This window comes from Bos taurus, chromosome X (assembly GCF_002263795.3).
Source record: "Bos taurus isolate L1 Dominette 01449 registration number 42190680 breed Hereford chromosome X, ARS-UCD2.0, whole genome shotgun sequence".
In the NCBI taxonomy this organism is placed as follows: Eukaryota; Metazoa; Chordata; class Mammalia; order Artiodactyla; family Bovidae; genus Bos; species Bos taurus.
In genome coordinates this window covers 86,773,116-86,844,552 of record NC_037357.1, presented here as the reverse complement: position 1 = coordinate 86,844,552, position 71,437 = coordinate 86,773,116, and the positions used below count along the sequence as shown (strand labels likewise).

General features: G+C 45.7%; 2 protein-coding genes and 1 long non-coding RNA gene across 3 annotated transcripts; 1 reads left to right on the top strand and 2 right to left on the bottom strand.

Annotated features, from left to right (window-relative positions):
* Window positions 1–4,102: 4,102 nt before the first annotated feature.
* On the bottom strand, window positions 4,103–5,127 carry LOC100140342 (E3 ubiquitin-protein ligase SIAH1-like). Its single transcript, XM_010821930.3, is given in 2 exon segments — window positions 4,103–4,638; window positions 4,641–5,127. Coding segments are annotated over 2 exon segments (858 nt in total). The 5' UTR covers window positions 4,971–5,127; the 3' UTR covers window positions 4,103–4,110.
* Window positions 5,128–25,097: 19,970 nt separating this feature from the next.
* Window positions 25,098–37,319, top strand: LOC104968671 (uncharacterized). Its single transcript, XR_003033481.2, has 3 exons — window positions 25,098–26,197; window positions 36,129–36,189; window positions 37,005–37,319. It is a non-coding gene; the product is annotated as an uncharacterized lncRNA (long non-coding RNA).
* Window positions 37,320–54,314: 16,995 nt separating this feature from the next.
* Window positions 54,315–67,225, bottom strand: SUV39H1 (SUV39H1 histone lysine methyltransferase). The gene is given in 6 exon segments (NM_001046264.2): window positions 54,315–55,978; window positions 56,709–56,838; window positions 56,925–57,071; window positions 62,959–63,621; window positions 64,976–65,121; window positions 67,183–67,225. Coding segments are annotated over 6 exon segments (1,239 nt in total). The 5' UTR covers window positions 67,202–67,225; the 3' UTR covers window positions 54,315–55,844.
* Between the last annotated feature and the right edge of the window lie 4,212 nt (window positions 67,226–71,437).

Sequence of the window (71,437 nt, the reverse complement as noted above, 5' to 3'; positions counted from 1 at the left end):
GGTCTTTGATGTTTGTGTGGGTCTCAGCTATAGGAAAGAGATTTTTTTGTAAAAAAAAAGTTATTGGATTATAGTTGTTTATCATGAGCTTATGGGCTTCCCTGCTGGCTCAGCTGGTAAAGAATCCACTCGCAATACGGGAGATCTGGGTTCGATCCGTGGGTTGGGATGATCCCCTGGAGAAGGGAGTGGCTACCAACTCCAGTATTCTGACCTGGAGAATTCCATGGACTGTACAATCCATGGGGTCACAAAGAATCAGACACAACTGAGCAACTATAACTTTCATGTGCTTTTACAGAGCCTCAGCAGAGTGAAGCCACAGTGTACAAGGAGCCTGGGGTCCTCTGCCACTACTTGGAAATCCACCTGTCAACCAGGAACACAGGTATTGGTCTGTGATGTTTATTATTGTGTTGCACCACTGACATTGGGGTGTTGGTTTGTTACTGCAGGAGAAGGCATTCCTGAACACACACACAGTGCTGTGTGGATTGAATCCTCTGTGGAAATGGGCTCTGCAAGCTGAGGAGCTCAAGGACAGGGCAGCCTTCTTCTGGGAGGGCCTCCTAGCTTCTAGGATTTGCTTTTCCTTCCTTAATAGCAGACACAGCTCTGGCCAGGGGGTGGGGATGGGAGAGCATTTGCATCTCCAAGCTGGACACTGCTCTGGGTAACACTGTTGGGGGCAGAGTGACCCTGGACACAGAATGCTGTTCTTCAGAGACTAGAGATGAATGACGTGCTGGTGTTCTATAGCCTGTTTGGCTTTAAAAATGGGTTTCAGGGTCCATCTAGAGTTGGGAGAATTCAGCCACAACTTTCTGTACATACATTAAAGATAGCTTTGATTTCACTAAGTGCCTCCAGCAGTGGATTTCTTCTTCTCCTTAGAATGAAGGCACTTTCTGTTGTAAATGAGACCCATCATGCTCCTTCCCACCCCCACCACTGGATCCAGTGCTTCTCCTAGGACAAAGCCCCTGGGGCTAGTGGGTCAGTGGGCAGGGGTTCCCCAACTGGGCCACCTTCAGGGCCATTTGATGTTCTTATGATACAGGCCCACACAATATGCTGCGATAGTTCTTGTTTAGACAGTATTATTTCTACACCAAAGGAAATGCCTGCCAGAATTCCTAGGCAGTTCCGTGGTTGGGACTCTGCTTTTTCACTGGCAAGGGCTGTGGTTCAATCCCTGATCAGGGAACGAAGATCCCTGAAGCCTTGCAGCAACACCAAAAAAAGAAAAGAAAAATGCTCTTTCCACCAGGTCCAGACATTTAAACCACATAGGCTCTGCAGTTCTGTTTCCTTGTTTATAAAATGGACGTGCTAGAACCTAGCCTGGCCATTTCAAAGGGATAGTTAAGAGATTATCTGAAAGGGTTTTCTTTTTTTCAGTAAAGCATTCTTCTCCCTGCAAGTAACAGAAAGTTCTATTAGACAGCCTTCAAGTGGGAAGGCTTTATTTTCTCCCATTACCAGAACATTTGAGGTTGGCAGTCACAGGCTCAATGATACTGTAAACAGCTTCGAATATTCTCTCCATCGTTCATCTTGATCATCTTTAAGCACACTGACTTTTATGTTTTCATGTTTATGTCTTGTGGTCCCAAGATGGCTACTGTACCTCCAGCCTTCACATCTATATCCAATCCTGGAAAAAGGCTTTCTAATGAAGACTCAGAAGCTGAGTCTTCCAGCTTCTGGTGGCTGCTAGCAGTTTTTGGCTTTGGCCACATCACTCCAGTCTCTTCCTCCATGGTCATAATGCCACCTCCTCTGTGTGTGCATCTCCTCTACTATCTATCACAAATCTCCCTCAGGCTCCCTCTTATAAGGACACTTGTGGTTACATTTCAGTTCAGTTCAGTTGCTCAGTTGTGTCCGACTCTTTGCGACCCCATGAATCACAGCATGCCAGGCCTCCCTGTCCATCACTAACTCCCGGAGTTCACCCAAACTCATGTCCATCGAGTCGGTGATGCCATCCAGCCATCTCATCCTCTGTCGTCCCCTTCTCCTCCTGCCCCCAATCCCTCCCAACATCAGGGTCTTTTCCAATGAGTCAACTCTTTGCATGAGGTGGTCAAAGTATTAGAGTTTCAGCTTCAGAATCAGTCCTTCCAATGAACACCCAGGACTGATCTCCTTTAGGATGGACTGGTTGGATCTCCTTGCAGTCCAAGGGACTCTCAAGAGGCTTCTCCAACACCACAGTTCAAAAGCATCAATTCTTCAGCACTCAGCTTTCTTCACAGTCCAACTCTCACATCCATACATGGCCACTGGAAAAACCATAGCCTTGACTAGATGGACCTTTGTTGGCAAAGTAATGTCTCTGCTTTTGAATATGCTATCCAGGTTGGTCATAACTTTCCTTCCAAGGAGTAAGCGTCTTTTAATTTCATGGCTGCAATCACCATCTGCAGTGATTTTGGAGCCCCCAAAAATAAAGTCTGACACTGTTTTCACTGTTTCCCCATCTACTTCCCATGAAGTGATGGGACCAGATGCCATGATCTTCGTTTTCTGACTGTTGAGCTTTAAGCCAACTTTTTCACTCTCCTCTTTCACTTTCATCAGGAGGCTTTTTGGTTCCTCTTCACTTTCTGCCATAAGGGTGGTGTCATCTGCATATCTGAGGTTATTGATATTTCTCCCAGCAATCTTGATTCCAGCTTGTGCTTCTTCCAGCCCAGCATTTCTCATGATGTACTCTGCATATAAGTTAAATAAGCAAGGTGACAATATACAACCTTGATGTACTCCTTTTCCTATTTGGAACCAGTCTGTTGTTCTATGTCCAGTTCTAACTGTTGCTTCCTGACCTGCATACAGGTTTCTCAAGAGGCAGGTCAGGTGGTCTGGTATTCCCGTCTCTTTCAGAATTTTCCACAGTTTCTTGTGATCCACACAGTCAAAGGCTTTGGCATAGTCAATAAAGCAGAAATAGATGTTTTTCTGGAACTCTCTTGCTTTTTTGATGATCCAGCAGATCTAAATGTAGTTACATTTAGAGCCCGTCAGATAATCAAGATAATCTCCCTGTCTACAGACCCTTCACTTAATCACAGCTACAAAGTCTTTTTTGACATATAAATGAACAGTCACAGGTTTCAAGGATTAGGAGGTGGATAATTTTGTAGGGCTGTTAGTTAGCCTGGACTTTCCAGATGGCAGTAGTGGTAAAGAACTTGTTTGCCAATGCAGGAGACCTAAGAGATGTAGGTTGGATCCCTGGGTCAGGAAGATCCCCTGAAGAAGGACATGGTAACCCACTCCAGTACTTTTTTACCTGGAAGATCCCGTGGACAGAGGAGCCTGGTGGGCACAGTCCATAGAGTCGCAAAGAGTCAAACACAACTGAAGCGACTTAGCAGGCACACATGTGTTAATTAGCCTTCCACAGTTGAGGATGACAGGAAGGGGCCCTTGAGTAAGTGACATCTTGGTTGAAATCTAAAGGATATTAAGTTAACCAAGCAGAAGAAGGGGAGACAGAATGTGCCAGTGACATGTGTAAAAGCACTTGGAGATGAGAACAGTTAATGTTTTTTTATTTATAGAAAAGAAAGTCAAATTTATTTAATGAAAACTAGAATTAATAAAATTAGCAAATACAGACACAAAAAAATCTACACAGACAGCAGCAGCACTATGTATTGCCTCACGTAGGGGAATATCAGAGGTCCAAGGGCGCTCAACACATCTTGTCAGTTAAAGGGAAAAAGTCTAAACACACACACACAGAGGCAAACGAAAAACAAAAAGAAGAACCCAGCATTTTTCAACAGTACACTCAATCTACAGCAAACACAGATTCAGCACTGCTTTACAATGCTTCCTTTTTTAATACAAAAGATGCCCATGTTGCATGTAAATATATCTATATTTTTCAGTGGTTTACTGTTGACTTATTTTTAAATATATTAATGTTATTACATGCAAATTTTCCCTGTATTTAACAGCCTTTCCTTTGATTTACCATCATGTGTCTAGCTTCCACCTAACAAAGGTTTCTGGTTGGTAGGCAGACAAGTGCCTTATTCTCTGGGAAACTGAATGCAGTGGTTTTAAATACTGGCCAAAAAATGTTTGTTTGCCATTTCAACACATGGAAATAGTTACAATGATGCATAAATTGCCATTTTCTGCAAAACGCTGCGCAATGCTGGTGTCAAAGACTAGGCAGTCACTGTTCATAATGGCTGTTGCAGTTCCCTCATGAATAGATCGAGGAGTGGCTTCCCAAGCCAATCGCCACCTATGAGCATTTAGCTCAAGTCGATAAGCAAAATTTTTAGCTTGCTCGCGTGTTCCTATCAGCTGTACAATTGCAAAGAATTGCTGATGACCATCTTGGTTTTCCTGTTTCTCCAAGACTAGCATGAAGTCAAAGTCAAAACAGGACTGCACTATCACCCAGTCAACAGCACCAGGAAGATTAATGTCTATAGCAAGGAAAACTATTTTCTTTCCCTGTAGGGTTGTCATGGACTCATGGTGATGCATCAGATGTGGCACAACAGCATCCAAAGAGCCTTGCCATTTACAGGCAACACCAGGGAATGGACAGGAACAAGGCCTAAACTCACAGAGCTCTTCCTGGTCTGCCTTTTCTGTGTAGAGTTAGTTCACAGAGTTAGTTCATATCCAGAAGAGGAATATGTACACGGGAAAAGTACTGAATTGGCCACTTTCTCCATAGCCAAGTTGCGAGTGGACCCCAATGGGCCCTGGCAAGTCGGACAACGTGTGAGCTTTGAGCGACAGTTGAGACAAATGAGATGGCCATTCTGACAGGGAAGAATGGGTGGTAACACATAGTCAAAGCAGACCGGACACTCAAAAAGACTTGCCAGGTCATTGTTGGCCACAGCGGTGCCAGTCAGGGCAGGCACGCTCTGGGAGAATGGCATATGTGTTGAGGTTCCAGTAGGTAACGCTGGTGCAGCCTCACGGCTCATTTCTGTGGGCGGAGAGCACGCTGCAGACTCTGGTCCTGGCTCAAACGCGTTTCTTTGCCAACGCCAATCGCTGCCACTACCTCTTCCTCAGGCCACCACTGAAGTGACACTGTCGGAAGCCTTTGTTGGGCCGCAGTTTTGCACATCATCAAACCCCTCCCAGCGCTCCTGCTAAATACCGCACACTAAAGAGAGGCCCCCTTGAGGAGGCTCTACCTGTGCACTGTGCACCGGTGGCCCAAAGGTGGCAAGAACAAATGATATTTTTTTTAAGAATGTTTATTTATTTGGCTGCCCCGGGTCCAAATTGCATGACAGGCGATCTCTGATCTTCATTGTGGTATGTGGGATCTGTTTAGTTGCATCCTGTGAAATCTAGTTCCCTGAGTAGTGATTGAACCCAGGACCTCTGCTTTAGGAGCAGAGAGTCTTAGCCACTGGACCACCAGGGAAATCCTAAGAACAAACAATTTTAACCTGGGGAAACCAAGCTGTTTAAGGTAGCAGACCAGCCTGTCGAGCAATAGGCACATTGCCAAGGCCCAGATTAGCCCAGCCAGGCAGAGGGAAGAGAAGGAAATAGGCAACCTGGCAATATCCTGGTGCAGCTCCATAGTCATGTGTAATTGACAGGCTGAGGGCTGGCCTGTGCCTCTCACCAGACCTGGAAACTTGGGCCGCCAGCCTCTACTCACGCACTCAGGAAGGCAGGTCTCTGCACCACAGTGTCCCCACCAGCACAGGTCAGTGAGGACTGACAGTGGTTAAGATACTGGCTTCTAGAGTTGGGTGACCTGGGACCCCTGGCAGGATGGCCTTGTGTGGTTTCCTTATCCTCTCTGAAGCCCTCTCTTCTTTCTTGTACTCCAGGTAATAAGTATTTGCAAATGTTAGTAATTATGAATACCAAGAGGTATTATGAGCCTTGGGATATTTCAGGGGAGAGAGGTAAGAAGACTGTGGGGCCACTAGGTCTGTATTCAGGGCGCCAGAGCTCACTTCCTCTTTTGTAAGCTGATTTAGTCTCTTATTGGTCAAGCTGGTTCAAGTTGGTTTCTGTTACTTGTAAACAAAAGCATTTTATCTGATAACGGTTTTTCTTTTTTCATTTTTTACTTAGAGAATTAAGAAAAAATTTAAAGTGGAGGTGTTGTGATGAAAAATTTAGCTGAAGTTCAGCAGTTTTTGTTTTTGTTTTTTTACATTTTGCATTTGCAGCAAGCAGAAGGATGCCCTTACCCCCCAAAGATGTCCTGGTCCTAATTCCCAGAACCTGTGGATATATTAGGAATTCTCAGGTGGCACTAGTGCCACAGATCCCACCTGCCAGTGCAGGAGATGTAAGAGATGTGGGTTCGATCCCTGGTTGGGAAGATCTCCTGGAGGAGGCATGGCAACCCACTCCAGTATTCTTGCCTGGAGAATCCCGTAGATAGAGGAGCTGGACCGGCAACATTCCATAGGGTCGCACAGAGTCAGACACAACTGAAGGGACTGAGCATGCATGCACGTGCATATGTTACATTACGTGGCAAAAGAAAAATCAAGATTTCAGATGGAATTAAGGTTGTAAATCAAGTGACGTTAAAATAGGGAGAGTATCATGGATTGTCTGGTGGACCCAGTGTAATCACAGGGGTCCTTCAAAGTGAAGAGGGAGTCAGAATCGATAAGATGGGAGAACTCAGCTGAAGTTATTAGCTTTCAAGATGGAGGAAGTAGGTCAGGAACTGAGGAAGGCAGGGGCCTCTGAAAACTGGAAAAGGCAAGAATACACAACATCCCTTAGAGCATGTTAGCAGGCCTGCTAACACCTTGACTGGAGGCTGGTGAGACCCGTGTCAGATTTCTGACCTCCAGAGCTGTAAGGTGTTAATTAGCGTTGCCTTGAGCCACTAGGTTTGTGCTGATTTGTTACAGCAGCGATAGGAGACTCATACAGCATCCTTTTATTTTTTTCCTCTTAATGTCATTGAAGATAAACTCAACACCTTTGACTTCAACTAAGATATGTAGTATATGCCCATTTGTGTAATTGCTTTTCTTTCTCTCTGTCTCTGCACCCACTAATCTTGCCTTCTAACTCTACATGTGTAGAAAAACATGGTGAGAGAAAATGGTTATTTCTTGGTGGTGAGACTTAGAATAATTTTTTTTTATTTCTAGAAGGTTTTTGTTTGTTTTAATTAGAGGATAATTACAATATTATGATGGTTTTTGCCATACATCAACATGAATCAGCATTAGCTATACATGTGTCCCCTCCATCTTGAGCCCCCTAGAGTGATTTTTAAAAAAATGTTTCATCTTTGTGCTTCTTGGCACTTTTGAGGGGCTTTTTTTTTAATGAGCAGGCATTATTATTATTATTTTTAACCAAAATGATAAGGTCATGATTATTTATGTTCATTGCCGAAGTCGTAACCACCATTGAGCAATCTGTGCATCCCAGATGAGGGCTCCTCAGCCAAGCAGCACAGCCCAGATCTAGCCTACTCATTCCTCCTCTCCCCACATTGTAGACGAATAGATAAAATTTGTGCCTGGCTGTTCTGGGCTGAACTGTTTTCTTCCCAAATTCAGATGTTGAAGGCCTAGTTCCCAGTAGCTCAGAAGGTGACCATAACTGGAGATATGGCCTTTAAAGGGGTGATTAAGTTAAAATGAGGTCAAGTGGGCTCTAATCCACTCTGATTGATATCCTTTTAAGAAGGGCAAGATTAGGACAGCAATAACACAGAAAGACCAGGTGAAGACACAATGAGTAGGTGGCCATTTGCAAGCCAAGGAGAGAGGCCTCAGGAGAAACTAACCAAGCCAGCACTTAGATTTGGGGCTTTTAGCTTCTGGAACTGTGAGAAAATACATTTCTAATGTGTCAGCCACTCATCTGTGATATTCTTTTATGGCAATCTGAGAAGACTAATACACTGACATTACCTTTGCTCCAAAGAAACAACTTCTGTGTGATAGTAATTTCAAAGTATGTTCTGAGAGGGCTGATGTAATTTCTCAAAGATACTTTATTTTCACAGTGTTATAACCTTCAGAAAACCTGTCAACCTGTGACAGATCAGAATGGTGCTTATGACTCCTCATTTGACAGAAAACACAGGCCCATGGGGCACATAGGAGTTGACTGAAGTCCCATGTTATCATGTGGATCTCCAGGCACCAGCCCTGCACGTGGCATAGAAATGCTGAGATAAGGGGCCAAAAAATACATCATCCTGTCTAGAACAGAGTCCATCACATCAACAGTTTTCTTCTGGAAGTATCACATTTGATTTTGGCCCTGATCTCTAAGATGTCCTCATCCTGTTGTTCAGAGAGCCTTTTTAAATTTTATTTTTTTAAATTATTTATTTATTTTTGACTGCACTGGGTCTTTGCTGCTGTGAGGAGACTTTCTCTAGTTGTGGTGAGTGAGGACTACTCTCTAGTTGCGGTGTGCAGGCTCCTCATTCCAGTGGCTTCTCTTGTTGCAGAGCACAGGTTTAGAGCCTGTGGGCTTCAGTGGTTGTAGCACATGGGCTTAGTTGCCCAAGAGCATGTGGAATCTTCCCAGACCAGGGTTGGAATCTGTGTCTCCTGCAATGGCAGGTGGACTCTCAACCACTGGACCACCAGAGATATCCAAAAAATGTTATATTATATTGGGCTATAGTTGATTTACAATGCTGTGTTAGTTTCAGGTGTACAGGAAAGAAATTCAGTTATATAGTTACATATATTGATTCTTTTTCAAATTCTTTTACCATTTAGGCTGTTAAAGAATATAGAGCAGAGGAGACAGCCTTTTATAAGTTAAAAAAACATTGAAAATCTTTTTTAATAATTTTCTAATGGTAATTTGATGGACACAAAATCAAACTGAACCCTTCCTGGCTCTCCCTCATTAATTCAAGGTATGAAATTTTCATGGATTTTTAAAGCACATTCTTATTAATTAGAATATAGAGCGACTTCACTTTGACTTTTCACTTTCATGCATTGGAGAAGGAAATGGCAACCCACTCCAGTATTCTTGCCTGGAGAATCCCAGGGATGGGGGAGCCTGGTGGGTTGCCGTCTAAGGGGTCGCACAGAGTCGGATACGACTGAAGCGACTTAGCAGCAGCAGCTCAAATTTAAAATGAGGATCCAGCTGCCAATATTACTATTAGGACTTTAAGCTGAGAAAATATTCATCAATCATTCTTGAACTTTATAGCTGACTATGCAATGGTGAGGTCAGTGGGCATGCAGGTCCCTGAGGCGTTACCTAGCAAGCCAGGCAGAGAAAGCCTCCAGGACCTGCCTGAGAGCTATTGCTCCATGTTGGGCAAGAAGAACGGGGGACCTTCTAACGAGCAGAGAGCAGTAGAGTAGGGGAACCCAGGAGAACTGCTCGGCGACGTGGCAGGCAGTCTCGATTTTTATGGTGATGGGATTTGTATTTGGGTTGTCTTTAGCCAATCGTTCTGACTCAGAGTCCTTCCTGATGGTGCACGCCTTGTTTGGCCAAGATAGATGCCAGTTAGAAAGATTCTGGGAAGTGGTCGAACATGTGGTGTCTCCTTTTTGACCTTTCCCGAACTCTTCCAGTTGGTGGTGGCTTATTAGTTCTGTGTTCCTTACCAGGACCTCCAATCATAAAACAACTCATGCAAATGGTTACTATGGTGCCTGGCCAGGGTGGGCAGTTTCAGTCCATGTGCTTTCCCTAACAATTTTGTTGGTCTTTATACCACCGTGCAGTGTAAATCTGATGAACCCCATTGTGTGTGTGTAGGTGTGTGTGTGTGTGTGTGGTGGGGGGTCTGGTCCAACCGTAGGGAGCAGGGTTGCCAGGCATCTTATATATACAGGGCCTGTCCTGTATTTATTTTGTGCTATGTCCCTGCATTGGCTTTGTCAGGATTCCCCAAATCTTGTATTTAGCTTTTTTTCCCCTTATTGACTTACCAACACTGGACGTACATGTCTCTCAGCAAGAATACTGGAGTGGATTGCCATTTCCAACTCCAAGGGATCTTCCCGCCCATGGATCAGACTCGCATCTCTTGTGTCTCCTGCATTAGCAGGCAGATTCTTTACCACTAGCGCCACCTGGAAAGCCCGCAAAAACTGCACAGTTGGAGCCATTTTTCTGCCACAGAAATTGGTTCTTTGTCTTTTTCCTTGTGTCCCTCAGCCTGTGGGATCTGTTTCCCTACCAGGGATCAAACTTGTGTTCCCTACACTGGAAGCATGGAGTCTTAACCACTGGACCACCAGGAAAATTCCAGTATTTGCTTCTTAAATTGATAAAATGGCAACACTACTGAAAATCATACCTCCCCAAATAAAGATCTGGAAAACCTCTTACAGTTGCTCCTGCAGGTTTGAGGGAGGAAAGACCAAAAAGGGTGACTGAGAATGAAAAATACACACTGAAGAAAGGAAAAGGCTGTTTTGTGGGCAAAGTCTCAAGTTGTGACCAGGTAATCACCATTTAGATATAACTTCAGCTGTGTGCAGGTGCTTGGAAAATCAGCCAGTCAGGAATAGCCTCACCCCAGGGACTAAATTTATGAGACTTGGCACATCAACGACAGGCCCAAGCTTCAAAAAATGGGCAAACCATCTGAACAGGCAAATTACAGAAGACATTACAAATGTCCAATAAATGTGAAAGGCATTCAACCTCATAAATCACAGGGGAAATGCAAATTAAAACCACAATAAGGAGCATAACATAATATCAGATTGTTAAAAAAGAGAGAAAAGAAAAAAATTCAAGGTAATTCTTTGTGCACTGCTGGTGGGAATGTAAAATGATTGAAGCACTTCAGAAAACCATTTGGAATTGAAACGTTGCTGCTGAACCATGAAAAGATGCCGGGAATGCTAGCCTCTGGAGAAGAGGAATTCAATCCATGGCCAGTGACAAGGCTTGATCTCAGAGCTTTTGCACAATAAAGTTTTATTAAAATATAAAAGAGATAGAGAAAGTTTCTGACATAGACATCAGAAGTTGGCAGAATGAGTGCCCCTCTGCTAATCTTTAGAAGGAAGTTATATACCTACTGAAAGTGAAGTAGCTCAGTCGTGTCCAACTCTTTGCAACCCCCGTGGACTGTAGCCTACCAGGCTCCTCCGTCCATGGGATTCTCCAGGCAAGGATACTGGAGTGGGTTGCCATTTCCTTCTCCAGGGTTCTTCCCGACTCAGGGATCGAACCTGGGTCTCCCACATTGCAGGCAGACGCTTTACCGTCTGAGCCACCAGGGAAGCCATATACCTACTAGCAAGCTTCTAATTAGAGAAAGGAAATGTCTCAAAACTCAGAGAGTGACACCAGGCCCCTCACCCACAACATGCATTTTGAGATAACATTAGCACAAGGTGAGTCATCCCAGGCCATAAAATGATTGACATGAATCTTGAAGAAAGGTGGATTTTCAAGCAAATACATAGACTCATTAACATAGAGTAGGAGAACAACTGTATGAGTCAAACATACTGGTTTCTTCAGCCATTATGGGTTCTGAGTCTTAGGCAGAACCAATTTGAAGAAAGACAGAGTCTAGGGTAAATACATAGCTCATTAACATAGCTTAAGAAAAACATTTCCATAAGAAACGCATTGGTTAGCTCAAGGTTTGAGAAAAGTTCAGGTGGAACCAGGTGTCATCATGGCAACACAGAATTTTAAAAGAAACCTCCTTTTAATTTTGTATAGAGAAGGGAAAAAAATCTATCACTTGTAGTTTGTTGCCTCCATTTGGGGGCCTCTAGCCTTCCTGCCTGTTACCCTCTCAGAATCATTTAAGAAAGTTGAAATATACACGTTTTCTGTGATCCAGAAATTCTGCTTCTTCAGGCACATTGGAGAAAGGATAAACAAACTGGAGTAATACACCCAATTATCCCTTAGTGACTTAATGGCCAGTCCTAGAGTCAGCCTGTGGAAAAATCCTCCTGAATATCAGCCAATCAGAGACAACCCCACGCTTCTATGGAACAGCCAATCAGCAAGTGCTCACTCCCAGAGCCTGTTCTAAAGTGGACAGTTGAGAGCAGCCTTACTCCAGCCATTGCTACAGGCTACAAGTCCACTGATGCTTCCACATTCTTGCTTCTCATGTCTGCCATCCCTAGATGCCCAACTCCTCCGAACCTTCTCAAAACTGGCTTCATTCTGGAAATCTGTGCCTTATAAAGCACAGCTTGCCCTCACAGGTAAATGTGAAGTTCACCTTATTTGAACAAAGCTAGTGTAGGTGATGGAATTCCAGGTGAGCTATTTCAAATCCTAAAAGGTGATGCTGTTAAAGTGCTGCACTCAATATGCCCACAAATTTGGAAAACTCAGCAGTGGCCACAGGACTGGAAAAGGTCAGTTTTCATTCCAATCCCAAAGAAAAATAATGCCAAAGAATGTTCAAATTACCGTACAATTGCACTCATTTCATATGCTAATAAGATTATGCTCAAAAATCCTTCACGCTAGGCTTCAGCAGTACCTGACAGTACCTGAACCAAGAAGTACCAGATGTATAAGCTGGATTTATAAAAGGCAGAGGAACCAGAGATCAAATTGCCAACATGTACTAGATCCTAGAAAAACCATGGGAATTCCCCCCAAATCATCTGCTTCTGCTTCATTGACTACCCTAAAGCCTTTGACTATGTGGATCACAACAAACTGTGGAAAATTCTGAAAGAGATGGGAATACCAGACCACCTTACCTGTTTCCTGAGACACCTGTATGCAGAAGAAGAAGCAATGGTTAGAGCCGGATGTGCAACAACGGACTGGTTCAAAAGTGTGAAAGGAGTACATCAAGGCTGTATATTGTCACCTCGCTTATTTAACTTATATGCAGAGTGAATCATGCAAAATGCTGGGCTGGATGACTCACAAGCTGGAATCAAGATTGCTGGGAGAAATATCAATAACCTCACATATGCAGATGATACCACCTTAATGGCAGAAAGCGTAAAGAAACTAAAGAGCCTCTTGATGAAAGTGAAAGAGGACATTGAAAAAGCTGGCTTAAAACTCCACACTGAAAAAAAACTAAGATCATGGCATCAGGTCCGATCACTTCCTTGCAAATAGATGAGCAAAAAATGGAAACAGTGACAGACTTTATTATCTTGGGCTCCCAAATCACTGTGGACGTTGACTGCAGCCCTGAAATTAAAACATGCTCGCTCCTCGGAAGGAAAGCTATGAGAAAGCTAGACAGCATATTAAAAAGAAGAGACATCACTTTACTGACAAAGGTCCATATACTCAAAGAGATGGTTTTCCCAGTAGTCGTGTATGTCCATGTGAGCATTGGACCATAAAGAAGGCTGAGCACTGAAGAATTGATGCTTTCGAACTGTGGTGCTGCAGAAGACTCTTGAGCGTCCATTGGACTGCAAGGAGATCAAACCAGTCAATCTGAAAGGAAATCAATCCTGGATATCCATCATAAGACTGATGCTGAAGCTGAAGCTCCAGTATTTGGCCACCTGATGGGAAGAGCCAACTCATTGGAAAAGACCCTGATGCTTGGAAAGATTGAGGGCAGGAGGAGAAGGGGATGACAGAGGATGAGATGGTTGGATGGTATCCTTGACTCAATGGACATGAGGTTGAGCAAAGTCCAGGAGACAGTGAAGGACAGGGAAGCCTGGTATGCTGCAGTACATGGAGTCGCAACGAGTTTGACACAACTGAGTGACTGAAGAACAAAGAGGATTTTAGCTCTGTTTGTAATAATTTTTAGTGGTTGTTCCAGGGATTACAATGAATGTACCTAACCTTTCACAGTCTTTTTAGAGTTGATATTTTAGCACTTCAGGTAAAATGTGGAAGTTTTGCAACCAGGTAGCTCCTTTACTGGAGAAGTCAATGGCACCCCACTCCAGTACTCTTGCCTGGAAAATCCCATGGATGGAGGAGCCTGGTAGGCTGCAGTCCATAGGGTCGCTAAGAGTCAGACACGACTGAGCGACTTCACTTTCACACATTGGAGAAGGAAATGGCAACCCACTCCAGTGTTCTTGCCTGGAGAATCCCAGGGATGGGGGAGCCTGGTGGGCTGCTGTCTATGGGGTCGCCCAGAGTCAGACATGACTGAAGTGACTTAGCAGCAGCAGCAGCAGCAGCTCCTTTACCCTATGTTCTTCTGTTACATTGTCAATTGTACTACATTTGTATACTCTGAAACATCAAGAGACAATGATAACATTTTTGTTTAGAAAAGTCATTCATATTTTAAAGCATATACGAGGAGAAAAATGGTGTTCTATGTTTACCCAGATATTTACCATTTCTGTTGCTTTTCCTTCATTCCTGAAGTTCCAAGTTTCCCTCTGGTATCATTTTTCTGTATCATTTCTTGTAGAGCAGGTCTGCTGTTGACAAATTCTCATAATTTTGTCATCTGAAAATGTATTTTGTTCTCAGTTCTGAATGTAATTTTTGCTGATTGGAACTCTGGGTGACTGTTAAAATCAAGATGTTCCACTGTCTTTTGGCCATCATATTTTTGATGAGAAATATGTGGAATTGTATCCTTTTCCTCCTATGAGTAAAGTGTGTTTTTCTCTAATTGCTTTCAAGATACTTCATCTTTTGTTTTTGGCAATTTGACTATGATATTTCTTGATATTATTTTCTTTGAGTTTATGCTGCTTGAAGATCATTGCATTTCTCGAGTCTGTTAATTTATGTCCTTCACCCAAGTCGGAGATGATTTTCCTATTATTTCTTCAATATTTTTTCCTTACCAGTATCATCCTTGGTTTCTGAGACTCCAGTGACATGCATATTAGACCTTTTGATAATTTCCTATAGGTTCCTGAAGTTCTCACTACATTTTTCAATATTTCCTTTCTGTTCTTCAAATTGGATTATTTCTATTCACCTATCTGTAAGTTCACTGACTCCTCTGTCATACCTATTCTTCTATTGAGACTATCTAGATAATTTTAAAATTTCTAATGTTGTATTTTGGGGTTCTAAAATTTCTACATGGTTCTTTGTTATAGTTTCTCTATAGTTTTTACATACTCTGTAGAGTATTAAAAAAAACATTACAGTCTTTAAAACAGGTGCATGCATGCATGGTAAGTTGCTTCAGTCATATGTGACTCTTTGTGACCCTGTGAACTATAGCCTGCCAGGCTCCTCTGTCCATGGGATTCTCCAGGCAAGAACACTGGAGTAGGTTGCCATTTCCTTCTCCAAGGGATCTTCCCGATCCAGGGGTCAAACACCCATCTCTTATATCTCCTTCATTGGTTGGGGAGTACCTTACCACAAGTGCCACTTGGGAAGCCCCTTTAAAACTTATTTCTATCCCAAAACCTTCTAGCATACCGTTCATTTCAGGTGTCTTTTAAAAAAGTTTTGAGAATTCTAACATCTAAATTTTTACATGTTGTTATCTGGGAGGGATTGGGGGCAGGAGGAGAAGGGGACAACAGAGGATGAGATGGCTGGATGGCATCACTGACTCGATGGACGTGAGTCTCAGTGAACTCCGGGAGCTGGTGATGGACAGGGAGGCCTGGCGTGCTGCGATTCATGGGGTCGCAAAGAGTCGGATACGACTGAGCAACTGATTTGATCTGATCTGTTGTCCAGTCTCTGAGAATTGACTGCATTTTCATGGCTCTTTGTATGTATAGGAAGTTTAGGTTATATATTGGATATTTTAAAGCTTGTGTTGTTTAGACTCTAGGTCTTTTTAAGTTCCTGAAAATAATGATTTGTTTTACCAGACAATCCACTTGTTTAGGTTCAAACCACAAGTTTTATCTCGCCTTTTGTGGACTGTAGTATTCAAAGCTTTGCTGTCCTTATGCACGTATAGCTCAGGAGCAAGCCTGAGACTTGTGTCAGTTTATACATGGAATTAGGGGATTCCTTTCTCTAGCTCTCTCTTCTGTGGGATTTCCCTCCCCATTCTGCAGCCTTCAGGAGCTTGTTTCCTTGGTCCTCTGGCCAGAATGGTGTCATTTCTCTTGGGTATTTAGCTGCCTATACTGCTGCCATATGGTTCCGGAGTGCGGCCACCATTTGGGGCAAACCAAGAGAAAAAAAAGAAAAAAAATCCCCAGAGATTCCCCCCACTACTCCCCCCACAGTTTTCAGATTATAGTTTGGTACTGTGGTTCTGGGTGAAAGATCCTTATACTGTTGGAAGTTCATTCTAAAGGATATGCGGTCTCTCAGATCTTTGGGGACTTTATTTGAATTAGAATTTATTTTAACTATTTGGGCACCTATAGCAAAGAATTTGAAAACTCTGGATTATGTGTGAGTGTCTCTGTCCAGTGGGTGACATGTCTTGGAACCATTGGTTTCTATGTCCAATGACCTGAGTTCCCTAAGTTGTTTGTGGGTATATTTCCAAGTGTTAAGTCTCTGTTCCTTGCAGGGGTAGTGGTATCAGTTCCAGTGTGTGATGTTATTGATTTATTAAAGTACTATTTCCAGTAACTGAAGTCTCTAAGCCATTTATGGACCTGAATCCCAAGGAATGAGCGCTCTAAGGTATTCATAGTTCCTGTATTTGAGTGTGAGATCTCTCAGTTGTTTTGGTGTCCACATCTCAGAATGTAAATTCTCAGAACTCTTTTGGCATCTGTCTTGCATGGTACAAGGTTCCTGAACCATTTGAGGTACATTTTTAAGCACAATATATCTGTTCTTTTTGGAAAATCTCAATTCCAAGGTTGATCCTCTGTGCTTTATGGTATGTTGTATCTGAGCTCTTTTGGAATGTGTGTCCAGGCTGTGAGAGATCTGAAAAATATATGTATTTTTCTTAAGAATTGAAGTCTTTGAAATGTGTGAGGTATTCTGTCCCATGGTGTGAGGTCTCTAAGGCATTGGGGTGGGGATGTGGGTGGGGGGTGAGGGCTCTGTTCCAAGAAATGAGGTCTCTGAGCTGTTTGAATTATAGTGTCCCTGGGTGTGTTCCTAGTGGCTCAGACAGTAAAGAATCTGCCTGTAATACAAGAGACCCAGGAATGATCCCTGGGTTGAGAAGATGCCCTGGAGAAGGGAATGGCCACCCATTCTGGTATTCCCGCCTGGAGAATCCACATGGACAGGGGAGCCTGGTGGGCTACAGTCCATGAGGTCACAAAGATTCAGACACAACTGAGTGACTAAAACTTTCACTTTCACATTGGGTGTGTTCCACAGTGTGATGTATTGGAGGTGGTTCTATATCTGTACCCCAAAGCTTGAGGCTTTTGAGTTTCTTTGGGATGTTTGGTAGTGGTACAATGGTTATGAATTATTTTTTAGTCAGGGTCCAGGAAATGAGGTCTTTTTTAAAAAATTTTATTTTATTTTTAAACTTTACAAATTGTATTAGTTTTGCCAAATATCAAAATGAATCCACCACAGGTATACATGTGTTCCCCATCCTGAACCCTCCTCCCTCCTCCCTCCCCATACCATCCCTCTGGGTCGTCCCAGTGCACCAGCCCCATGCATCCAGTATCGTGCATTGAACCTGGACTGGCATCTCGTTTCATACATGATATTTTACATGTTTCAATGCCATTCTCCCAAATCTTCCCACCCTCTCCCTCTCCCACAGAGTCCATAAGACTGTTCTATACATCAGTGTCTCTTTTGCTGTCTCGTACACAGGGTTATTGTTAGCATCTTTCTAAATTCCATATATATGCGTTAGTATACTGTATTGCTGTTTTTCTTTCTGGCTTACTTCACTCTGTATAATAGGCTCCAGTTTCATCCACCTCATTAGAACTGATTCAAATGTATTCTTTTTAATGGCTGAGTAATACTCCATTGTATATATGTACCACAGCTTTCTTATCCATTCATCTGCTGATGGACATCTAGGTTGCTTCCATGTCCTGGCTATTATAAACAGTGCTGCGATGAACATTGGGGTACACGTGTCTCTTTCTCTTCTGGTTTCCTCAGTGTGTATGCCTAGCAGTGGGATTGCTGGGTCATAAGGCAGTTCTATTTCCAGTTTTTTAAGGAATCTCCACACTGTTCTCCATAGTGGCTGTACTAGTTTGCATTCCCACCAACAGTGTAAGAGGGTTCCCTTTTCTCCACACCCTCTCAGAAATGAGGTCTTTTAGCTGTTTGAGGATATGAGCTGTCTGAAGGGTATGAAGCATCTGAGTTCTTTTGGGTGTGTATTCCATGCCATAAAACTCCTGTGTCACTTAGGGTATTCTCACACTTTTGGTGGTTTCTGTGTAAGGGTGTGATACCTATGACTAATAAGTGGTCTGTTAGAAAAAGGATCAGGTTTATGTCTCAAGTTGGAGTTGTCTTTGCCATTTGGTTTCCATGAAGTTTGTGAATCTGTTCGAGATCTGTTATCAAGGTAGGAGGTTTTTGAACAGTTTTTGTTTTGTTTTGTTTTGTTTTTGGTGTTCTGTGTCCAAGGTGTGAGATGTCTGAACTCTCTAGGTGAATTCACACTCTCTGGTGACTATGATTAAGCTGAAAGGACTTTCTGGGGGACCTATAACCCATAGTGTGAAATCTCTGGGATATTTTGGATCCTGGTCCCAACACAGGAGGTCTGTGAACTCATGGGCATTTGTGTTCATGGCCTGATGTCTCCATTTGTTTCCTGGCCTCTGTCCAAGGGTTCCAGTTCTCTGAGCTCTTTAGGGTCTGGGTCCCAGGATGTGAACTTTCTGCGACTTGGGGATGTATGTTCAGAGTATGAAATCTGTGTGTTTTTTCGGGGGGAGGTTCTGTGTCTCATGATGGGAATTATTAGCCATTTGGATATGTTTCCATGTGAAGTTAAGTGGGCCTTAGAAATCATCACTATGAACAAAGCTAGTGGAGGTGATGGAATTCCAGTGGAGCTATTTCAAATCCTGAAAGATGATGCTGTGAAAGTGCTGCACTCAATATGCCAGCAAATTTGGTAAACTCAGCAGTGGCCACAGGACTGGAAAAGGTCAGTTTTCATTCCAATCCCAAAGAAAAGCAATGCCAAAGAATGCTCAAATTACCGCACAATTGCACTCATTTCACACACTAGTAAAGTAATGCTCAAAATTCTCAAGCCAGGCTTCAGCAATATGTGAATCGTGAACTTCCAGATGTTCAAGCTGGTTTTAGAAAAGGCAGAGGAACCAGAGATCAAATTGCCAACATCCGCTGGATCATGGAAAATGTTAAGAGAGTTCCAGAAAAACATCTATTTCTTCTTTATTGACTATGCCAAAGCCTTTGACTGTGTGGATCACAATAAACTGTGGAAAATTCTGAAAGAGATGGGAACACTAGACCGCCTGACCTGCCTCTTGAGAAACCCATATGCAGGTCAGGAAGCAACAGTTAGCACTGGACATGGAACAACAGACTGGTTCCAAATAGGAAAAGGAGTTCGTCAAGGCTGTATATTGTCACCCTGCTTACTTAACTTATATGCAGAGTATATCATGAGAAACGCTGGGCTGGAAGAAGCACAAGCTGAAATCAAGATTTCTGGGAGAAATATCAATAACCTCAGATATGCAGATGACACCACCCTTATGGAAGAAAGTGAAGAGGAACTAAAAAGCCTCCTGATGAAAGTGAAAGTGGAGAGTGAAAAAGTTGGCTTAAAGCTCAACATTCAGAAAACGAAGATCATGGCATCCGGTCCCATCACTTCATGGGAAATAGATGGGGAAACAGTGGAAACAGTGTCAGACTTTATTTTTTGGGGCTCCAAAATGACTTCAGATGGTGACTGCAGCCATGAAATTAAAAGATGCTTACTCCTTGGAAGAAAAGTTATGACCAACCTAGATAGCAGATTGAAAAGCAGAGACATTACTTTGCCAACAAAGGTCCATCTAGTCAAGGCTATGGTTTTTCCAGTGGTCAGGCATGGATGTGAGAGTTGGACTGTGAAGAAAGCTGAGCACCGAAGAATTGACTCTTTTGAACTGTGGTGTTGAAGAAGACTCTTGAGAGTCCCTTGGATTACAAGGAGATCCAACCAGTCCATTCTGAAGGAGATCAGCCCTGGGATTTCTTTGGAAGGAATGATGCTAAAGCTGAAACTCCAGTACTTTGGCCACCTCATGTGAAGAGTTGACTCATTGGAAAAGACTCTGATGCTGGGAGGGATTGGGGGCAGGAGGAGAAGGGGACGACAGAGGATGAGATGGCTGGATGGCATCACTGACTCAATGGACGTGGGTCTCAGTGAACTCTGGGAGTTGGTGATGGACAGGGAGGCCTGGCGTGCTGCAATTCATGGGGTCGCAGAGTTAGACACGACTGAGCAACTGAACTGAACTGGATATGTTTCCAGGTGCGTGAAGAGTCTCTTCCGATGGACAATCACTGATAAGGGTATGATGTCTCTGACCTCTGTTCCATTTCTAAGGGGTGGAGTCTGTTAATCATCTGTGTAACTGTGTGTTATCACTGTTTGTCCATGGATTGGGGTTCCAGAGTGTGGGACCTCTGAACTGTTTGGGGTTTTGTGTCATGTCCTCTGAACTGTTTTGGAGAGCTGAATCTCAAGGAGATGAGATCGCTGAGGTACTTGTCACTGATGCCCCTGAGTGAATAGTTTGAGCCCTTAGGGGATTGTGCGTTCCTAGGGTGTAAATTGCCAGAGCTGTCTGGGGTATGTGTTCAGGTCTGAAGGTCTCTGACGTATTAGGATTCTTTGTGACAGGATGTGAGGTCTCTGCTTTGGATTTTCTCTGAACTTGTGAGGTCTGTGAGGTTGGTTAGGAGTAAGGGGTGGAGAGAGTGGACCCAGTCCAAAGCTTGAGGCCTCAGAATTGTTTACTGCTGTGCCCACAGTGTAAGATTGCTGAGATCTTTGGGACACTGTGTCTCAGGGTGTGAGGTCTCTGCAGTGTTTCTGAATCATTGTCCCAGCCTATGAAATCTCTGAGTTTCTTGGGAATCACTGTCCAAGGCCTCAGAATCTTCATGCTTGAATAGTGTGTTACCACAGAATGAGATTGTTGAGGTGTTCATAGTTCTTTTTCTTGCAGTGTAAGTTTTCTGAGCTGTTGGAATGTATTTTCTGCATTTGTGTGAGGATTTGTGCTTTGCAGAGGGATGTGGGTCCAGAGTTTAAAGTTTCTTAACTTTGTGGAAGTCTCTGTCAAAGATGTGGGAACTCATAACTCTTATGGGTCTAAATCTTACCACTTGAAATCTTTGGGCTATTTGGCAGATGTTTTCATGTGTGAGGTCTTTGATGCTTATGTGGGTCTCAGGTACAGGAATGAGGTTTTTTTTGTTAAAAAAAAATTATTGAAGTATAGGAGCCTTATCTTTAGCTCATGGGTTTCCTTGGTAGCTCAGTGGTAAAGAATCCATCTGCCAGTGCAGGAATGAGGGTTCAATCCTTGGGTCAGGATGATGCCCTGGAGAAGGAAATAGCCACCCACTCCAGTATTCTTTTCTGGGAAATCCCATGGGCAGGAGATCCTGGCAGGCTACAGCCCATGGAGTCAAAAACGTGTTGGACATCACTTAGGGACTAAAACAGTAACATCAACAAAACAACAAATAGTTGTTTTACAATGTTGTGTTAGTTTCTGCTGTACAAGAAAGTGAATCAGCTATATATATACATATATCCCCGCTTTTTTGGATTTCCTTCCCATTTGGGTCACCACAGAGCACTGAGTAGAGTTCCTTGTGCTATTCCATAGGTTCTCAAGAATAAGGCTTTTAATTTATTTCTGGGTTCTGTTTGCAGGGTCTGGGTCTCTGAGGTACTTTTGTGAGTGTGTCATGCCATGGTGTTACACCTTTAAGGTGTTTTGGGGTCTGTGTCCTGACGTGTGAGGTCTCTGAGCTGTTTAGGGTCTGTGTCCAGGGTCTCAGTTCCCAGAGCTGTTCCAGCCTTTGTGTTTCAGGGTGGGAGGTATCCAAGCTCTTTGGATTCTGTGCTCCATATGGTGATATCCTTGAGCCGTTTGGAATGTGAAATCTCTTTTCCTTTCATATATGTCAGTCCCAGGATGTGGTGTCTTTATCCTGTTAGAGATTACTTTCTTTCTTTTTTCAATTTAATTAATTTTTTTTTGGCCACTCTGCACAGCATATGGGATCTTAGTTCCCTGACCAGGGATGGAACTCTTGGCCCTGCATTGGAAGCATGGAGTCTTAACCACTGGATTGCCAGAGAAGTCCTCTTTTTAAAAAAATAATTCACTATATTAAAGTATAGTTGATTTACAATGTTTTGTTAATTTTTGCTGTACAGCAAAGTGAATCACTATATATTACTATATATAGTAATATATATATATGTGTGTGTGTGTGTGTGTGTGTGTGTGTGTGTGTGTGTGTGTGTATATATATATATATACTTTTTCATTCTCTTTTCCATTATGGTTTATCATAGGATATTGAATGTAGTTCCCTGTGCTGTACAGTAAGACCTTGTTGTTTATCCACTGTCTATATAATAGTTTGCATCTGCTAACCCTAAACTCCCAATTCATCCCTCCCCTACCCGCCTCCTCCTTGGTAACCACAAGTCTGATCTCTAGGTCTGTGAGTCTGTTTCTGTTTCATAGACAGGTTCATTTGTGTCATATTTTAGATTCCACATATAAGTGATATCATGTGGTATTTGTCTTTTTTTCTGACTTACTTCACTTAGTATGATAATCTCTAGGTCCATCTATGTTGCTGAAAATGGCATTATTTCATTCTTTTTAACAGCTGAATAATAATCCATTATATATATATATATATATATATATATATATATATCTCCATTCATCTGTCAATGGAGATTTAATGGTTGCCTCCATGTCTTCCATATCTTGGCTATTGTAAATAGTACTGCTATAAACAGAGATTAGGGCTGCATGTATTTCTTTTAATTAGAGTTTTCCCCAGATATATGCCAGGAGTGGGATTGCTGGATCATCTGATAACTATTTTTAGTTTTTGGAGGAATCGCCATATCATTTTTCTGTCGTGGCTGCACCAATTTACATTCCCACCAAGTGTGTAGGAGGGTAGGGATTACTTTCTTGATTATGATGTCCCTGCCCTATTTGGGGTCTGTTTCCAAAATTATTTATGGGAATGTGTCACAAAGTAGGACATCGCTATTCTCTTGGCAGGTCTCTATCCCAGAATGTGCAGCCTTGGAAATGTTTTAGAAGTCTGCGTCTAGTGTATAAAGTTTGTCAGGTGCTGGGTACCCACGTCTGGAGATCTGTGAGCGGTTTGGGATTCTTGGTTTTAATGCGCAAGTTGTTTGAGGTCATGTGCATCCTGAGTTATAGGATGTCAGATTTTTGAGTAAGCTGAGTTTTGTTTCCAGGCATGAGGTTTCTGATTGTTTTGGTGATCTCAGTTTCAGAGAGTGATGTGTCTATATTAGGGCCTACGTCCGAACAGTGAGGTCACTGAGTTGTACCAATGTCCCTTTTCCAAGGCATTTGTGTGTTTTGAGTGTCTGAGTTCTTGAGTATGAAGTCTCATAGGCTATTTGTGGTTTATTTCTATGAAATCTTCTGTTTTCATTTAACTTGTGTTGTAAGGTCTCTGAACTGTTTTCAGGTCTGCGTCCAAGGTATGAGGCCTCTGTGTTGTTTTGAACTTTGTGTCTTGTGTTTTGGGGTATCTGAGATATTTGGGGGCCTTTGTAACAGAGGGTTACATCTCTGTAGTGTTTTGAAACCTCTCTTCCAGGGTGTAGGGGGTATGAATATTTGGATGTCTGTGTTCCTGAGTATCAAGTCTCATTAGCTGTTTAGAGACCTGTTTCTGGAGTCACAGGTTACTGTACTATATTTATTTATTTGGTCATGCTGCATGGCATAAGGATCTTAGTTCCCCCACTAGGTATTGAACCTGTGCCCTCTGCAGTGGAAGTGTGGAGACTTAACCACTGGACCACTGGGTAAGTCCCCACTATTCTATTTTTTGGGACAAGACACCCTGTCTTGTCCCAGGGTGTGAGAGTCTCCTGAGTTGTTTGGGAACTTATGTGCAAGATGTCACCTTTTTGAGCTCCTTGGGGTCAATATCCTAGGGAGTGTGATCACTGAAGTGATTATGATTTGGGGCACAAGATTTGTGTCTGAGTTGTTTCTCTGAGTTGTATGGCTATAAGATCTTAGAACACTTTGCAGGGCCAGTGCTCATCTCATGTCTTTGAGCATTTTTTTTTTCACTTGCATTCCTACTTGCTTTTCCATTAACAGTATGTCTTGTAAATGGTCCCTCCAGCACCCTCATTCTGTTTGTGTCCAGGCCTCTGAATTGTTTTGTGGTCTATGTCAAGAGCCAGAGGTCTTTGCCTAGATTTTTAATGTAAATCTCAGTTGACAAGATCTCTGAGCTGTTGGGGGGTCTGTGTTTGTGGTATGAGGTATGTGAGCTATTTGGGGTTTGTGTCCCAGTGTGATGGGTCCCTGAGGCATTTTGGTGTCCCAGGGAGTAAAATCTCTAAGATGTTTGTAGGAGTCTGTGACCAAAGGATGAGATCTATGAACTGGTTATCTATGTCTCATCATGTGAGTTCTCCAAGTTCTTTTGTGCTATGTCCAATGATGTGACATTCCTGAGCCATGTGGGGTATGTTTCCAGTGTTGAGGTCTTATTTTGTCTCACAGCTGATACTCTGTGGTATTAAAGAGGAAAAGTTAAAATTTTACATAACCTCCTGCTCCTTCTGCCTCTGTAACTCAGCTTGCTCCTTGCAAAGTCTGGATCACGTAGGTCACATAGTCTCAGAAAGTGGGGACTTACAATACTAGGAACTGGAGCTTATCTCACTCACCCTTGTACTGCTCTTTGCAATCACCCAGTGCCTGCAAACCTGTAAACCCACTTAATCATGCCTGTCCATATATAAAAATTCTGTAACCCCTTTGTTCGGGGCTCAGAGTTTGGGCCCACTCAGTTTATTACTCAGGCGTAATAAACCTGAGTTCCCCAATTCTCCGAGTGTGGTGCGTGGTTTCTAGATTACTGGTTTCTGCAACAGTATGACATCAATTACCCTGCGCCCCAGTTTGTGTATCTCATATTCTTGTGCACACAAACCAGTGCATGTGTATTTCCTTAGAACACATATTTAGAAGTGGAACTGCTAGGTCAAAGGACTCAATTTATTCAACAACCCCCCACTCCCCTCCCCCCTTTGAGCACCTACTTTGTACAGGGCACAGTTTTAGGTGCTGTGGGGACACAGGGGAACTAGAAATCTATATACACCCTGGTAGTACTGACGTTCTAGTAGGAAGAGGTGTCTTTTTTTTTTTAATTTTTATAGATGCTGGCACATAAATTCACACTTCTACCAGTGGCATCAGGGGAACAAATGCCTTTTTATGGGCCAGGGATCTGCAGCAGGGGGTTGGATCCCTCAGCATGGCTCTCAACAAGATCATTAGGCTAGGATGCTCTATTGAGGGACATTTGAGAGGGAGATGGGGGATGGAATATGGGCAAGGGGAGGAAGATATGAAAGAGAGAGAGAGTCTGTAGTTATGTCAGCGTGAATCGAAGTGTGAATGATCCTTAGAGTATTGACATAAAAGAGCTCTTTTTAGGTCACACACACAAAAATCGTGAGGTTTGGGAATGAAGTTACTGACGAGACTCTGCACCTCTGGGACACTCCATCGCGCGACGCAGAGATGGAACAGTCCACTGTGGGAGGTACCACGGAGGTGGGTGGGTCGTGTACTTTGGAAGAAACCACTTCATGTCTGTGAACACGAAATATCCCGCGCGTGTATTGGCCCCTTCCCCAGGCTGAGAATAGCGATGCCCTGACCGACCTCGGCCCTGGGGGCCGGGGTAGGGTAAACTCCACCCTCAGCCACAGCCACGATCTTATGTTTGGTCCCGCTTGAGTTGGCTACCGCTTCTAAGCAACAGCGGGGTGGGTGGAGTGGGGTGGAAGGTCGTGGAGTGGTGATTGGATCCTAGATGAGGAGGGCGGGATCAAATCTTGCCCTGAGCTTTGATTGGCCGCCGCTAGGTTGCCTACAGAAGCTCTTCCAGGGTACTGAGGTTTTCTGGAATCACTTAAAGGCTACGAGCGCGGGGTCCACCGGCTCCGGGATGCCATTGGCTGCTGGATTGGCGCAGGCGCTATGGCTCCCGGGTCGGCGTTCGGAGTTGCTGAGGCAGGGCTTTGGCTACTGGACACTGTAGGTTCGAATCCCATCTAGGAACTTCAGTTTGCGCACCTGTAAAAGAAGCTGGTATTATTGGCTGGCACAGAATGTGTTGGGTAATCTTTTATATTCTCTTCTACCTGTGGTTTCTCTTTTTAGAACAATGCATATTGCATCCCATTATATTGATTTCAGGATCCACTCACCATTCACAACAGCAACTGAGAAAAATTCTTTTCCAGGGTTCCTGACATCACTGTATTAGGCTGCCTTTGTAGGTCTGAGTCCGGCAGAGAAGGTTCAAGGCGATCTCATGATCCTCCTCCAAGCCATCCCCTCCTCCCCCGGGAGAGGATGACTTGGACGTTTCCTACCCCTTCTGGACCAGGCCTGACTCGGGGCGTGTGGCAGTGTGTGTGTGTGTGTGTGTGTGTGTGTGTGTAGGAGTAGGGTGAGGGGCTGGGTCATAAATGACTAGAGAGAGATGCATGATTTCACGCTTTAGGACAGAAGGATGTGTGACAATTAAAGGAGAATTTTGAAGGGGAGAAAGAACTCAAAGGAGTAAACTTTGATGATGGGATTTTAAGCATCAAGCAGGGAAGGTGTTTGGCTGAGTGTAAGTGAGTAGGAGGAAAATGGTTTTTAAGTCAGTCGACTTATAATTATTACATGCTGTGTGCATTTTGGAGGACTGTGTTCAGAATGTGAAATCTCATTGTTTGGAATCTCAGTTCAAGGTATGATGTCTATGGCCCTACAGTGAAGTCTCTCAGCTGTTTTGAGGCTCTTGTCACAGGGGTTGTGGTTTTACAGACGTTTGTGGATCTCTGTCCCAGGGTATAAAGTCTCTAAGCTGTTTGAGGGTCTTTGTCCTTGGGTAAGTGGGGTTTTTTACCTTAAAGTCGAATTCCTTTTTTTTTTTTTGGCATTTCTTTGACTACTAGAGGGACATAATGTTGTTTTCTGAGCTTGTGGAACCATGTATTTAAGGTTTATAAATTCCGTTCTATGTCCTTTGATCTTTTTTCCTTTAAAAAGCTTATTTTAAAAATCATTTTAGACTTAGAGAAAAATTGCACAAATAGTGCAGAGTTCTTGTATACCCTTTGCCCAGCTTCCCCTAATGTAAAGCACTTACATAAAGATAATACAGTTTTAGAAGCAGGAAATGAATGATACTATTGTTCTTGAGCTGTTCGCCTATTTGGTGTGTGTTCAAAGTGTGAAATATCTGAGCATTTTGGACCCAGAGCTCTCTTAGGTTTCCTGTCCCATACTTGATGTCTCTGAGCATTTGGTTTCTGTTTCTAGATGCTAGGTTTTTCATCTTCTTGGTGGTCTCTGCCCCAGAGAATAATGTTTTTGACTTATTAGGGGTCTCTTGAAGGCACATCTTCTCTGAGCTGTTTAGGCTTCTGTATTCAGGGTGTGAGGTCTTTGAGCACTTTGAGGGTCTATGTACAAAGCTGTGTGTACTCTGCTACTTTTTATTGGTCTTTATCAGAGATTCTGAGGTTAGTAAGTACTTTTGGGTTCCATGTCTAGGGCAGGATTCTTCAACCTCAGCACTGTTGACAGTTTTTTTTTTTTATATTACTGAAATTTATTATGTAAATGAAAACTCAGACCATGAATCTTAAGATTATGATATTCTACATGAATTTCCCCCAAATCAAGAGTAAGTAGATATGTATAACATAGGGAACTTTACTCAATATTCTTTAATAACCTATATAAGAAAAGAATCTGAAAAAAGAATGAATATATGTATATGTATAACTGAATCACTTTCTTGTACACTTGAAACTAACACAACATTGTAAATCAACTATACTCCAATATAAAATAAAAGTTAAATTAAAAAATAAATACAATCTGTGAAAGGAAAAAACTGTGTTTTAAGCCAATGCGAGTAGATTTCTGTTATTCATAACAGAATTAAACCAACCATTAAGCTTAAAAATAATAAAAAATAAAGAGGAATACACAGAAAAAATAATAATTGGATAAATAATACATTTTAAATTGAAATATAATTGATCTATGACATGATGTTAATTCCAAGTGCATAGCAGTGATTTGATATTTCTATACATTACAAAATGATCACCACACACTATTGACATTTTGGATTGGAAAATCCTTTTTTTTTTTTTTTTTTTTTTTAATTTTTTTCACCCGGGAGAGCCGGAGTGACCCGTCCGGTTAGCTCGAGCCTCCAGCGTCTCCTGCCCCCGCCTCCGCCCGCTCTGGCTCCGGCTCCTGCCCCCGCCTCCGCGGGCTGGAAAATCCTTTATGGAAGGTGTTGTAAGATGTTGTATTCATTTGCTAGAGCTGCTGTAAAAAATAGCACCACATCAAGGGCAGGAACAGAGACACAGATGTAGAGAACCGATGTGTGGACATGGGAGTGAGGGGGAGTAGGATGAATTAGGAGAGTAGAATTGACATATATGCATTACTATGTGTAAAATAGCTAGCTAGTGGGAGCCTGCTGTATAATGCAGGGAGTTCAGCTCAGTCTTTGAGGACTTAGATGGGTGGGATGTGGGTGGGGTGGGAGGGAGGTCCAAGAGGAAGGGGATACATGTGTGTGTATATATATATATATATATACACACATATAGCTGATTCACTTCATTGTACAGCAGAAACTAACACAACATTGTAAAGCAACAATAAAAATTTAAAAATAGTATAAAAAACTCACTATCTCAAACAATTGACATTTATTTTCTCACAGTTCTGAAGGCTGGAAGTCTGAGATCAAGGTGTGAGTCCAGTTGGTTCTTTCTTGGGGATGAGAAGGAGAATTTGTTCCATGCCTCTTTCCTAGCTTCTGGTGGTTTGCTGGCAGTCTGACATTCCTTTGCTTTTGCTGCATCACCCCAATCTCTGCCTTCATCTCCACATGACATTCTCCCTGTGTGTGTCTGTGCCCAAATTTCTCTTTTTGTAAAGACACCAGTCATATTGCATTAGGGGATCACCCTACTGCAGTATGACCTTGTCTTATATTTGTAATGACCCTGTTTCCAAATAAGGTCACATTCTGAGGTCCTAGGGATTAGGACTTCAACATGTGAATTTTGAGGGATACAGCTCAACTCATAACAGATGTTTAGCATGAGACAGAAAAGAAAGGAGGGAGAAAGAGAGAGAAGGAGCAGTCCCCAACATCCAGAAGTTGTTCTGACACCCACAGGTAGGCTGTTATTCTCTTATTAGACATAAAAAAATCTCATAGAATACTAACCTCAGACAAGGTTATTCTGAGACCATGCCAAAATGAGACAAAGCCAAGCCATGTTATAATGTTGTCTAAGCATAGGCAAAAACAAGGTCACTGTGCCATCCACACGATAGCAAACATCCCTCTCTCTTGGTTAAAATCAGTCAGCCCTTCACATCAGGTGGTCAAAGTACTGGAGCATCAGCTTCAGCATCAGTCCTTCCAGTGAATATTCAGGGTTGATTTCCTTTAGGATTGACTGGTTTGATCTCTTTGTAGTCCAAGGGACTCAAGAGTCTTCTCTAGCATCACAGTTTGAAAGTATCAATTCTTTGGTGTTCAGCCTTCTTTATGATCCAACTCTCACATCTGTACAACTACTGGAAAAACCATAGCTTTATACGGACTATATGGAAGAGCTGACTCATTGGAAAAGGCCCTGATGCTGGGAAAGATTGAAGGCAAAAGGAGAAGGGGGTGACAGAGGATGAGATGGTTTGATACTACCACTGGCTCAGTGGACATGAATTTGAGCAAACTCCAGGAAATAGTAGAGGACAGAGGAGTCTGGCATGCTGCAGTCCATAAATTCACAAAGTTGGACATGACTAGGGACTGGACAACAATAACAACTTGGTTAAAATGAGTGACTGCTACTTTTATATCAATATCAGCATTATCCTTACTCTAGGCTGCCTTCCCCATAGATTTAAAGGCTTATTGAGATACCAAATAATAAATCTGCTCTCACTTTGTGACAGCATCCAATCTAGAGTGAGCCTGCAGTTCCTTAGACCCTTCCCAAAACCACTCAACTGAAGCCCAGATTCTATGATTTGTTCTCTCTAACACCCTCTTACCTAGATGTCCCACGGTTCCCCACGTTCTTCCTCACTGCAGTGAGTAATAAACCCAACTTGTTTAACTACAGGTATGTTCCTGGGGGTGAGGGGTCTTTGACTAAAGGGCAATGACAAGCAGCATCCTTGATCTCCACCCTCTAGATGCCAGTAGCACCTCCGCCCTCCCAGCTGTCCCTAGATGTTGTCACATGTGGTGGCTCAGACAGTAAAGAATCTGCCTGCAATGCTGGAGACCCATGTTTGATCCCTAGGTTGGGGAGATCCCCTGGCAAAGGAATTGCCTACCCACTCCAGTATTCTTGCCAGGAGAATCCCATGGATAGAAGAGCCTGGCGGGCTACAGTCCATGGGGTTGCAGATTCGGACATGACGGAGCAACTAACACTTTCACTTCACTTTCAGACCCTGTTTCAGAGTCTGGAACCCCTAAGTCCTGGCTGGATGGTAGGAGAGTCTAACTTTTTGAATCATCTTTCTAAACCTTGATTTACTAAAGTTTTAGAAGACTTAGCTCTGAGTCAATAGGACAATATACAGTCCACACACCTACACTCCCTTGACTTCTGAAAGCAGAATTCAGGGGTAGGGGGAGGAATGCAATCCAGGTAAATGCCATCTCTGGTCAGGGGCCAGTGTGGGTCTGAGATTATCTCAGTTGGAATGTAGGAGTAACATGAACATATTGTTTACTATAAATGTGTGTTGGATTCAAGAAAGAGTAAATACTCGCCAGAATTGTGTCTCCATCTCTACAAAATTCACAATTGTACTTCACTTGTTCTGTTGAGCACAGACATAATAGACTGTATACCATGAGGCAGGGGTACACAATGAGGAAAAAACATTGTTCCTCTTGTGAAAACTGTAAATCTGGTTATAAGACAGACAGGTTTGTGCATTTATGCAAGAGGTATGTTCTGAGCTCTGGAGAAAGGCTTTGGGAGAGGGTGCAGAGGCTTAAGGGGCTTCCCAGGTGGCGCTAGTGGTAAAGAACCCGCCTGCCAATGCAGGAAATGTAAGAGATGCGGGCTTGATCCCTGGGTGGGGAAGATCCCCTGGAGAAGGGTATGGCAACTCACTCCAGTGTTCTTGGCTGGAGAATCCCATGGACAGAGGAACCTGGTGGGCTACAGTCCACAGAGTTGCAAAGAGTTGAATACAACTGAAGTGACTTACCACACATGCACACAGGCTCAATGAGTCAAAGAAGCCTTAAGACAAATTTTTAAAAATAGTTTGAACTAAATAAAAATGAAACTAAAACTCCCTAATTTGTGGAATGCACCAAAGCAATGCTTACTTAGTTGTTGTTCAGTCACTAAGTTGTGTCCGACTCTGCAACCCCATGGACTGCAGCACACCAGGCTTCCCTGTCCTTCACTATCTCCTGGAGTTTGCTCAAGCTCATGTCTGTTGCTCAGACTTACATCCAGCCATCTCATCCTCTGTTGCCCCCTTCTTCTTCTGCCCTCTAGGGAAGTTTAAAAGGCATTTTGGCTTCTGCCTTGCTTTCTGGGATCTCTTGCTTTAGTGGAAGCCATCCACCATATTGTGAGGATACTCAAGCAGCCCCTTGGGGAGACACCTGTACCACATAACTGAAGTATCTCAGCCAAAAGCCAGCACTAATTCATTAGCCGGGTAAGTGATCCAACCTGCAAGTGGAGCTTCTGGCTTCACTCCAGCCTTCAGATGACTGCAGCCCAAGAGATCCAAAGCCAGAACTGTGCAGCCAAGCTTCTCCTGAGTTCCTGACTCCTCAAAACTGTGTGATATAATTAACATTTACCATTGTTTTAAGCCGCTAAATTTAGGGGAGATTTGTGGTGTTTCTGAGCTCTTTGAGAGTCTTGGTCCAGGGTTCCAGAGTCCTGAGTTTCTTGTAATCTGTATGCATATCTGCATGTTTTAAGCATTCTGTGCTTCACATCTTCAGATCTCTGATCTCTGGGTTCTCTCTCTCTCTGTTTTAGATGTCTGAACTAATTGAGGATCTAGGTCTAGAATTATGGGAGTTCTGGGATGTTTTTCTGTTCATGTCCAGAATGTGATCATAACTATTTGGGATTTGTGACCCCAGGGTATAATGTCTCTAAAATACCTTGTATTGGGGTCCAGGATTTGAACTTTCTGAGCCCTCTGGCAGTCTGTGTTCTGGGTGTGAGGACATTGAGGCCTTTAGGAATTTGTGTCTCAGATTTCACAGCCATGAACTCTTTGGAGGATGCGTACAGGTTTTGTTTGTTCTTTGAACTATAGGGATTTTTAGGGTCCAGAAAGATATATCACTGAGGTGACTAGAGTCTGCATCCAGAGTACTGGGTGACAGAATAGTTTGGGCCACCGAGTTCCTGGATATGAAGTTTCTGTGGTGTTTGAGAGTCTGTGTTCAGATATTAATATGACTGATTTTGAGGGCAGGGGGAATCTGTATCCTAGGGTTTCAGCCCCCTAAACTGTTTAAGGGTGTTGTAATGTTCCTTTGCTGTTGTTGGATGTATGTCCCAAATGTGTGGGATCCCTGACATGACTGTGGCTGAATGTTGCAGTATACAAGGTCTCTGTTCATAGGTGTATATACCAGGGTTTGAGGTATCTGAGCTCTTTGAGTGTGTGTCTGAGATCATGAGGGCTCTCTGATATGTTTGGGTGTTGTTTCCCAGGATGAGAGACTTCTGACTTGGTTGTGGGTGTATATTCCAGGATGTGAGTTGTCTGATCTGTTTGGGTGTGAATGTCCAGAGTGTGAGGTTTCTGCTCTGTTGTGGGTATACATCCAATGATATAAAGTTTTGATCTGCTTGTGGGTATATATCTCAGTGTATGAGTTCTCTGATCTGTTTGTCATTGTATGCTACAGAATTTGAGGTCTTTCTTCTTGGGTGTATGTCAAGAGTATGAAGTCCTTATCTATTTTGGGGGCTTATACCCTTGTTGGCTCAAGTAGTAAATAATCTGCTCACCAATGCAGGAGACACAAGAAGAGATTCAGGTTCGATCCCAGGGTCAGGAAGATCCCCTGGAGGAGGAAATGATAACCCGCTCCAGGATTTTTGCCTGGAGAATCCCATGGACAGGAGCCTAGCAGGCTACAGTGTATAGGGTCACAAAGAGTCAGACATGACTGAAGTGACTGAGCACGCACCCTTGGATATTAGAGCTCTGATCTCTTTGTAGGTGTTTGTGCCTATGTATGAGCTCTCTGATCTGTTTGTGGTATGTGTCCTAAGATATGAGGTCTCTGAACTCTTTGTGGATATATTGCCCTGGTTATTACACTTCCCAGATTTTTTGTTGTGGTTTTCTGAGAGTATAAGTACTCTGATCTGTTTGTTGGGTGTGTGTTGCATGATGTTAGAACTATTCTATCTGAGGGTGAATGTCCCAGAGTGTGAGGTCTCTGCTTAGTTTGTGAGTGTGGGTGTGAGGTCTCTAAAATGTTTGTGGGTGTGGTTCCCAAGATGTAAGTTCCTTGAAGTCTTTGTGGGTGTATGTCCCACAGTATGAAATCTGTCATCTATTTCTGGGTGTATGTCCCAAAATGAGGTCTCACTTCTCTGTCCTTGTATATGTCTCAGTGTATGAGGTCTCTCTTGACGGGTATATGTCAAGGATATGGGTGTATGTCAAACTCCCTGATATTTTTCTGTTTGTATACCCTGGGGAATGAGGTCTCTGATCTGTGGGGTTTTATTTTGGGGGGGTTGCATAATGTGAGTTTTCAAGTATGTTTGTGACTGCATGACTTATGATGTGGGTCCCTGATCTCTTTGGACATGTGTATCCTATGGTATAAAGTGTCTGAGCTCTTTGTTGGTGTATATCCCAAGTGTGAGGTCTCTGATATGTTGGGTGGTATATTTCCAAGAATGTAAGGTCTCTGATCTCTTTGTTGCTATATACCAGTATGTGAGTCTGTTTTCCTTGGTGTATGTCGAGGCTTGTTTGTGTGTATATTTCCTGGGTGATGAGGTCTCTGATCTGTTTCTGGGTGTATGTCACAGAGTTAGAAGTCCCTGATCTGTTTGTCCACAGAAGTCTCTGTATGTAAGGTCTCTGATCTTTTCATGACTATATCAAGAGTTTGAAGTCTTTCATCTCTTATGGTTATTATTCCAAGGTGTGATGTCTGTGTTGTGTTTGTGGCTTTCTGTCTTGGAATTTTAGGTATCTGGGTTGTTTCTGCAATATCCCAGGATGTGATGTCTGCTGTTTCATTGTGTGTGTAGGTCTCAGTTGTGAGGTCTTGATCTGTTTATGGGTATATTCATCAGAATGGGAGATCTGTGATATGTTTGTGGGTGTCTGTCCCAGCGCATGAGGTCACTCATTTGTTTGTGCACGTAGCTCCCAGGATCTGAGATCTTCATGTCACTATAATTACCAGTATGTGAGGTATCTTTCATGAGTGTATGCCAAGAATGTAAGTCCTCTGATATGTTTGTGAGTTGAATAAACCTAGTTGTAAGGTTTCTTTCTGTCCGTGGGTTAGGTCTCAGTGTGTGAGGCCCATGAGGTCTTTTGGGGTGTAGGTCCCAAGGTGTGAGGTCTCTTATCGGTTTGGGGGATTATTTAATGGTTTAAGACTTTTTTAGGGTTATGATCCTTTTTGTCATTGTATGTTTAAGGGTGTGAGATCTGTGACTGTTTGTCATTGTATGTTCCAATATGTGAGGTCTCTCACATGGGTGTATGTGAGAAAAATATAGTCTTTGATCTATTTGTGGTAGTATGTCCCTTGATGTTGTTGACGTCCCTTGATGTTCTCCTCTATTCCTTTCTCCAGAGAGAGAGGTAAGTTCTCTCATCTGAGCAACAGTATATGGCCTGTGATATGAGGCCTCAAATTTATTTGTTGGTATAGTCCCAGGATATGCGCTCTCTCCTCTATTTTGAGTGATGTATTCCAATTTGAGAGGACTCTGCTTTGCTTCTGGATGTTTTTCCCAGTATATGGGGTCTCTGATCTGTTTGTGGTGGATACTGCAGGATTTGAGTTCTTTGGTATATTATGTTTGTATGTCTCAGGTTGTGAGGTTCCTAGTCTCTCTGTGGGTGAACATCACAGAAGGGGTTGTCTGATCTGTGTTTGTCAAGGGTGTAATGCATGATCTGATTGTGCATTTATGTCCCAGGATGTAAGGACCACAGCTGTTTGCAGGCATTTGTCCCAGGATGTGAGGTTTCTGATCTGTTGGGGTATGTTTGTCCAGGGGTGAGATTTCTAATCTGTTTTAGGGTACATATTCCAGGATGTAAGGTCTCTGATCTCATTGTGGGTATAATTCCCAGGATTTGATTGAATGATTCTCTGATCATTTGTGACTTTCTCTACCTTTTAATAGGTGTACATCCCAGGCTGTCAGTTCTCTGATCTTCTAGGAGGATTATTTTCCAAGATTTAAAATTTCTTTCTTTCTTTTTGGCTGTGCTGGGTCTTCGTTGCTGCATGCAGGCTTTTCTCTAATTGTGGCAAGCAGGGAGGGGGGCTACTCTCTAGTTGCAGTGCACAAATTTTTCATTGTGGTGGCTTCCCTTGTTATGGAGCACAGGCTCTAGGGCACTCAGGCTTCAGTAGTTGCGGCTCCCAGGCTCTAGAACACAGGCTTCATAGTTGTGGCTCATGGGCTTATTTGTTCCATGGCATGTGGGATCTTCCCAGATCAGGGATCGAACTCATGTCTCCTGCATTGGCAAATGGATTCTTCACCACTGAACCACCAGGGAAGCCCAGGATTTGAGATTTCTATTTTGTTTGTGGGTACATATGAAGTTTTAGATCTCTTAGGGTGTGTATGACTAGAGAATGGAAGGCTTGTGACCTCTCTGTGGGTGTGTTTCATGGTATGAGGTCTATTCTCTGTTCATTCCTATGTTTCAATGTGTGATGTCTGCTCTTGAATTTTGTCAAGGATGCAAGTGCTCTAATCTGTTTGTTTTATATTCCAGGACTTGAAGACTCTGATCTGCTTGGTGGTGAATATCCCAGAGTGAGGTGTCTGAGCTCTTTGTATGTATATGTCCCAGGGAGGGAGGGTCATGACGGGTTTGTGGGTGTATATTGTGAGGTTTCAGATCTGTTTAGAAGTGAATTCCAGCAGGTGATGTATCTGAACTCATTTTGAGTGTATGTGCCAGGCTTTGAGAGCTCTCACATGTTTTTCAGTATATGTGCTAGTGTGAGAATGCTAATCTGTTTCTGGGTGTACTACCCTACATGTGAGGTCTCTGAACTCTTTGTAGGCTTATGTTGCAGGATTTTAGGTCTATGATTTCTTTATGGCTATATTTTCCAGGTTTTTAGGTCCCTGATCCGTTTGTGGGTATATGAATCACATATGAGTTCCCTGATTAGTTTGTGGGTATGTGTCTCCCAGGACATCATGTCTCGACTGATCTATGCATGTACATCTCTGTTCAGCTGAATACTGGCCTTCAATAATATCCCCGTCTCAGTCCCTAGTGAAAGTGTTAGTCATTGAGTCATGTCTGACTCTGCAACCCCAGGCTCCTCTGTCCATGGGATTCTTTAGGCAAGAATACTGGAGTGGGTTGCCATTTCCTTCTCCAGGGGATCTTCCTGACCCAGGGATCGAACCTGGGTCTCCTGCACTGCAGGCAGATTCTTTACCATCTGAGCCACCTGGGAAGCCTGTGACTATGTTAACTTTCTGGCAGAAGGGACTTTGCAGATTTGATTAAGTTAATCACCAGGAGGCTGGGAGTTTATCCTGGATTATCCATGTGGGCCCAGTGTAGTCACTAAGGTCCTTACGTGTGGGAGGCACGATGGTGAGAGTCAGAAATGACACTGTGACAATGCAGGCTGTCTAAGAAGGTGATGTAATGATGGAAGCAGAGTTGGAGAAGGAGATTTGACAGCTGAAACAGAGAGAAGAGAGATCAGAGAGACATTTGAAGATGAAACGCTGCTGGCTTTGAAGATGGAGGAAGGGACCATGAACCAAGGACTGCAGACAGCCTCTAAAACTGGAAAATGAAAGGAAGTGCATTTTCCTGGAGCTTCCTGGAGGGAAGTAGCTCTGCTGACAACTTGACTTTATCTCTGTAAGACTCAATTTTAGGTCTCTGACCTATAGAAGTGTAAGATAATAAATTAGTGTTGTTTTACAATACCAAGATTTTAGTGATTTGTTATAGGAAATGAAGAGTGTCCTGGGTTGTGATGTCTGTATCTGATTGTCAGTGCCCATCCCAGGATGAGAACTCCATTATCTGTTGGTGAATGTGTGTCAGACGGTGTGAGGGTGTGCCCCCCGATTTTTGGTCTCTGAGCTGCTTGTTCCTGTATGTCTCAGAATGTGAGGTCTCCAATCTGTTTGTATGTTTGTGTCCTAGGATATGAGGTCTTTGAGCTGATTCAGGATGTGTGTCCAGTATTTGAGGTCTATTTTTGGGGGGGTGGGGGTCGTGCCACTTGTGGGATCTTAGTTCCCTGACCAGGGATTGAACCTGGGCTTACAGCAGTGAAAGCACAAAACCTATAACCATTGGACCGTCAGGGAATGCCCATAGTATATGAGCTCTTTAATAAGGTATCTGGGGTTTGCATTCCAGGTTATTAGGTCTCTGGTGTGTTTCAGAGGTATTTCTGATGTTAATGAACTTTCTGCTTTTCTCAGTGATATATCTACCATAATATGAAGTCTCGAACCTATTTTGTTATGAATATCTAGAGTGCGAGGTTTCAAAGAGCTCACTGTGAGTTTATGTCCCTTGGCCTGAATCCTCTGATCTCTTGTGAGTACCTATGCTTGGCTTTGAGCTCTCTGATCTCTTTGTGGGTATATGTCACAAGATATTCGTTCTGTCATCTGTTTCTGGATCTTTTTCATAGTATGTCTTATCTCTGATGTTCTTGTGAATATCTGTTGCAGGATTTGAGATCTCTGATCTAGTTGTGGTTGTATATGGTCTCTGAAGTGTTCTGGAGTATGTCCCATGATGTGAGTCCTCTGATCTGTTTGTTGGTATATTTCTCAGAGTATGAGGTCTCTGGTCTCTTTGAAAGTATAGATTGCAGGGTTTGAGGTCTGTGGTCTCTTTGTGGTTACGTGTCCAGGTTGTGAGGTCTCTAATCTGTTTGTTGAGGTGTTCCCCAGGGTGTGAACTCTCTGATCTCTGTGTGTGTTGGGTGGGGGGAGCAGTACATGTCTAATGGTATAAAGATTCAGATCTGTTTTCTGGTAAGTGAACTGGGTTGAAAGGACTCTGATGTGTTTGAGGGTGTTTTCCCAGGACGTGAGTTCTTTGATCTGTTTCTGGACACAGATCTTAGGACGTGTGGTCTCAGAGCCCTTTGTGGATGTACATCCCAGGTGTGAGTTCCCTGAGCTGTTGGAGGGTGTATATCCCAGGGTGTTAGATATTGATACTTTTGGTGTTATTTGCAAGCATATGAGATTTCTGATTTGATGCTTTTGAACTGTGGTGTTGGAGAAGACTCTTGAGAGTCCCTTAGACTGCAAGGAGATCCAACCAGTCCATCCTAAAGGAAATCAGTCCTGAGTGTTCATTGGAGGACTGATGTTGAAGCTGAAACTCCAATACTTTGGCCACCTGATGTGAAGAGCTGACTCATTTGAAAAGACCCTGATGCTGGGAAAGATTGAAGGCAAGAGGAGAAGGGGGTGACAGAGGATGAGGTGGTTGGATGGCATTACCGACTCAATGGAGATGAGTTTGAGTAAACTCTGGGAGTTGGTGATGGACAGGGAGGCATGGCATGCTACAGTCCATGGGGTTGCAAAGTCAGACATGACTGAGTGACTGAACTGAACTGATGCTAAAACATATGATGGGATGAGAGGTGTATTATATGTTAAAGTGTGTATATCCAAGGTATGAGGTTTCTGAGTTCCTTTTGAGTGTGTATCTCAGAGTTGAGGTCTCTGATCTGTTTGCAGGTATGTGTCCCAGGATTTGAGCTCTCTCATCTCTTTGTGGATGTATGTGCCAAGATGTAAAGTATCTTTAATCACTCTGGGAGTATGTTCCAGGAAATGAGCTCTCTGACATATTGTGGGTTCTTATTGTTGGGTTTGAGGTCTCCAAACCATTTCTGATAGTATTTCTCAGACGAGGTCTTTGATCCATTTGTATGTGTATCATGGTAACTGAAGTTTTTTTCCTAGTCTCCTGCTTATTAGGCAAGGGTATGAGGTCTGTTTGAGTGGGAATATGTGTCCCCAATTTGTGAGGTTCCAGACCTATTCCATACACCTGTTTGTGGGTGTATGTCCCACGATGTACATCTCTCTGCTCTCTTTAGATGTCTGTCTGAGGGTCGGAGGTCTCTGATCCCTCTCTAGATGTGTGACTCTGGATGAGGGATGTGAACTATTTCTGGTGTATGCCCCAGGATTTTAGGTCTCTGAGCTTTTTGTAGGTGTGTGTTTTGTGATATGACGTCTCTAATTTTGAATGTCTGTCTCTGCTCTGCTGACTTAAAGCCTTCTCAGTTCAGTTATGTCGCTCAGTCGTGTCTGACTCTTTGTGACCCCATGAATCACAGCACACCAGGCCTCCCTGTCCATCACCAACTCCTGGAGTTCACTCAGATTCACGTCCATTGAGTCAGTGATGCCTTCCAGCCATCTCATCCTCTGTCGTCCCCTTCTCCTCCTGCCCCCAATCCCTCCCAGCGTCAGAGTCTTTTCCAATGAGTCAACTCTTTGCATGAGGTGGCCAAAGTACTGGAGTTTCAGCTTTAGCATCATTCCTTCCAAAGAAATCCCAGGGCTGATCTCCTTCAGAATGGACTGGTTGGATCTCTTTGCAGTCCAAGGGACTCTCAAGAGTCTTCTCCAACACCACAGTTCAAAAGCATCAATTCTTCGGCGCTCAGCTTTCTTCACAGTCCAACTCTCACATCCATACATGACCACTGGAAAAACCATAGCCTTGACTAGACAGACCTTTGTTGGCAAAGTAATGTCTCTGCTTTTCAATATGCTATCCTTGTCCAATGTCCTCAACCTTGAAAACTATGAAAATGTGACCTCACATGTTAAAAGGTACTTGGCAGATACGATTAAGTTAAGCATTTGCTTTTTAAAATGTATTTTTAATTGAAGTATAGTTGATTTACAATGTTGTGTTAATTCCTGCTGTACAGCACAGTGGCTCCGTTACACACATATATACATTCTTTTTATATTCTTTTCCATTATGATATATGCCAAGATATTGAATATAGTTCCCCATGCTATACAGTAGGACCTTGTTAAATTAACCATCTTGAGATGGGGAGATTTTCTTAGATTGTCTAGGTGGGTCCAATGTAATCGCAACATCCTGAAATGAGGGGGTTGTTGTTGTTCAGTGGCTAAGTTGTGTCCGACTCTTTGCAACCCCACGGACTGCAGCACACCAGGCCTCCCTGTCCCTTTCCATCTCCTGGAATTCACCAAAGTTCATATCCGTTGAATCAGTGATGCCATCCAAGCATCTCATTCTCTATCACCCTCTTCTCTTTTTGCCTTCAATCTTTTCCTGCATCAGGGTCTTATATTCCAATGAGTTGGCTGTTTGTGTCAGGTGGCCAAAGTTTTGGAGCTTCAGCTTCAGCATCAGTCCTTCCAGTGAGTATTCAGGGTTGATTTCCCTTAGGATTGACTGGTTTGATCTCCTTGTTGTCCAAGGGACTCTCAAGAGAGGGACAGAATGGTTATTGTCAGGAATGGAAATGACAAAAGCCAGATCAGACACGGTGATCTGATGTGAAGATGTTTGTGGGTATATGTCCCAGCTTGTGAAGTCTTTGCATTGTTGATGGGAGTCTGTCTTAGGCTGTGACATCTCTAATTGTTTGTACATGCGTCCAGGCAACTAATAGGCTCCAGCAAAGGGCATGTGCCAGGGAGCCCTAATCAAGGAGGAGATAATGAGAGAAGCAGAGACAGAGAAGGAGATGTGATGACCCAAGCAGAGATCAGAGAGATTTGAAGATGAAGTGCTTATGGCTTTGCAGGTGTAGGAAGGGGCCCAGGACCAAGAATCCAGGTGGCTCTGGAAACTGGAAAAGGCAAGGAAATGGATTCACTTTAGAGTCCCCAGAAGGAAGACAGCTCTGTTTACATCTGATTTTAGAACTGACTGGAAGACCCACTTTTGGGTTTCTGACCTACACAAATGTAGTATAATAAATAAATGTGTGTTTTTTCATGACACTAAGATTGTGGTGCTTTGTTAAAACAGCAGTAAGAAAAGGATACAGTGTCCTGGATCACGACACCTCTATCTGGCCATCTGAGGATGTGAGCTCCACAGTGTTTGTGAGTGTATGTCTGATGGCAAGGGTCTTGGATCTGTGTGTGTGAGTGTGTGAGCCCAGGTGAGTGGTCTCTGACCTGTTTGAGAGTGTGTCCCCCTAAAATTGTAGACTCTGAGGTTTTTGTGGGTGTATGTCTCAGAACATGTGGGCTCTGATCTGTTTGCGAGCGTGTGCCCCAGGACATGAGGTCTCTGTACTCATTTTATGTGTACATATGTGAGGTCTCTGAGGTGTCTGTGAATTATGTTTAGGTTGCTAGGTCTTGGATGTTTCATAGGTGTTTCTGAAATAGGAGATTTCTGATTAATTTGATGACGTACGTATATATACTTACATATACACATGTACTTACATATACACATGTATATACACATGTAGATGTATACATATATGTATGTATCTCTGATCTATTTCAGTGTGTATATCCAGGTGTGGGGCTTCCCTGATGGCTCAGCAGGTAAAGAATCTGTCTGCAGTGCTGGACACACAGGAGAAGCTAGTTTGATCCCTAGGTCAGAAAGATCCCTGAAGAAGGAAATGTTAACCCATTTCAGTATTCTTTCCTGAAAAATCCTGTGGACAGAGGATCCTGGCAGGCTAAAGTCCAAAGGGTTGCAAAGAGTTGGACATGACTGAGCGACTAAGCACACAAGCACACACATCCAGGTGTGAGATTTGAAGCTCATTATGGTTGCATTTTGTATGGCTTGTATGGCTTTTTGTGGGTCTGGGTCCCAAGATATGAATCCTTAGAACTCTTTGTGGGTGTTTTGTGAAGATGTCAGGTATATAATCAGCCTCAAGCTGGTTTTCCTAGAATGTGAGGTCTCTTCCTTGATTGTGGGTGTGTGCTGCAGGACTTGAGAGCTCTACTATGTTTGTGAGTGTATGTCTTGGGTTGCAGAGAGTCTCTCCTCTGTGTGGGTACATTTGTCATATGAGGTCTCTGTTCTGTTTTCACCTTACTATCACAGAATTTGTTTCTGGTTCCTTGTGTGTGTTTGTCAGGGATGTGAGATGTCTTCTATTTGTGGTTATATATTTCAGTTTGTGAGGTCCCTGCCTTGTTTGTGGGTAGATGATGTGCACAGCACATGGGCCTCACTCCTTTTTTGGATGTATGGCCAAGGGTTGGAGATCTCTGACCTCTTTGGAATTATATGGCATGGAATGTGAAGTCTTTGAGCTACTTATTGGTATGTGTCTCAGGATGGGGTGTTTTTAATTGTGTGTGGAGGTATATGTGGGGTTGTTGGAATAAAGGTCCCTGAAAGATGTCCATGCCCTAATCTCTGGAACAAGTCAAAAAGTCCTTTGTAGATGTGAAGTAATCATCTTGAGATGAAGGAGGTTGTTCTGAATTTTCCAGGTGTGCACAAGGTAATCACAAGGGTCCTTATAGGAGAGAGGCAGAACAGTCGGTCAGGGAAGATGTCAGATGTAATGACAGCAGTAAAGATCAGAGAGAAAGATTTGAAGATGAAACGCTGCTGGCTTTGAAGATGGAGGAAGGAGTTAAGAGCTAAGGAATGCAGGCATCTTTAGAAACTGGAAAAGGCAAGGAAACATTTGATTCTCCCCGAGGGCCTCCAGGAGTGACACAGCTCTGCCAACAACTTGGGTTTAGCCCTTTGAAACCCATTTTTGGCTTCTATAATAAATGCGTGCTGTTTTATGACACTAAGATTGTGACTTGTTATAGCAGCAATAGGAAATGAAAACAATGTCTCAGGTTACGCTGTCTCTATCTGATTGTCAGGGCACATCCCAGGGTGTGAACTCCATGATCTGTTTGTGAATGTGTGTCTGATGGTGGGAGGTCTCTGATCTGTGGATAGGTGTATGAACCATGTTGAGAGGTCTTTGAATGTTTGAGGGGGTGTGTCCCAGAACTTGTGGTCTTACAGCTGTTTGTGGAGATATGTCTCAGGATGTGAGGTCTCCACACATTTTTTTTTGGTACATGTCCTTGTATGTGAGGTGTCTGACCTGATTTAGAGAGGACATTCCAATATCTAAGGTCTCTGCAATGTTTGTGGGTTGCCTTTCAGTTTGTTGGGTCTCTGATATGCTTGGGGGGTAATTCTGGTGATACGAGGTTTTTGATTTGTTTGATCACATGTTTACCAGAATGTTAGATCTCTGATTTGTTTAGGTTTGTATGTCCAGGGTGTGAGGGAGTCCAGAGCTCTTTGTGGGTGTATGTCCTTGACTTGAGGACTCGGATCTGTTTGCTAGTATGTCTTAGTACATGAGCTCTCTGATCTGTTAATGGATCTATGTTGAAAGATGTCAGGTCTCTGCTGGTGTTTTCTTAACCTGTAAGGTCTCTGATTGTGGTTGTGCATTGCAGGATTTAAGGTCTCCATTTGTGGGTCTCAGGTACCTATGATCTCAACATTGTTTGTCAAACATATCCCAGGATTTGAACTTTCTGATCTGTTTGTTATATATGAACCAGGGCTTGAGGTTTCTGATCTATTTGTGGGTGTGTGTTGTAGAGTTTGAAGTCTGTGGTCTTTTTGTGACTTCATGGGAGGGTTGTGAGGCTCTCATCTGTGTGTGGATGTACATCCTAGGATTTCAGGTCCCGGATCTATTTGATAATGTATGTCACATGTGAGGCCTCCAAACTGTGTTTGAGGTCTCTGATCTGTTTATGGCTACATGTCCAGGTGCTGATGTCTGTAATCTCTTTGTTGGTCTGTGTCCCAGGATGTGAATGCCCTGATCTGTTGGTAGGTAGCATCTGATGCTATGAAATGTCTGATGTGTTCACTGGCCAGTGAACCAGAGTGTGAAGTCTCCGACCTATGCCAAGGTGTTCTTCCAGGATCTTAGTTCTCTGATCCATTTGCTTTCAGCATGCTCTAGGAAGTATGCAATCTCTGAACTCTTTATGGATATTCATTCCAAGGATATGAGTTCTCTGTGCCATTGGTGTGTGCATGTGCCAGGTTGTCAGATTTCTGAGGTTTGGGGAGGATACTTCCAAGCTTATGAGATTTCTGGTTTGTTTGCCTAGATAGATAGATGGATAGATATATGTCTGTGTCTATGATGCGAAGAGCTGACTCATTTGAAAAGACCCTGATGCTGGGAAAGATTGAGGGCAGGAGGAGGAGGGGACAACAGAGGATAAGATGGTTGGATGGCATCACCGACTCAATGGACATGGGTTTGGGTGGACTCTGGGAGTTGCTGATGGACAGGGAGGCCTGGCGTGCTGCAGTTCATGGGGTCACAAAGGGTCGGACACGGCTGAGTGACTGAATTGACTGACTGACTGGTGTCTATATCTATATACTGACCTGATCTGAAGGTATGTACTTCCCAGGTGGCACTAGTGGTAAAGAACCCATCCAATGCAGAAGGTGTAACACACGTGGGTTCTATCCCTGAGTCTGAGTCAGGAAGATCCCCTGGAGGAGGGTGTGGCAACCCACTCCAGTATTGTGGCCTGGAGAATCCCATGGACAGAGGAGTCTGGCGGGCTACAGTCCATAGGGTTGCAAAGAGTCAGACATGATGCAGAGTTGAACATGATTGAAGCGACTTAACACATACACACATGTCTATGTCTATGTACTTATCTGATCTAAAGGTATGTGTATCCAGGCTGTGAGGTTGCTGAGCTCTCAGTGGGTTATTTCCTTTGTTTTGAAACCTCTGACCTGTTTGGGAGGAATGTCCCAGAATATAAGCTCTCTGACCTTTTAAGTGTTATATGTTGTAAGCTCTCAGGCCTATGACTGGTTTCTGGCTCTTTTTTCCTAGCATACAAGATCTCTGGGCTTCCCTGGTGGCTCAGTGGTAAAAGAACCCACCTTCCAATGCAGGAGACACAGGTTCAATCCCTGGGTCAGGAAGATCCCCTGGAGAAGGAAATGGCAACCCACTCCGATATTCTTGCTTGGAGAATTCCATGGACAGAGGAGCCTGGCAGGCTACAGTCCAAAGGGTAGCAAAGAGTCGGACACGACTGAGCAACAGAGCAAACAAGCAAATGAGGTCTCTGACTTGATGGTGGGTATATATTGCAGGATTTGAGATCTCTGATTTGTCTGTGGGTGTCTGTCTCAGGTTATGAGTTCTCTGATCTGTTTGTGGATGTGCATGTCAAGGCGCCATGTCTCTGTACTCATTCTGGTTGTATTTCCTGTATGTAAGGTAGTTTAATGCTATAGGATTTGAGGGCTCTGATCTCTTTTTGGTGGTATTTCTCCCGTAAGGTCTCTGATCTGTTTGTGTTTATCACAGTATGTGAGTGCCTGAACTCTTTGTGCAGGTTTATCAAGGGTGTGAGATCCATTTAGCTCGCTGCTACATGTCTTGTTTGTGGTTTATGTCTAAGGATGTGTTTCTCTTGACAATTTGTGTGTGTGTGTCCCAGATGGTAAGCTTAATTCCAAGTGATTGAGGACACTGAGCATTTTGGTGGGTATGTGTTCCAAAATGAGTGTCTCTCTGTTCCTGGGTGAATATTAAAGGGTGGGAGGTGTCTCATCTGTTTGGAAGTGTGTGACTCAGAGCGTGAGGTCCATGAACTATTGGTGCATGTTTGTTTTTGGTGACTGAATAACAGCCCTCTAAGAGGTCCACTTTCTAATCCCTGGAACCTATACGTATGTTACTTTATATGGAAAAGGGGGTGTTGCAGGTATGATTATGTTAGGCATCCTGAGATGAGGAAGTTATCCCCGATTACCCAGGTGGGCCCAGTGTAATCACAAGTGTCCTTATAGGAGGGACACATGAAGGTAAGAGTCAGAGAACACAATGTAGTGACAGAAGTGGAGTCAGAAAAGGCAACACGATGACATAAACAGCAATCAAAGAGACATAGAGATATAGATAGATAATAAAAAGAGAGAGAGATTTGGAGATGAAACACTGTTGACTGAAGATGGGAGGAAGGGGCCCGGAGCTTGGGAATACAGGTGGCCTGTAGGGACTAGTTTCTCCCTTCGGAACTCCAGGAGACCAGCTCTGCTGCCACCTTAACTTTGACCTTGTAAGGCTCCTTGCCAGTCTTTTGATCTGCAGAAATGTAAGATAACAAACTTGTTTTATGACAGTAGGATTGTGGTGATTTGTTACAGCAGCAAGTTCTGAGAAGACGAAAGGCCTGCATCTTCAAGAAATGGAATAGGGAATTAATTCCCGGGTGATCCAGTGGTTAGGACTCCATGCTTTCACGGCTGAGGTCCTGGATTCAGTCCCTGGTCGGGGAACTAAGATCCCCACAGGCTGCACAATGTGACCCAAAAAAATTAAAAAAAGAAATGGAGTAAATGTAGCCTTCTTTTCTGGAAGGAAAGAAAGAAGGAAGGAAGGTAGGAAGGATGAGAGGGAGGGGGGAAGAGAGGGAAAAGAGAATACAACGTCCCAGGTTGTGAGGTCTCTGGTTGTTAGTACACACCCAAGAACGTGAATGCCATGATCTGTGAGTGTGTGTCTGCTGATGGAAGGTCTCTGGTTTGTGTTCGAGTATTTGAACCAGGGTGTGAGGTCTCTGTTGTCTTTGATGTTGCATGTCCCAGAATTTGTGGGCCCAGCTGTTTTGGAGTAAGAGAGGAGGCCTCTGATCTGACTTTGTGTACAGGTCCCAGGATGTGAGTTCTCTGAACTGTTGAGGTATGCATGCTCACGGTGTAAGGATGCTGAGCTCGTTGTGGGTAGATTTCCCTTTGATTGAAACCCCAGATCTGTTTCTCGGATTATGTTCCAGGATGTGAGGATTCCTGATCTGCTTTTTGTCTCAGTTTTGTGTTGAGAGGCCCCTGGTGTGTTCACTGGCGAATGAAACAGGGAGTGAATCCAGGTGTATATGCCATCATGGGAATTCTCTCATCTGTTTGTGTGTACTTGTCTGATAGTGTAAAGTGTCTGGTCTTTTTATGGGGGAATGAATAAGAGTGTGAGGTCTCTGATGTGCCTGATGGTGTTTTCACAGGAGTTGAGTTCTCTGATCTGTTTCTCAGTGCATGTCCTAGGATATGAGGTCTCCGGTGTTTTGTGAATGTATAATACATCCCAGAGTGTGAGATCTCTGAGCTGTTTGTGGGTATTTATTCCAGGTATCTGATGTCTTATGGGGATAATTTAAGCATTTTTTTACTTGTTTGATGGCATATATGCCATGAAGTGAAAGTCTTATCTATTAAAACCTATCTATATCAATATTCATATCACCATAGATAGATTAAAGTGAAAAGTGAAAGTGTTAGTCACTCAGTCATGTCCGACTCTTTGCAACCCTTTGGACTGTAGCCCGCCAGGCTCCTCTGTCCATGGATTCTCTAGGCAAGAATACTGGAGTTGCCATTCCCTTCTCCAGGGGATCTTCCCGACCCAAGGATCGAACCTGGGTCTCCTGCATTGCGGGCAGATTTTTTACCATGTAAGCCACTAGGGAAGCCCAGATAAGACAGAGATATATCCAGGATGTGAGATTTCTGAGTTCATTCTGGTTGTGTGTTTTGGGATGTGAGGCCTCTGATCTATTTGTGGGTGCATGTCCCACATTAACAGCCCTCTGAGGTGCTTATGGGTGTATTTCCATGCACTTGTTTCGGGGAGGATCTCTGTAGGTGTGTATCCCAGGATCTGAATTCTCTGATCTCCTTGAGTCTGTGTGCCCAAAGATTTCCAGTGTTTGTATTTATCTGGGTGCATTTATCAGCACGTGAGGTTTGTAACCTGTTTGTCAGTTCATGTTGCAAGATTGAAGGTCTCTGGTGTGATTTGGATTGTATTTCTCAGATTGAGTCTTTGATCTTTTGTGCATTTATGCCACATGCGAGTGTGTCATCTCTTTGGGTGGGTTTGTAAAAGGGTATATGCAGTCTGTTTCATTTGAGGTTATATGTCCCAGTTTATGAGATCCCTGACCTGTTTGTGTGTATATGTCAGAGAATGTGGGCTTTTTTCTGCCCTTTGTGGGTGTACATATCCCAGAGTCAGAGAGGGTCTATTTGGGCGTCCTAGAATGTGGGTCCCTCTTTGTGGGAGTTTATCCCAGGATGTCAGGTCCCTCTTTTCTTTGGGGGTGTATGTCCCAGAGAGTGCATTCTCTTATGTCTTTGTGGGTCTGATTCTCAGAGTGTGAGGACTCTAAGCATTAATTGGTGAATGTTCCAGAATATCCAGCTCTCTTATCTTTCACAAGTATGTTCCCAGGGTAGAACGTCTCTGAGGTGTGTAACTCCAGATGTGAATTCTTTGAGCATTTCCTGGGTGTATGTACTGGGATGTGAGGCCTCTTTTTGTTTGTGCATGTATATTCTCTTTGGTTGAATAATAGATCAATGTCCTCACCCCATTCCTAGAACTTTTTAATGTGTTATCTTACCTGGAAGAAGGGACTTGGCAAATATGTATTAGTAAGCATCCTGAGATTGGTGCAGTTATCCTGGATTACCTTGGAGGATCCAGTATAGTCACCATATGATCTTTATATGAGGGAGGCAGAACCTTCAGTATCAGAGAGCTTGAAGTAACTGTTTATTGAGACATGGAGGGCTATGTGATGACAGAGGAAAGTCACAAAAAGTGATGTGATGGCAGAAGCTGAGGTGAGAGAGATTTGAACCTACAAATGCTTGGATCCTCTGTCTTCTTTGTGGGTTATGCTACAAAATGTGACGTCTACAATCTTGTGTATTTGCTGGATGTATTCTTCAGTACATGGAGTATCTAACTTGATGGTGGATGGGTGTTGCAGGATTTGATGTCTTTCTTTGTTTTGTATGCTCCAGGCTGTAAGGTCTCTGATATTTTTGTCAATGTACACCCCAGGACTTGAGCCCTCCAATCTATTTGTGGATGTATTCCCCCATATATAAGAACCAGTATGTTTCTGTATGTGATTTGTAGGTTTTGATGTGTCTGATCTGTTGGTGAATGTCCAAGGATGTGAAGTCTCTGAGGTGTTTGTGGGTATATTTCCCAATACATGACTTTTTGGGGAGCTCTTTGTGGATGAGTATTCTGGAATGTGTGTCTCTGTCCACTTGGTGTGTCTGTTTTGCTGAATGGAGATCTCTGATCTGTTTGTTGCTGTCTTCCCAGAATTTCAGGTCACTGATAGGTTTTGGATGTCCATCTCAGGATCTGTTATCTGTATCCTCTTTGGTTGCAGGCATCAGATGTGAGGTCTCTGACTTGTTGTATGTTCCAGGATACAAGGTTTGTGAATGGTTTGTGGGTGTGTTTTGCAGGACTTCATGTCTGTGATCTGTTTGAGTGCATGTTCTAGGATGTAAGGTTTCTGATCTGTTTCTGTATTTCCTAGCATGTGAGGTCTGTGAACATTTTGTTACTCTATGTCCCAGGATGTGATAGCCCTTATATCTTCATGTGTATTGTCAAGCATTTGAGGTCTCTTAATTTGTTTCTTGATGTTTGTTCCAGGATGTGAAATCCCAAGCTGTTTGTGGATATGTGTCCCAGGCTGTGTGGTCTCTGATCTGTTTTGGGGTGCATGTCCCAATGTTTGAGGTTTCTAGTCTCTTTGTGGATCTGTTTCCCAAGATTTAAAGTATATTTCCTAGAATATGTGTCTCTCTCTGGCCTTTTTCAATGTATGTCCCAGGGTGGGAAGTATCTGATCCCTTTGCTGTGTACATTCCATGGTATATGCTCTGTGTGACGCTCTGTGTCTTAGGGTCTGAGGTCTCTGTTGTGATTATGGGCGTATGTCCAAAGACATGAGTTATCTGACCTCTTTGGGGGTTTATGTCCCAGGATGAGAGCTCTTTCATCTAGTTCTGTATTTCCAGCTTTCAAGGTCTCTTACTTGTCTGTGAGTATATGTCCAAGGGTGTGAAGTCTTTGATCTATGTGAGGACCCATGTCCCCAGGTATCACATTTATTTGTGGATGTACTTCAACAACTCTAGTGGTGGTGTGTCTCAAGATGTGAGGATATATTCTAGTATATCCATCAACAGTGTGTGGTGTCTCATCTTTCTGGGGCTCTGTGTCCCAGATCACAAGGTTTTAACCTGTCTTTCTTGTCCTAGCATGTGAGGTCCCAAGGTGTTTTGGGTTTATGTTTCAGGATTTGAGTCTCTGGTCTTTTTGTGGGTGTGAATCTCTCATCCATTCTTTGGTTTATTTCCCAGGATATGAGTGCTCTGATCTGTTTGTGAGTATGTATCCCAGGGCTTCCTTGGTGGCCCAGCAGTAGAAGAATCTGCCTGCCAATGCAGGAGATGTGGGTTTGATCCCTGGGTCGGGAAAATCCCCTGGAGAAGGAAATGGCACCCACTCCAGTATTCTTGCCTGGAAAGTCCCATGGACAGAGGAGCCTGGCGGGCTATAGTCCATGGGGTTGCAAAAGAGTCAGACATAACTTAGCGACTAAACACCAAATGGCAACATGTGGCATGCCTGTATGTTTATGTGCAAATGTTGCAGGGATTGTGGTCTATGATGTTTGTGGTATATGTCCCTGAATGCTGTTTCTCTGAAATACTTGTGGGTATCTCAGGCTGTGTGGTTTTTGATCTTTTTGTGAGTATGTTACAGGATGTGAGGTCTGGTCTTTCGGGGCTTGTACTTCCTAGAATTTGAATTCTCTGAGCTGTTTTTGTATGTCTGTCCCAGGGTGTGAGTTTCCTGATTTGTTTGGGTGTGTGCGTCCTGCGATTTAAGGTTATTCGATGTTCTACATCCAGCATATTTTCTTTGAATTATATTTTAGGGTCTATATCTTAAGTCTCAGAAGGATTTCTGAATTCTGGACTTGGGGGTTCTGAGCTCTTTATGGTCTACATTCCAGGGGTGAGTTCACTGTGTTTTTTGGGTGACTGTCCTAGAGTCTGTGGTTCCTGAGCTCTTTTGGTTTGAGAGGTTCTTGACTTGTTTGGAACATATTTTCAGGCCTCTTCTTTTGGGGAGGCCTCAATCCCAGGGTGTGAGCTATCTGATTCATTAGGGATTTGTTCCTGGGTCAAGTTTTCTGAACTTTTAATGGGGGAATGGGGGGTGCTGTTTAGTGAGTTTTCTGAGCTATTTGGAGGTCTTTACTAGGTGCGTGAAATCTCTCAACTCTGTGGTAGTTTCTGTGCAGAGTATGACATTTCTGAACCATTGAGAAGTCTCTGTTTAGGGGTGAGGTGGCTGAGCTGTTTTGGGTGTCACCCCCTGAACTGTTTTCAGCCCATGTCCCAGGGAATGAGTTCTTACTGATGTCGGGGGTTTTGTCTTTGGGTGTGATTTTGAGGGGCAGTTTCTGGATACGTTTCTAGAGTTTGGAGTCTTTCTAATGCCTCAGGCCTTGGAGGTGCTTCACCCTCTGTGTCCCAGAGTGTGAGATTTCTGAGCTCTGTATCCCCTTGCTGTTGAGGTCCCTAACTGTTGGGGTGTGTTTCCGAGAGTGAGGTAACTCCTGTTGGAGGAGCCTCCATCCCAGGGAATGGGATCCCTGACTTACTAGGTTTCCAGGGTTTGAGGTCTCTGAGAGGTTTGGGGTTCTTTCAACAGTTTATGGTGTCTCTTGGGTGTTTTGGGGTCCATGTCCTGGTTGTTATGTTTCTGAGTGGTGTAGGGGTCTGTGTCATAGGGCGTGATGTTCATTAATTTTGAGCATTTTGGCATTGTGTATCTGATATGTGAGGTCTCTGGCCTGTTAGCAGGTCTGCTTTCCAGGGCGTGAGGTTAATGAAGTCTGAGAGTTTTTGTCCCAGTGTGAGTTGCTTGTTTGTGGGCACAGGGAGCCAGGATGTGCTGTGTCTGAGCCGTTTTTGTGTTTGTCTCCCAGGATAGAAGTTCTCTGATGCAAGGTCTGCAAGCTGTTGTGGGTCCATGTCCCAGTTCTGAGGTTTCTCTGCCATGTGTGGCCGACTTTGCCCAGAACGTGAGGTTTCTGGGCTGTTTGGTGATCTGTGTCCATGAGGGTCAGATGTCTGAAGTCTTCCTGGATACAAGCACAAAGTGCAAGTTCCCTGAGTGCTTTTGAGGTCTGAGTCCAGGGTGTGCTATTTCTCAATCATTTGGCAGTCTGTGTTTTTTGTTGGGGATATTAGCCTAGGGTGTGAGGTTTCTAAGCTGTTTGGGGTCTGTGTCCAGAACATGTGACCTTGGAGTTTTTTGGGGTCTGTATCACAGGACATGAAGCCTAGAAGCTATAGAGGATCCATGTCCAGATTTTCAGGTCTCTGAGCTCTTCTGTGAACTAGAACATGAGGCCTTTGAGCTGTTTGCAGACGTGTCTCAGCGTTGAAGGCTCTGAGCTGTTTGTGGGGAATCTCTGTCCAATTTGTGACATGTCTGAACAGGAATCTGTTGAGTGCGAGGTTGCTGAGCTGGTTTAGTGCCCGTGTCTCAGCAGATGTGGTTTTGGTGTGCCCTACCATCATGTTTGGGATATGAGGTCTCTGAACTGTTTGCCCATCTTTATCCCAGTTTGGAAGTTCTCTGAGAAGGTGCTGGGTCTTTATCCTTGGTTGTGAAGTCTGTGAGTTTTGTGGGGACCTGAAGTCAGACTTTCAGGTCTCTGAGCTCTTTGGGTATGTGGGTTGCAAAGCATGAGGTCTCTTAAATGCTTCAGTATTTCCTAGAATGTCCTGACTCTGAACTGTTTAGAGGTCTGTGTCAGAAGTTGTGGAGTCTCTGAGCTGTGTATAGACGTTTCCCAGGGTCAGAATTCTCTGAACAGGGTCTGTTTCTGGGCCATGGAATCTCCGAGTTCTTTGGAGTCTGTGTCCAAGACATGAGTCTGAGTTGTTTGTGGCACTATATTCTAGGGAATAAGGCCTCTGGAATGTTTAGTGCTGTGTTCCAGGGTGTCTCAGTAACTTGGGGGTCCATGTCTAAAGCATGAGGTTTTAGAACCAGTTAGGGATCTGTGTTCTCTTGGGTGTTTGGGTGGTCCATGTCCAGGGTTTCACAGCTCTGCTGTTTGGGGTGCAGGGGTCTGTCTGGGGCTGTGAGGTCTCTGGGCGGTTTGGGAATAGATGATCAGGGGTGAAGGCTCTGAATAGATTGGGGAACAGTATCGCAGGTTGTGAGGTCTTTGAGATGTTTGTGAATCTCTATCCCCAAAATTGGATGCAGTGTAGGGGGCAGCATTTGCAGCCTCGGGGTTCTTTGGAGTCTGTGTCCTCTAGTTTCAGTGCAGCATGGGTTATATGGGGTTTGTGTCCAGGCAGGATTGCAGAGCTGTAGGGAGATGTGTCCCAAGGTGTGAGGTCCCTGAGGTCCAGGGTCAATGTCCAGGGTGTAATGTCTATGAGCTGTTCAGAGGCCTGTACTTAGATCTCTGAGCTGTTCAGGATCCTGTCGCCTGTGTGCAAGGTCTCTGAAATATTTGGGTACCTATGTCACAGCATGTGTGGTCTCTGAGCAGAACCAAAGGGCATGGGTTCACATTCAGGTTGAAGGATGATGAAGACAAGTATGTATACTTGAAACACCCTTTCTTTCTTATGTTTTATACCCTGGCACATATAGGTGCTCAATAAATATTTGCAGAAAAGCTTCCCTCAGCACATACAGACTTTTCTCTTTGAATGTAGTAAGCAGGCTTTGGGCTCAAAAGTTTGAAAAGCATGGAGGATCCAGCTAGAATTGTGTCATATGTATGGCCAGTGATAATGGTTTGTCCATTTCAACAGCAATGGATTTAGCTTGCTTGTCCAGTGTATGATAACATTTAAGTATAAAGCAAGCTTATCTTAGGTCAGCATGTATGCAGACGGTGGTGCAAGTGGTACACTGCAGGAAATGTTAAATGGCTGAGGTTGGAGGACTGCATTCCTGGGCACCCCTGCTCCCAGCCTCTCATCTCCCCAACCCCCACCTACACAAGGTCTTCAATCCCCACGCCTTGGTTTTTTCAGTCAATAACCTGTTTTATTGACGCCCATTCCCAGACTGGGAGGGCCAAGGGGATATACAAGAGGAGAATCAGATTCAGTACAAGCCTGAAGGTCAGTCTGGGGGTGGGGAGCACAGACACACAAAAACAGACACACAGATCTGGCATCTGCTGGCAGGGCACACAGTCTCACGTGGGGACACTGCGCACAGGTAGTCAGGGATGGAAGGCTTCCTAGAGAAGACCTCACAGGGGAAGCAAGGGATGAGGCAGCCATCAGCGCCTTCACCTTTTATACATTTGTGGGCAGGGAACTGAGACCAGAGGACCCAAGGTGAGTGCAAAGGGCTGGAGGGCTAGGAGGCGACAGGGGCTTCCCCTCACCTCGCCACACCCTGGTGGGTAAGCCAGCCCCACCCCATTCTTGGTCTGTGCTTTGCCTTCTGCCACACGGGCCCTTTCCTGGGATCCACCTCCATAGTTTTCAAGGCTTCCCTGAGACGATCCACGTGGACCAGGTGCTCAGCCCAGTGCCTGGCACCTCCTCAGTATCCCATCCATGCACATTTTGTCTAAGTGCTGTCTACAGCCTAGCTAGGTCTTGGGCCCAGCTCTGGGTGCTATCAGCAGTCCTCACGCTGCAGGTTAAGGGCTCCCAGCATCCTTTGAGCTCAAGAGCCCTGGGCACCTTCTAGCTGTTGCAAAGGCAGAGCTGAGTCCCAGCCCACCTTAGTGAAGTGAAGTCGCTTAGTCATGTCCAACTCTTTGTGACCCCATGGACTGTAGCCTACCAGGTTCCTCTGTCCATGGGATTTTTCAGGCAAGAATACTGGAGTGGGTTGCCCACCTTAAGGACAGGCAAAGTCTGGGCTGCCTCTCACTGGCCAACAGGCTGTGGGCATCCACTCTCCTCTAGTGGCATGTGGGTGTCTGCTTCTCAGAGGCACAGCTTTGAAAAGGAGACCCTACAGCTGTCAGGCCAACACCAGCCAGCATGCAAGCATGAGCAGGACCCAGCCACAGCCTGCAGCCCTTGAAGACCGCCCCCCCCCCCACTTCACTAGCACATTTCTGTGGCAGGGGAGGTGAATGGACTGGGAATCCTGGGCTCTGGGGTCAGCCTGTCCTGGGAATGCTTCCTCACACCCTTGGGGCAGCAGGGAGAGGGCCTGCAGCAGACCCTTCAAGCTCTGGCCAGAAGCAGGTGCAAAAACAAACGTTTCTACTTTGGGTATGGGCTGAGGCTCAGCCCTCAGACCGCCTTGCTAGGCCATGAATCCCAACTGCAGAAAGTCCTGGTGTTGAAAAATCACTTCTGAAGGTGGGCAGGGGTTTGTAAGTGCAACCCATGGATGGGGCTGGGACAGGGAGAGGGGACTCCTGGAGTCCATCTTCCCCATGGCCATGCAGCCCTGAGCAGGGGGCAGGCGGAGGCAGGCAGGAGGCCCTGGCAGTTGTTCTTCAACAGGAGGGCAGCAGTGGGTAGGTGGGGTGGGCAGCTTTTTAGCCTCCCTTGGTCAGTCTGGCCTCAGACTTCACGGGGCTAGAAGAGGTATTTGCGGCAGGATTCAGTCCCACACTTGCATTCAATGCGGACCCGCTTCTTGGGAGAGCCGGGGAGCCCAGCCAGGCCAAAGTTGGAGTCCATGCGTGTGCTCTCCATGTCCACCGGGTCCACTGTGGAGTCACAGCCGGAGGGGGGTACTTGTTAGACAGAAGGCCAAGATGGAGGGGTCCCACTGCCCTTTTTACCACAGGACCCAGGAGTCTGAGGGGCGGGGAGCAGGTCTGAGATCTGAGTCAGGTAGTGGGGCATAGGGTTGGTGGTTTCGGGCAGGGGCCAGGGCTTCCACTAGAGGGGTGTTCAGGTGTTAGGAAGATGGCCAGGAGTGAGGGTTCTCGGAGGAGGCAGGGAACTGTCGGGGTAACCGAGAGGGTTGTGTCAGACAGGGGTCAGGAATGGAGGGTCACCTGGGCATCCAGAGGGGCATCTGAACTCTCCTGCCAAAGATTCCCCTTGAGTGTCTCAGAGGTGGCTAGTTTGTCAAGAAAGGGACTGGCTGGAGGCCACAAGGGTGTCCAGAGGCTTGGAATGAGGAGGTCAAAGGGGGTTAGGAGAGTGAAGGTTGGGGGACTGGGGAAATTCAGACAAGATTGCAATCAGGAGGAGTGTCTCAACTCTTGAGCCAAACATCCTCCCCCAGGAGCCTCAGGAGAAGCTGGTATGAGGGTCTCGGGCTTGGGGTCCAGTGGTTAGGAATGAAGGGATCTGCAAAGGGTAGGCATGAATCCAGGAGTCCAGATAGGAGACTGGGAGTGAGGAAGAGCATCTTAAAGCTCCTTGGGGAGGGGTCCTCATGTCCCATGTCATTGTGTGTCCCTGCCCCCAGTCCCCTGCCACCCCCACCTTGCATGTTGTAATCAAAGGTGAGCTCCTCGCCTGCCCGGATGGTTCTGGTGGCAAAGAAAGCAATGCGGGGCAGCCGCTCATCAAGGTTGTCTATGAAGACGTTGTACACCTGGAGGTTGGGGTCACACTGGGCAAAAAACAAAAAACGGCAGGAGGGTGAGGAGGGGCCCCAGCCTGCTCCTCCCAACCCCCTGCCCACCTGCGGGTACCCACACTGTGGTTGACAAAGTGAGAGATGTTGCCGTAATAGGCGGCGTCCACAGTGTACACATCCTCCACGTAGTCCAGGTCGAAGAGGTAGGTGGCACCCTGGCGGTCATAGATCTGGCCCCGCCGCTCTGCCTCCTCTGAGGTAATGATCTGGGGAGAAGGCCACAGGGGAGAGGAGATTGGCCCAGAAGGTTCAGGAAAGCCAGCAGAGCTCCTGACCCCCATCCTGGCCCCCTGAAGAACAAGGGAGCAAGGAGGCACCCCTGTGGCTGGCTCAGTAGTGACACACAAGGGCTGGCAGCCCTTCTCAGGCCTCTGGATGGTATGGTGAGTCTCTCAATGGTAGGTGGAGGCCGGTCACAAGGTCCAGAAGTGAGAGAGAAACCTCCTTAGTGAGAGACCCACATCAAAGGTGAGGAAGAAAAAGACCCAGGGCTGAATAGAGAAGGGTGGGGAGAGTGGGAGTGAGAGGCTGATCCAGGGCAAGAGAGCCTGAGGCACTGAAGGACCAGCACAAGAGAATCAAGCCAGTGCAGGTCGGTGTGTGCACTGTGTTCTCAGTCGTGTCCAACTCTTTGCAACCCCAAGAACTATAGCCCGCCAGACTCCTCTCTCCATGGGATTCTCCAAGCAAGAATACTGGAGTGGGTTGCCATTCCCTTCTCCAGGGGGTCTTCCTGACCCAGGGATCAAACCCACGTCCCTTATGATTCCTGCACTGGCAGGTGAATTCTTTACCACTGTTCCACCTGGGAAGCCTATGCAGGGCAGTGCAGACAGCAAAAAGCACATAGTGAGCACGAGAGGCCTGGGGAAAGGGAGACTGAATGAATGAGAAAGAGACTCAGATACCAGAGGCAGAGTTAGACACACAGAATCTTAATGCAAAGGTCCCAGGTCCAGAGAAAAGGCCAAGACCCCAGAGTCTGATAGCACAAAAAAGAGGTGGAGGCCAAAAACTCAGACAGAGAAGGAAGAGGAAAGTAAGGAGACCAGAGCACAGATGAGACCACCTCACTCAGGCCTAACACTGTGCACTGCCAACAGCTGGTATTTAAGACAGCAGGAGGCGTATCCTCCTCCCCAGCTGGGTCCCCGCCTGTCCTAGTAACCGGACCACTATCCTAGCCCAGCCTGTCCTTGCCTCCCAAGTGCTGGCGATGGACTCCTCACCCCAACCCCCGCCACACACCACCCCTCCTCTCTATCCCTCATGTCACCTCTTCCTGGTCAACCACAGCCTTCTGGTAATCCCCGACCATGCTGCCTCTGGGTGAGGTCCCACCAGTAGCCAAGACTTCCCCTTCCTCAGCCTGGGTGCCCCTAGACCAGGGCCGGCCTCATTCTCCACTCCTGGGTTCTTGCTGCCTATCAGCCACAAGTGCCAGCACAGTACGCTGCTGACACACAGTAGACACCTGTCATGTGTATTCTACTCTCTAGCTCAGAGCCCTGACCTCAATCCAGCGGTGGCCCTAAAGGCAGCTCAGATACTCTCTTCTTGCCATATCCCATCTTCTTCCCTCTCCCTCTGTCAGAGACCACTGCCCAACACTACCCTCCTGCCACACTGGACATAAGCCTGAGACCCACCCCAGCCTCCTTTCTTGCTCATTCTCATGCCAGCCTGTGACCAGCCTCTGTTTTCTCTTGCCTCCTCCATCACCACCTCCAGCCTCTGCTCCATGCTGAAGGCTGATTAACAGCCGATGCAGGCTTATCCCCTGTGTCACGCTGCTTACTGCCCCTTACTCCAGCTCCATTCCTTGAGGAACCTGGCTTCCCCATCGCAATTTCTGTTTGTTCACTCATTCATTCAGTGGATTTCCATGGGGCCTACCCTGTGCCTGGCCCCAGTACTCAGGGGTCACAGCTGAGTGGGGGAGACACAGGACCAGGCTGGTACTGGCCCTTGGGGGTCACTGCTGGGAGAACACAGGGACCAGGCCGGTCTGACCTTCATGGATCACAGTCGTTAGTGCTTAGAGCTTGAGGGGCAGTGGAAGAGAGATACCATCTAAAGGGAACTGCAGATCACAAAAGGGCTTTGACCAGATTGAAGAGTGGGGACTCTCTCCTGTGGGACAAAACAGGAGTCACAGAAGTATTCTGAGTAGGAGTACATCAAGGTCAGCTTCCCTCCACCTCCCAGAGAACACGCTCTTCCTTCTGATGTCAGCTCCCACAGATGTCACTTATCTGTGCAGCCTTCCTGAAGCTCCCGCTCCCCACCCACTGCTGCCTCTAGAAGCCTGGGATCAAAGGGCAGCCTCTCCTGGGCTCATGAGCAGACCAGGTGGTGCCTGGGCTGGTTTTTCCCTTTGGGTCCCTCCCCAGTTTCTATTTTCCTGTCCGTTCTTCCCCTACCTGCTCCCTCAGGCTCCCCATGAGTGAGTCACACTGTAGACCCTGCAGGGCACAAAGGGTTCCTTCTGGCTTCTTTTCAGCCCCACTCTGTAAGGGTTGGTCCACCCCAAAAAAAACCTGGGAGCAAAACAGTCCATGTCCCTGCTCCCTACCAGGGTGACTAGGGAATACAGATGGGCTAGAAGCTGGCAGCTGGGAAAGGGTTTTGATGGGAATGGGAACCAGAAGACTCAGAAGCCAGTTGCTGCTCTGCCCCCTCCTGGATATGGGATCCTGAATGTTCTCTCCCTGTGCCTGTTTTCTCAGCCAAATGAAACAAACAAACAAACCCAAACCACAACACTCCACCAGGTCTGGCAGGACACCAGTTTTAGACATTTGGGCCCACTTTACTAGCATGGTGACTCTGAGCACGTTACCTCTCTGTGCCTCAGTTTTCTCATCTGTAGAATGGAGATGACAATAATCCCAACTTGACAGGGGCTGTTGTAAGAATCCAACAAGTTCAGATATGTGAAAGGGGTTTCTGTTTGTTTTCGTGTTAGGAGTGGCTGAGTACTGTAGCTTGTCAAAATCTAACAGGCTCCCATCTTTTGTGTGCCCTTTCCCAAGAAAAAAAAAACTTCTGCTAATTAAATGATGATATGCCATCATTTAATTAAACTAATTAAAGTGAGGTTCACTTTCATTTCAGAGTTGAAAAAAACATGAAGAAAGTGCATGTTTCAGAATGGATAACCTAGGCTATGTTCTCTGGTGGGTTAGGGTGGTGATGTTCTGATGAACGTGGAAGCACAATGGTGTAGGGACTGACAGAGCAGAGGTGGAGAGTGAACTGGGTTCCAGAGTGGAGGGGGTCAGGGGTATGCCCCCGATTATGTAACACCCAGTAGGCCAGCACCACATAATCTAGTAAGATTTCTGCAAAATGATGAATATGCACACCAAGTGGGGTAAACAGACTGCAAATAGGCATATATCTGGTCTAGTTGGCTTTTGTAGCCAGGTAGGCTACAGAAATTTTTGGTTTCTGGGCATTTTGGATGTTCTGAATTTTGGACTATAATGGCTAACGTTGTCTGAAGACTTACTGTGTACTGAACACCAAATGCTTCACACATCATAACTCACTTTAGTTCTTGGAACAAGTCTATGAGGTGGGTGCTATTATCATTCCTGTTACACAGATTAGGAGACTAAGACACAAACAGGTTAAGTGACTGCTGATGAGTGGTGGAGCTGGGATTCAGCCTCAGGCACCCAGACTCCATCCTCCTGAGCCCTCTGCCATGCTGCCTTGTCAGAGTGGGATGCAGGGGGGTGGTTTTGGACCTGGCAGTGTTTGGGGGCCTGTGCTGCCATCAGGAGGCCCCATAGGTCTAAGGATGTCAGAGGTGGGCCTGGAAGTCACTGAATGTGGCAGGAGGGAAGCCAAGAAATACCTTGAAGAGAATGTGGGAAGAGTGAGGATAGGGAATGAGAGGGTCCCCAGTAACTGCCATGTTTATAGCATGGAGGAGTAAGGACGGTAAGGAAGAATGGTGTGAAAGGAGTCGGGCTCGTGGGACCTTGGGGTTGCCAATGAGCTGAAGACTCTTCCTCCTCCTCACCTGTCAGCATCTTCCTGTGCTGCTGACAACTCCTCCAGAGACAGCCAGTGCGGTGAAGCTAGGTACACCCCTGCTCTGGACTTCCTCAGGACCGCTGACTCCTGTGGGTGTGAATGCCACCTCCCCTGCATGGCTACGACCCCTCTGGGCTGTGACATCTCTTCCACACTGTTGCTCTCCCTCTAAGACCTAAATATCTCCATTGGAGTGTCAGGGCTCTGAGGGTGTGGACACTCCCTCCAGGCTGTCAGAGCCTCTTTGGTACACCTGAGCTTCTTGACTGTCACTATGCCGCTGGGGTAAGGACACTTCACTTTCCTGTCAGGGCAGCGTGAGCGTGGACACTTCTTAACTCGGACTGCCAGGGTCCTCTGGAGAGCTTGCCCTCTTCCTTGGGTCGTGCTGGGACATAGCCACCTCTTCCTACAGACTATCAGGAACCCTCTGAGCTGTGGCCGCCTCCTCCTTCCTCTAGACTGTCAAGTCCTCCGACACATGGACATTTACTCCACCCGACCCCCAGGATTGTCTGGGGTGTGGCTATCTCTTCGTTCAGACTGTCAGGGTCCTCTGAAGTGTGGACTGCTCAGTCTCTAGACAGTTTCTGTTCCCCCCACCCCCTGGGGCTATGACCCTCTCTATAGTTCTCCAGGGCTTTCCAGGTGGTGCTAGTGGTTTAAAAAAAAAAACAAAAAAAAAACCCACCTGCCAATGCAGGAGATGTTAAGAGACATGGCTTTGATCCCTGGGTCAGGAAGATTCCCTGGAGGAGGGCATGGAAACCCACTCAAGTATTCTTGCCTGGAGAATCCCGTGGACAGAGGAGCCTGGCAGGCTACAGTCCGTAGGGTCGCAAAGAGTCAGACATAACTGAAGCAATTAAGCACGCACACATAAATTCCTCAGAACAGGAGCCTCTCCTCTTCATCACTGTTATCACTATAGCCAATGCTGTCACCTCCCAGCTGTATCACACCCCAAGAGACCCACAGAAATACAGAGGTGTTTGGGGCTGTCCCTGTGACAAGGTACACTCTTGGATTTAAATGGTCACGGTCCAGGGATGTTAAATGTTCCCCAACGCATGAGACAGTCCTATGTAACAACTGTCTCACCCCAAATGCCCACCGTGACCCACTTCGGAACTTGCTGTTGCAGACACCTGCTAGTTATTCACCCAACCCCCTTTTGTTTTCCACTTGGGCATATGGCTGAATCATGCTTTGCAGCTGCCTTTGAACTGAAGTAAGGCCCATGACTTGGTTCCAGCCAATAGGTGTGGGCAGACATGATATGCACCATATCCTGGCCCGGCCCATTAGATACCTCCCCTTCTGCCCCGCTCAGCCCACCCACCAGGCAACACTGAGGATCAGAGGCAGCTCAAAGCCACGGTAAAGGCACAAGAGGGAAAGAACCTAGGCAGCCATGCCATTTGGGTGGAAGGATACCACCCACATGCCCATGTAGACAGTTACAGGAGCAAATGGATTTAGAACATGTGAAGCCCCTAAGATGTTGTCTGGCATGCAGACAGCCTGCCTAACACAGCATCAGCTTTGCCCCAGTGTCCTGCAGTGGCTAGAGGAGGAGGTAGCCAACCCCGCCCCTGCTTCCCGCCCAAGGCAGACTGTGTTCTTTTTGTGCAGATTAGTAAAAAAAAAAAAAAAAAAAAGTGCTCCTGGGCAGACACTGCCTGGTGATAAGCTGGACCCTCAAGAAATGAGAAGAGGAAGTGCCTTTTCAGATGATGCAATCCTGTGCAGACCATGTGGCCTGTTAAAAGGAATGCTGCCTGGATTTCAGTTCCCACTTACCTCTTTGCTAGGTACCCTTATGAAGTAAACCCGGCTTGAAGGTATTTCAACATGCCTTTAACTACCAGCGTGGAATATGTGCCCCTGCCAGGATGTCCCTCTCACACTCAGGTTACCCCCTCAACACCTTTCCCCCACGGAAAGCAGGGGAGCTTCGGGCATACAGCGGGGAGAGGCAGGCGCTCAGGGTGGGAACACACAGTGGGGAGAGCCATACACACCCACCAAGCCCTGTCTCCCTACCTCGCCCACGTACTCCATGACGAAACTGTTCTTGCGGATCTTCTCCAGCGTGCGGACACCCCAGCCGCGTCCATCATCCGTGCGGAAGATGCAGAGGTCGTAGCGGATGCCCTTCTGTACCACGCGGTTGGGGCAGTCATAGCCACAGCGGCAGCGGGAGTTGCACTCATAGATGGGCAGCCCGGCTCGCAGGCGCACCTGGCCCTGGTCATTGTAGGCAAACTTGTGCAGTGACGCCCCAGGGCAGCAGCCTCCGGCCGGTGCCCACAGACAGTCCTGGCACTCGCAGCCCACAGCCACCTGGTTGAGGGTGATGCCCTCACCAACACGGTACTCGTTGATGTACACGAAGGCCCGTGGGGGGCCATCCAGGTCCACTTCGTTCTCCACGGTGATGCGTCCCAGGTGGCTGCGCTTGGCATTGAGCTCCTGCTCCCAGCGCCGGAGTGCCCGCCTCTGCTTGGCCTTCTGCACCAGGTAGTTGGCCAGGCTTGGGTCCAGGTGCCGGGGTGGCTTTGACCGGTGGTGCCGCCGGAGCAGCTCCCTTTCCAAGTCCTTGTGGAACTGCTTGAGAATGCGCACACACTTGAGATTCTGCCGTGGTTCCCAAGTGCTCTCGGAGTCTGGGTACCCACGCCATTTTACCAGGTAATACTCCTGTTCCTGGGGGGGGGTGGGGAAGGGGTGGGGGCACTGTAAGTGACAGACAAGACCCTTGGGCCAGCTCTTGTGGCACTTCCATCCCAACGGCTGTGGGCAACACCCAAACCGCTCCTTTCCTAGAATGACTCTTTGCAGTGATTAAAAAACATGGGCTTTCAGAGTGAGGCTCACTAGGTTCAAATCCCTCTCTCCCCCTTACTATCTGTCTAAATCCAACTTTTAATTTTATCTCCCAAACCTATTCCCTCCTGCTAGCTGTTCAGCCTCACCTCTCAGAGTCATCTTTGACTCCTTTTTCTCACACTCCCCACATCCACCCTCAGGAAATCCTTCAAGCTACATCCAGAACCCTACACTTCAAATCTCTGTCACCACCCTCATTGCTCGCCTGGAGTGCAGCAGCAGCCTCCTCACTTGTCCCTCTGCTTCCACCCTCACCCCTAGGTCTGTTCTCCACACAGCAGCCAGAAGGATCTTTTCTTGCCGAGAGGCACTATAGGATAGAGTTTAACTACACAGATTCTACAACTAAACACGTTGGGTACACATCCTGAATCTGCCGCTCCCTAGTAGTGCAAATTTAGGCAGTTATTTAACTTCACTGGGCCTCAGTTTCCTCATCCTGTAAATAAGAAAAAAAGAGCAGATGTTTTTCTAGCATTCATTATGTAGAAGGTACTGTTCTAAGCAATTTATTTGTATTATTAGCTAATTTAACCCTTACAACTCTATATAAGGTAGATACTGCTAATTATCCCCATTTTATAGATGAGGAAAATGAAGTACAGAGAATTGGGTTAAGTTTTCCAGGGTTACACAGCCTGGATGTGAACTGAAGCATTCTGGCTCCAGGCTGTTCTCCAGTTAAAACAGTTGCCATTTTACAATGTTGCTGGTGGGATTAAATTAGTTTCTAAAAGAAAGTGCCTGGCACACAAAGTGCTCAAAACCATTCAGTTCAGTTCAGTTCAGTCGCTCAGTCGTGTTGGACTCTTTGCGACCCCATGGACTGCAGCATGCCAGGGTTCCCTGTCCATCATCATCAAAACCATTAGCTATCATTATCTCCACTCCTGGGCTCAGCATCCCAATTTTTGCAATTGGTTTGTATTCAGAGGGAGGTGGGAGGAGAGATTTATTTAGGGATTCATTCTGGCTCCTGCCCCTCTCAGAAAGCCACTTCGTTTTCCCACCTGTAAAATGGAGATGATAAGAGGGCCTACTAATCCTACATTTTTAAGATCAGAGGAGAAAACTGCTTTTGGAAACAGATGTGGGTAATGGGGGAGGAGGGGGGCAGGAAGCCAGCTTCCTTGAGTCACCTCTGCCCTGGCCACAGTCACCCCAGACTCACGCGGATCTTTTTGTAATCGCACAGGTACTCGACTTCAAAGTCATAGAGGTTCCTCTTGGAGATGCCAAGGGCAGGGCAGGAGAGCTTGGCCAGGCGGCACAGGTCCTGTAGCTGATTCCAAGAAGATTTGCAACACACACTGCAGCCTAGAACAAAGAGGGCCAGAAAGAACTATTGCTGGGCATCCTGATGAGGCCAGGGGTCAAAGAGGACCCCAAATCATCCCTGGGACTTCCAAAGGACTACCTCAGAGTCAGTGAAATTTAATCCACAGGCCTTCCCAATGCTAAGACCCTTCTACAACAAAGATGTGCCACTCCCATCTACCCCAGTGCCCACTGTCCAAGGCTTACCCTGGAGCAGCAGACTTCCAAGTGGTTTCTGATGCACGGATGGTCGTAAAGGAAATCTATTCCCCACCCGGACTCCGGAGCTTTAAGCTCCATCTATACCATTCTTTAAACTGCCTGCAAACCTCCTAGGAGTTCAGGACCTAATTGTCCTTCTCCCCACTTTGCAAAAGAAAGAGCACAATCACCATCTCAGTAGGGTGCACTGTCCCAAGGTGGGTGGGTAGGGATGGGATTAAAGCCTCCAGGGCACCAGACAAAGGCATTAACTGGAAAGACTGGTCCATAATCTCATCTGTAACTCCTGGTGCCAGATGTTTTAGAATCCAAATTCCTTTTGGGGTATTTTACAAGTGAAGTTCTAGGTATATCCCCTACATTCCCTAATACAGCCCTAGTGTGGTCAAGGGCATCAACCCATAATCAAACACATTAACAGTTCTGCAGAAAAAGTGTGAATTTTCACACTGAATAAGAGAAAGATGCAAGATAGTGGCAGTGATAGCCTAATTTTGCCACTGAATGACACCAAATTTAAGGTTTCAGGGCTTTTTGGATTTTGGAATTAAGAATAAGAGACTGTGAAGTGATATTAGATTACAGGAAGCTTCCCCAAATGATTCATGTGGGTGCCTTAAATCCATAAGATATATTTTTTCAGGCTGCATTTTGATTTTCTATCTCATTCATATTTCTCTGAGGGGTAAAGCTCGCCCAAAGGAGTGTGCTCTGAATTCAAGGACAGAACAAATAGGTTGGGGGGGGGGGTACCAAAATTTTTCAGGACAGATTTTTTAATTTAAAAGGCTTCTTTTGGTTCAAGGCATATTCTTAATTGCTGTGCTTTAGAAGCCATTTTATCAAATCATTTCACAAAACCCTTGTTCCAAATGTAATCAGTCAGTCCTCATCCTGTTTCATCTTTTAAAAATGTTTAATATTTTCTACCTTCCATTACAAAAACCGAAACTCATGGTTAAATACTCTAGATGTCAACCTACAAATGTACAAGAGCTCTGCAAAATTATTACGTGTGCATTTCCACCCCTCCTCTTAAGACAGGCCTAGTGGAGACTCGGCCTGTGCCCACGCCTTCCTTTCCCTATGATGCCTCTTCCCTTGCAAAGTTGCATTTGAAGCCCCAACTAATGTGATCCCAACTCACATATGTTGCTGTCTCTGCACTGACCACAGGTGGACTCTCCTACCCTCAGAGCTCCCCCTCACACCTGTGGAACCCATCCTCCCCGCAGCTTCCCTCATCCAGAGGGGCCCACCTTCCCCAACACACTGAGTCACCCGTCTTTGCCTGCGCGTGAGGGAGCCCAGCTCTCCCATTAGGGAAGTCCTCTTCCCCTCTTCCTGGGAGAGTTCTCTCTGCCTCAAATCCTTCCCCCGTCACGCTGCGAGCAGATACCCTCCCCCTGAAGAATCCCCTGTCCCCCAACTCTGAAAAGGAGGTCCGTCCCCTTCCCTCCCCTCCCCTTCCGGCGTCTCGCGTGGACACCAAGAGGGTAACGGTCACCGGCGGCCAATTTTCCCGCGCGCGGGCGCGGCCTCCCCCAACAAGCCCCCGCGCGTGCGCGCACCGTCAGGCCGCAATCTGCGGCGCGCGCCCCCCTCTCGCGTCCCCACTTAGCCCCGCGCCCGCCGTGTTCCAAGGCACGCGCCCCCTCCCCTCAGCCCCGCCCAGCCCCGCGCGCCAGGCCCGCGCGCCTCGAGCCCCAGCCTTTTGGCGCCGACCTTCCGGCTCCCGGCCCGGTGGCCTCGGACGCCGGGGGCCCCGAGTCCGCGACGCCACCCCTCCAGCCCACCCAGCCTGCCAGCGGGCCCGCGTCGCTGCCGCCACTGCTTCACCTTTTAAATTTTCCGCCATCTTTCCCCACGGCTAACGACATTCGGGCCTAACCGGCCTCGCGAGAAGAGAGCTCGCGCGGGCGTGGCCGAGAACGCGCAGCCTATTGGCCGCGCCGCGCAGCGAGCAGCGCCTGCGCGGACCAACCGGCGAGCCGTGACGGGACCCCTCCCAGCCACTCGGCTCGGTCCCGAAGGCGGGTGCTCGCCAGTGCTTTGCGAGAGTGCGTCTGAGGGGCGGCAGCGGCAGCAAGGGCGGCTGAGGTTGCCGGAGGCCGTGCCCGTACGCCGGTCGCCCTGCCCGTACGCCGGTCTGTCTGTCACGCTGTCAGCCAATCACGTTGTCAGCTAGCCTCAAGAGGGGATTCTCCGTCCTGTCAGACCCCCAATTACCGCCGTCAGTCAGTCCGTCACCATATTTTAACCCCAAGCAGTCCGTGACTCCCCAGGTGGACTGCCGCCGCATACAGCTGCTCGGGCAGTCGCCCAACTGAAATCCATTACCACTACCACTGTCTCATCCGACCCCCGCCCGCCATTCATGCTGTCAGTCTGTCAGTAGCAGCATCCATTCTTGATTTCGGGCCAGCTGCGAGGCCCCCGAGGCAGACAAATGGCGTTGACAACAGCTATGCTGCTGTCAGCCAGCCTGCCATTCCCTTCATCACACCATCAGTCTGTCCAGTAGCCAGGCTCTCCATCTACCCTGGCCCTGGGAGCAGCTCCGAATCCCCTGGGGGAAATCATCTGACCATCGCCCAGGAAGCCAGCTTGGGCCCTCTGGCTGGCTGTGATTATGTCAGGACAGGCTGTCATTGTCAACATCGAATGTAGCCCTGTCGTGTGGGCTACACTCTCCACTGTCAGCTGGTCACTCCATAATTCTCTCAGGTTCCTCCTCATTCATGCCATGATCAGGCAGTTTATTACACCAGAGAACGTACTCACAGCAGCTAAAGCCTTCAGGCCACCTGTCAGTGGCCAGCAATCTGTCATTTCTCAGGCAAGGCATACCCTTCATTGGTAGGTCAGTCAGCATTCTCTGACCCCCAGGGCCCTTTAGGGTGGATGTGATTCTGTCTGTGGACAGCCGTGGTTTCAGGCACCTACACTGATTTTTCAGTGGGCCAGCTGGCCTGTGACTCAGTCTGCCTCTCCTATCAGTCAACCAGGTAGCCATTCTCAACATCTGACTGAGCACACGGTCTGTCAAGCGTGCTGTGATTTGTTCACAGTAGACAGTCAGTCACTAGATATAGTTGCCTATCAGGCAGCCACGGATCTGTCCATCAGTCAACCTGAAATTCCCTCAGGGTAGACCTCCTTTAGGAGCTTCCCAGGTGGCTCAGTAGTAAAGAATTTGCCTGCCAAGGCAGGAGATACAGGTTTGATCCCTGGGTTGGGGAGATCCTCTGGAGTAGGAAATGACAACCAACTCTAGTATTCTTGCCTGAAAAATTCCATGGACAGAGGAGTCTGGTGGGCTGCAGTTCATGGGGTCACAAAGAGTAGGACACGACTGAGCAACTGAGCAGATCTCCTTTACACATCCCCAGACAGTGTAACATCCAAACGCGCTCTCTGGCCAGGTGTGATTCCTAGCAATAGTCAGCCCTTCACAACATCTGGCTACCCAGGCAGGCAGCAACAGCACAGGTCATCAGTCAGTCAACCTGTAAGTCCTTCAGGAGGCTGCCTCTCTTTTGCACCATCAGGTCATCAGCCCCAGCCCGTCCCAAGCAGGCTGTAATTCAGTTAGATTTTAAGTAGCTCACAGTGTCAATAAACCACACTGTCAGTTCCTCAAATTGCCCCTCTCCCTGTCGCTCCATGCTTTATGTAGTCAACCAAATAGTTATTCTGTGCCTGCCAGTCTAACTGTGAGCCAGCTGGAGAAATGACTGGTCAGGATGAAGTTCCATTAGCCCCTGCTTGCCATGGGTGGAACAGTTAACAGTGGAAGTCTCACCGTGAATTCTTCTCTCCGTTATTACTTCTAGAACAGTCAAATGCTGGTCCTCACATGACCTCAGTCTCCCCAGGCAGGCAGGACCTTCCCACTCCTAGGAGCCAGGAGGCCTGTCCAACCCACAAAAGTAGTTTAAGGCATGAGCTCTTTCTTTTTCTTTTCTTTTCTTTTTTTTTTTTGGCATGACCTCTTTCTGCCTGAATCTGGGGAAGATGTAGTGGTTTACAGGTGTTGGGGACCATCCCTCAGTCTTCCCCAAATAGGATAGTATAGTGGGTAAAGGCTTGGATTTTAGAGCCCAAATACCTGGGCACAATCCAAGCTCAACCCTTCACTAAAGTGTGGGACCTTAGGCAGTTTCTTCATCTGTAAAACCTTGGTTGAGTGACCTTGGGGTAGGTATCTCTTGCTCATCTGGAAAATGAATCTTTCTGGGCTAGCACCTTTTTAGGAGACCTCAAAGTAAGAAACGACCCTATTATTACTGTGTCCTACACCCAGCCGTTCATCTGTTCACTCAGCATTAATTTAGTGCATACTCTACTGTAGACTACATCTCCCAGTGCAGGGCCAATACAAGATTTTATCCTTTCCAAACTGCACAAGTTTGACTGGCTTTTAATATAAACCTCACAATGGAGTGTGCCACACATACAGAAAAACAAGGAGACCATGGGTGGTGACCCCGTGTAATGAGTTTCACAAATGAACATACATGTGGAATTGGAATCCAGGTTAAGAAACAACATTGTCAGCCAGGGCCCTAGAAGCACTTAATTGTTTAACATATCCAAAATCAGACTGTCTTAAAAGCACTGATGGGTCATAAGTTAACTGGAAGTACTTTCTTTTGGTCTTTTTAAGTGATATAGAATAATGGTGCATTTTATAATCAGTGATGACTCAGGATCAGCGATACCCAATAATAACAATAGTAACAACAGCAGAAACAGCATCTCATGTTTATAAATGCCTACAAGGAGCCAGGAACTTTGCACATACTATCTACTTTCATTCTTGTCACAACCCCGTGAGGTAAGCATTTGTATCTTCATTTTAAAGACTGAAGAAACTGAGGCCCAGGGAGCTCAAGCAACTTCCCCATAGTCAACTCTTTTACCCCAGATTTGTGCTTGCTCTAGCCAATGCTCCTGGGGATTCAGAGGTTGTGTGATGTAAGGTCTTTTCCAGGACAAACCTGCCCAAAGGGTTATAGAATTCTGGGTTTGGCGGGGGTAGAAGTGATATGACAGGCCCTTCCTAGACTCAGTGCTTGCCATGGGAACCCGACCAGGGTGGGGCGGGAAGTGGAGTAAAGGATGAAGAATAATGAAAGAATTAAAGGGAACCCAGGACTCCCTCCTTCTCCAGCTTCCATGGCTGCAGGGAAATTCTTAAGGGGCAAAGCCAGCTCCTACTCCTTACACCTCCACCCTCTTCTAACCCCTTAAGCTGCCCTTGGATGGTTCAGAAATTCTTGCACTGATCTTGCAGATGGAAGAAGTCTGCCCCCTTTGAATTCCCCCTCACCTTTATTTTCCTCCCTGCTCTCTTCCTCCTCTGAAGGTAGGAAACCTGAGATCTTGTATCCACCAGGTTTCAGAAATGGGAAGGGGTAGGCCCCTCTATTCTAGGCTTTGATGTACAAGAGTTTCTAATTACCCCCTTGAAAACAGGTTTGAACACCAGGGACAGTTTTGAGTTGTGCCTTTTTCCCCCTCTGGAGAGCAAGTTCTAGAGGAGGAGGGTGACCCAGTAGGATCCCAGTTGGAAATAGGTTACATATCTATACAACCCCCATTGTATAGATGAGGAAACTGAGGCTCAGAGGTGAGGCATCTTGCCTGGGATCTAGAGCAGATCTATGTGATTATTAAATCTTTGCCTCTTTCATTGCCATTGGCCAGGACTTAGATTGCACTGGGAACTGGGCAGACTCAAATTTTAGCATTGAGAGGGGGATCCTGCCCAGCAGGATCCTAGTGTGGGTGTTGTGTGCATGGAGAGTGGGAAGTCTGATCATTGAGTGCTCTCTTGATCTAATACTGTGTTGATTGCACTTTTTTTTTTAATAAGTGTACAAATAACTCTCTCACTCATTCACCACATTCAGCCTCACACCAAGCTTTTGCCCACCTCAGGGCCTTTGCATTGGCTGTTCCCTCTGCCTGGAAGGCCCTTCCCTCTAAATATTCACATGGTTGATTCCTTTCTCTTTAGGTCCAGCATAACTGTCACCTCCTCCAAGTAGCTTTCCCTGAACTCTCCATCTTATCATCACTTCCCCTC